Source organism: Peromyscus eremicus, chromosome 20 (assembly GCF_949786415.1).
Source record: "Peromyscus eremicus chromosome 20, PerEre_H2_v1, whole genome shotgun sequence".
Classification (NCBI taxonomy): domain Eukaryota; kingdom Metazoa; phylum Chordata; class Mammalia; order Rodentia; family Cricetidae; genus Peromyscus; species Peromyscus eremicus.
Window position 1 is genome coordinate 19,268,671 of NC_081436.1, and position 69,979 is coordinate 19,338,649.

General features: G+C 50.9%; 3 protein-coding genes across 3 annotated transcripts in view; all 3 read left to right on the plus strand.

Annotated features, from left to right (window-relative positions):
• Pnpla5 (patatin like phospholipase domain containing 5) overlaps positions 1-2,926 on the plus strand; it is a 9,338-nt gene extending 6,412 nt beyond the window's left edge. Inside the window, exons 7-9 of the mRNA XM_059247312.1 lie at positions 248-374; positions 2,093-2,209; positions 2,822-2,926. Of these exons, the coding sequence (XP_059103295.1) occupies positions 248-374; positions 2,093-2,209; positions 2,822-2,924 (347 nt within the window). The 3' untranslated portion in view covers positions 2,925-2,926. The remainder of the gene's footprint in view (positions 1-247; positions 375-2,092; positions 2,210-2,821) is intronic.
• Positions 2,927-11,062: 8,136 nt separating this feature from the next.
• Sult4a1 (sulfotransferase family 4A member 1) lies at positions 11,063-34,825 on the plus strand. Its single transcript, XM_059247658.1, has 8 exons — positions 11,063-11,263; positions 19,489-19,619; positions 21,035-21,115; positions 21,519-21,645; positions 25,027-25,121; positions 31,863-32,001; positions 33,349-33,477; positions 34,657-34,825. Exons 1-7 carry the CDS (start codon positions 11,095-11,097, stop codon positions 33,447-33,449), a joined length of 843 nt encoding a protein of 280 aa, XP_059103641.1. The 5' UTR covers positions 11,063-11,094; the 3' UTR covers positions 33,450-33,477; positions 34,657-34,825.
• Positions 34,826-56,689: 21,864 nt separating this feature from the next.
• Efcab6 (EF-hand calcium binding domain 6) overlaps positions 56,690-69,979 on the plus strand; it is a 188,341-nt gene continuing 175,051 nt past the window's right edge. Inside the window, exons 1-3 of the mRNA XM_059248006.1 lie at positions 56,690-57,003; positions 57,167-57,273; positions 69,388-69,536. Of these exons, the coding sequence (XP_059103989.1) occupies positions 57,203-57,273; positions 69,388-69,536 (220 nt within the window). The 5' untranslated portion in view covers positions 56,690-57,003; positions 57,167-57,202. The remainder of the gene's footprint in view (positions 57,004-57,166; positions 57,274-69,387; positions 69,537-69,979) is intronic.

A 69,979-nucleotide genomic window follows, 5' to 3' on the forward strand; every position in this document is an offset into this window, starting at 1 on the left:
CTCTGAACCTTCTTCCTCTCCTCCTCTGTAGGGGGTGGTGTGTCTCAGTGGGTTGAGAGGGTGTGTATATGGCGACCCCTGCTGGCGGCGATGGCTCCATCAGTGTGGAGATGCTGAGGGGGGATACTGTCTACATCTCTTGGGACCCTAGCGCTTGGTGGTCCCAGGGTGACCCCAGGCTGGCTAGGGGAGGCTGCTCAACAGCCTGAGGGTCCCAAGGGGCTGTGGGCCTCTCCTTGTCTTGCAGCACTGAGAAAGGCTTGCCAGCGAGACTTCTGGGCTCAATTCCAGTGCTCCGTGCCAGGGAGGGCACTGACCTACCTGCTACTGCCCTGCACGCTGCCTTTTGAGTATGTCTACTTCCGGAGCAGGAGGTGAGGTGACCTGGGCCGAGGGCTGGTGAGGGCGGCTGGAAATAGAGCTGGCAGGCACCTGCCTTCCCCACACTACCTGCTGTGGGCTGGCCCATTGCAGAGTAGGTTTTGCCAAAGAGGACTGACTGGTAGGGAGGTGGTGTGGCTGGCTATCCAGAATCTTGGCTAGTGCCTAAACTGTTTAATGACGATTTGCCTTTGCCCCATGGTCAGAGCCTCGGTGACTACGTGCCACCCCTGGCAACTCTCCCAGCTGATCTATCTCAGATTGGCTGTGTGGTCTAGGCCAGCTTTCTTGACCTCTCTGGGGTCACAGCACATTTTCCAAAAACAAGGACCTGAAGGAGGTCAATCTGGCTGCAGCTGAGCCCCCGTGCCGAGCATTCAGCCTTGCTTCATCGGTTCACTCATCAGCTGCTGAGGACTGACCAGGGACCAGGTGTTAGCTTAGAGGCCAGAGAGGCAGGCTGCCCCCAACCTTGCTCCTGGCCTGGTGGAGCACACAGCTCACAACCATCCCACGTGCCCCTGTGCATTTCAACTTCTAGGAGAGAGCCACATCAGCTCTGAGCTAGCCATACTCAGAACTGTTTGTCCAGAGAAGGCAGGTGATGGCATCTGAGCTGCAGTACTAAGGATGGGCTACATACAGTCCATCAGGCAAAGAGAAAGGCAAGGCCTTCCAGGTGGACAGGACATCATGTGCAAAGGTCCTGGGGTAGAAGGGAGCCAGGCACATTCAAGGAACCCAAGGGGAGGTGTGGCTGGAGTGAAAGCTGGTGTCCGTATGAGATGGGGCTGGAGAGTGGTCGGGGACAGACACACGGGGTCTGCGGTCAGGTGAATGAGCTTCATCTAGACAAAGAGGTACTATAGGGAGATGGGAGGTTTTTTTCTTTGAGATAGGATCTTGCTATGTAATCCAGAGTGGTTTTGAACCCAAGGTTTCCTCAGCCTAGGACTCCAGCGCTGTGCTCCAACACCAGACCCTAGGGCGGTGTTTCTAAAATGGCTTTTCTTTAGAAAGTCTATGATGGGGAGCCCCAGGAGTCTCGAGTTAGTGACAGGTCAGTACCGGTGGGAGAGACCTTCCTCCTGACACATTCACCCCACGCAGAGCTGTTTACTGAAACCATGAGCTGAAATGAAAATGTAGAAATCTAGCCACTTCTATAGTGTGAGCCTGCCGGAGTCAGCCCAGAATACACCATGTTCACCCTTGGTATTTCCTAAAAATCCACCCACAGGGCATTTAGAACAGGAGAAGGCACTGGCCTCTGGAGGGAACATGGATGAATGATACGGGCCAGGAAGAAGGATGGGTGGAGATAGGGAGGGTAAGGGACTATAGGCAGATGGTCCCCATTTGACAGGAGAGGAAAGCTGAGGCCCAGAGAGGATTTTTTTCTGACTCTCCAGGCTGCATAGTGGAGCAGCTGCCAAGCTAGCATCCCATGACACCCTCCCCTTTCTACCCCATTCTTCTCACTGGAACTCTGTGGAGGCTGACGCCAACGTCCATCCCTCCCCAAAGTTCAAAGTCCACTTCTGGACATCCTGCCATCGATGTGACCCATGGGGCCATCCTGAGATCTCCTCACCCAGTCTAGGCACTGTCCCTTTCCCCTCTCTCCAGCTGTTTTCTGGAATGCAGGGACCACCCCTGCTCTGGGACTGTCCCCCGGCACCCTGGCAAGCTGACACTGTCCCTTTCACAGACTGCTGCTCTGGCTGCCTGAAATGCCAGCTGACCTGTGCTGGATGCAGGGCCTCCTGAAGAGTGCAGCCCGTGAGGTCTACTCCATGGCAAAGTCACAGCTGCTCAGGCTGGTCAGGTGAGGCTGGGGGAGAAGGGCTGGAGTGTTTGTCAGGACGTAAGCATGCTGCCCGCATTCACTACCCAGCACTCAGTACCCAGCACCCAATTCACAGAACTCAGAACCTAGCACCTACCACACAGCATCCATCTAGTGTCCAGCACCTAATAGCTAGTGACCAGCATGCATCCCATGTCCTTCTGCCCATCCACCTGGGGAGACATGTCTGCGTGTTCATTGCTGTGTGTGCTACCCCGTGTCTGGGGTCTTTTAGCCAGTCACACTGCTCAGTCTAGGCATTCTGCTGGGGATCTTTATCACAGCTCTGTGGTTGGCATAGATTCCCACCCGAAGCCTCAAGTCTGGCTCCATGTGGCTAGGGCCTGCTGGTCCATCTTCTAACTGCTTCCCTGCTGCAGGAGACCTAGTGATTCCATCCCTCCCTGTCCCTGTCCTCTTAGGAAAAGCCACCATGGAGTTCTGATATTGGTCCTGCTGAGGGCTTGAGACCTTCCTCAGAGGGCTGGGGACAAAGTAGCCTGCCTCCTGTAAGGGCTGCCCCCTGTGGTGCACCTTACCTTCACCAGACTCCAAGCCTTAACTCACACATGCTTCCTGCTCCCTCTGCAGCCCATCTGTCACCAGCGCAGACTCTGGTCCCCGCCAGCTGGGGACAGCTGCTTCTGAGAACCGGGCCTTGAACCTCCGGCTTGCTAGCCGTGCACTGGGCTAGGCCAACCACACGTGTGAACCCCCGGAACCCTGTCCTTGCCTCGTCCTGTGTGCTCATGCCTGCCCATGGCTGTGGCTCATCCCCCAGGAGCTCTGAGCCCAACTCCCAGCTCAGCGAGGTTGCTGAGTTATTGGCAAAAACACCTGGCCTCTTGCCCATGCCAGGCCCTGTGCTTCTTGGGTGGGCAGGTTGTAACACGACTCTTAAAAGGTCTTATAACAAAAAACCCAGAGCCAGATATTGTGGTGAAAGCTGAAAGATCAGAGAAGCAGAACAGGCCAGCCACAAGTTCTTACCTCTACCGAATCCTCAGTCAAGAAAGTGAGTTCCTGTTTCCTCACGCCTTGTATACCTTTCTATGCCCAGACATCACTTCCTGGGATTAAAGGAGTGTGTGCGTCCCAAGCGAGGGCACGAGATCTCAAGTGCTGGGATTAAAGGTGTGTGCCACCATGTCTGGCTCTGTTCCCAGTGTGGCCTAGAACTCACAGAGCTCCAGATGATCTCTGCCTCCCGAGAGATAGGATTAAAGGTGTGTGCCACCACTGCCTGACCTCTATGTCTAATTTAGTGGCTGATTTTGTTCTCTGATCCCCAGGCAAGCTTTATTGGGGTATACAATATATCACCACATTTCCCCTTTTTTGTCTAAAATAAAAAAGAAGGTTATAACTAATATAAGAAAAACTATATACAATAAGTACAATAACTATATACAATATATAGAGGAAACAAATATATCAACAATATCTAGTCCATTAACATTGACAGAGTCAGACAAAAAACTCCATTATTTATCCTATCTTGGTGAGTCCAAAATATTGTACCTAATTCACTTTTTATCTTAACTTGTATTACCAACCAAAAATATCTTTTGATGTCTTTCAATCTTATACATTTTACACTTCTTCAGTTAGTAACAAGGAAAACTATAACTATCTAGTCTTCAACTCCCTCAGAGACCCGAGAAGGAAATAATATTAACTGAGTAAGCAGGAAGTGCAAACAAGTAACTTCCAAAAAATGTGAGAAATGACAGAAACAGCTGGCTGCCTGGACAGGTATCCAAGATTTCTCTGCAACGTTGGGGCATCCATCTTTGGCCTACAGGTCTAGCATATCTGACAGACTCATCTAGGAAGCAGGATTTTCTTGCTTGTTTTCTTTCTTTCTTTCTTTTTTTTTTTTGACAGGGTTTCTCTGTGTAGCTTTGGAGCCTTTCCTGGAAATCACTCTGTAACCCAGGCTGGCCTTGAACTCACAGAGATCTGCCTGCCTCTGCCTCCTGAGTGCTGGGATTAAAGGCATGAGCCACCACTGCCCACCTGAAGCAGGATTTTCTGAAGGGCCTTCCTACCTTGTCTTGGCAAGGTTCGGCAGTCTTTTCTTTTGTATCCTGCTTGTCTGTTTTGGACAGCATACTATCAGCAGTTGAGGCAAGGGCACTTTCTTGCCCATTGGCTAACTTTTACCACAAAGAAAGTAAACTCCATAAGGAGTTTCTTCAATGCCCATCATCTTCTTTGAAGTAGACTGGTGCTGCCAGAAGCAGACATGTCTCATTGTCATTAAAAAATAACCTATGTTATTAAAACGTCTTAAATGCCATATTCTGTAGATCTCTGAAGTGTTTGAAGATGATCTGTTTATCTAAAATATATTTCTGTTTGACCTTGAAAACATACCTAATATGACTACAAGTTTGATTGTAATGACTATTAACTTGCATTTCTTATAACCTAATTAGTTGGTAATAATAACTTTCAAGGACTAGCAATTTGCATTACATTGTTAAATGAGCTGCATAGGTACAATACCTTGAACAAGATTAGAAATATATGTACAGTATTTTCTAACAAAATCAATCTCATATTTGTATCAATATACATAATTTGTGTACAATATAAAAAATCCAATCCAATGTAAAATATTTAAAACTAGTAGTTGCCTTTTTAAAAGTAGATTCAATAATCTACTTTTTAAAAAAGGTTTATTTATTTATGTATACAGTGTTCTATCTGCATGCATGCCTGCACACCAGAAGAGCGCACCAGATCTCATTATAGATGGTTGTGAGCCACCATGTGGTTGCTGGGAATTGAACTCAGGACCTCTGGAAGAACAGGCAGTGCTCTTAACCTCTGAGCCATCTCTCCAGCCCTCAATAATCTACTTTTTAAAAATCTTATCATATCTATGATATGATAAGATTTTTTTCTTTTCAGAGTAGATTCAATAATCTACCTTTTATCTTATCATATCTATATCCTCTTTTTTTTCAAACAAGAACCCCGAATCTAATTTCCTTTGTTTAGCTTTTTTTTGTGGGGGGTATATCTAGAATTTGGAACTTGTATACAATGCACTTCCTGTTTACTTAGGTAACATTATATCCTTCTGGGGTCTTTGATGTAGTTGAAAACTAGATAGTTATAATTGTAATTTTCCTTGGTTATGATAAAAGATAAATTAGATATGAAACTTTAGACTTACAAATATAGGATAGATAATAGAATATTTTCTTTGATTTTACCAAATAAAAATAGACCAGATATTGTAACTGTAACTCTTGCTTGACTACTGTTCTATTATATGTAATTTTACTATGTTAAAGTTAAAACCTTCCTTTTTAATTAGACAGAAAAGGGGAAGTGCTCTGGGATGTCTTCCTGTATGCTGTGAATATGTGTTGCTATGATTGGTTAATAAAGAAGTTGCTCTGGCCTATGGCGAGTCAGGTTATAGCCAGGCAGGAAATGCAAGAGAGGTAGAGGAAGAAGAGAGGCAGAGGCAGAGGAGATGCCAGCCTGCTGCCCAAGGAGCTACGTGCCAGCCAACCACCATGGCCACGTGGCAATACATAGGTTAATAGAAATGGGTTCATTTAAGATAATAGAGCTAGCTAGCAAGAAACTTAAGCCATTGGCCATACAGTTTGTAATTAACATAAGCCTCTGAGTGACTGTTTTATAAGTGGCTGCGGGACTGCGGGGCTGGGTGGGACCAGAGAAACTTCCAGCTACAGCAGGTGGCTTCCTGGAGGGGGATGTAATCCCAGGGCCTCTCTGGATATCTCCAGGTTGCTCTGTGCCCAGGCCACTGCCCTCTTCCTGTCCATTTTGTTAGGGGAGAAAAGACAGAACAAGCTAAGACACATCTCAGTACTGGATCTCCATGTGGGGGGATGCAGAAGGCACAGATGTCCAGCAGAGGTGTGTTCCACACTGTGCAGAGAACACTAGGAGGATTGGAACTGGTGCCCTAAGGTCTAGATCATGGTAGTGACTGTTCTGACAGGGCTCTCCCTCCTGCTGTGGATGATTGATTGATTGATAAATAAAACACTGATTGGCCAGTAGCCAGGCAGGAAGTATAGGTGGGACTAACAGAGAGGAGAAGGCTGGGAACAGGAAGTCTGGAGCAGAGGAGACGCTGCCAGCTGCTGCCAGGAGATGTTAAGATATCAGTAAGCCACGAGCCACGTCACAACTTACAGATTAATAGAAATGGATTAATTTAAGCTGTAAGAAAAGTTAGCAAGAAGCCTGCCATGGCCATACAGTTTGTAAGCAATATAAGTCTCTGTGTGTTTACTCGGTTGGGTCTGAACAGCTGTGGGACTGGCGGGTGACAGAGATTTGTCCTGACTGTGGGCAAGGCAGGAAAACTCTAGCTACATCCACCTCCTTCCTCTGGTCTGCTCTTACTTGAAGAGTTGACCCCTGTGACAAGTGCAGAGGGAAGGTGGCCAGCTGGGGATCCATTTTGGGGGGGAATCCTGATCATAGATGCTTCTGTTGTGGATGGAGCCTGCTGTCACTATAGCCTGGTTCCTTGGGAAGGTTTCTAGGTACCACACATACCAGATCTCCTCTGGCCTCTCCTCGGGGTCTCTGTTTTTCCTGTCCCTGAAGAATCTACACTATGCCCCTGGCCAGACTGTAGGGGTCACTCAGCCTGAGTAGAGATGGGTCTGTAGAGAAATGGAGGTGCCATCAAGAGAAGAGATTAGGTAGTAAACAGTGGACGGAAGAGACGATGTGTTACTCATTCATTAATTCATTGATTTTTACATACATCGATCATTCATCTATCATGCATCTATTCACCATTATTCATTCATTCATTCATTCATTTATTCATTCATTCATTCATTTGGCTCTCAGATGGAACACAGATGGGAAATGATGCCATGAGCCCTCCGAAGGGTGCTCAGAAGAGAACATAGTGAGGGAGGATGTGAAGCCAAGTGAAGAGCCACAGGGACCAAACTGTCAGGAGGCTGCTCCAAGAAGGCTGCTGTTGAGCTGAGATCTGACAAGAGGCCAGGACTTGTACAAGGCCTTGAAGGGAGCAGCAGGTGCAGAGGCCTGGCAAAGAGAATGGAGCCCTTGTCACAGAATGGCCACAGCTGTGGGAGGAAGGATGGAGGGCATGTTGGGAGCTACAGACAGGTGGTGGCAAGGCTGTATCACCAAGGTGTTTATTTCTTTATTTTTATTATGTGTGTCTGTGTGAATCTATGTGCACCACTTGTATGCAGGTGCCCACAGAGGCCAGAAGATGGCAGCCAATCCCTAGAACTAGAATTATAAGTGGTTGTGAGACCCCTGATATGGATGATGGGAATTGAACTTGAGTCCTCTGCAGGAGCAGCAAGCCTTCTCTCTACGCTGATCACCAAGGAGTTTGGATTAGGACAGGGGATGAAGTAGTGAATGAAGACGTGGTGCAGCACTGACGGGGCAGAGGCAGGGTATTCTAAAGTTCCGGGGTATCCTGGGCTACACAATGAAAACATCTAAAAGAAAAAAGAGTCCTAGCTTTCCTGAAACTTCAAGAGGTGTGAGCCAGGGACAGGGCAGGGCTGAGGGGACCAGGAGAGCAGACGGCTTGAGCAAGAGGTTCTCCACCCGCTGGCAGTCCCTGGGTTGAGCCAGCCTCACTTACTTGCTGATTCTCATGTCTCCCAGACACAGACTTCATCCTTTACATCAGGGAGGGGCTGTCCCTTTTGGGGTTAGATGGTTCCAGGAGGACATTCTCTGTCTCTATGAGCTGGGGTCACTGCCATGCCCCTACTCTCTGATGCCAGTGTGAGGTCTCTTCACCTTGACCAACTGGGGTTCTGGGGCAGGGACCTTGAATCTCAGGACACCCCTGAGAACATGCTCACCCCTGTCCTTTGTATCTCGTCGTGGACACAGTCTCCATGCCAAAGGCTGCTCAGCCTTCCCATGCCACCCCCTTCCATGTCAGCTCGTCACTCCACAGGGGACCTGCTGGGATGACAGAAATGCTGGGTGTACTACCGCACCTAGTTTAGGTGGCATTGGGGATGGAACTCAGGGCCTTATTGATACCAGGCAAGCATTCTAACAACTGGGCTGCATCCGTGTGTGTGTGTGTGTGTGTGTGTGTGTGTGTGTGTGTGTGTGTTCCATGCATGTGTGTGTGCAGGTGCAGAGGTCACAGGAAGACTTCAGGTGTCTTCTATCACCCTCTTTCTTGTTGCCTGAGACAGAATCTCTCACTGAAGTGGAAACTCATCCTTTTGGCTGAACTGATCAGTTAGCATGCTCTTGGGACCTGTCTATCTTAACTCTCAATGCTGGGATTACAGGCATGTGCAGCCACAGCAAGCATTTTTTTTTTATGTGGGTGTTGGGGATTCAAACTCATGTCTTAATCCTCGCACAGAAGGCATTTTACCCACTGAGCCATCCTCCCAGCCCCTCTTACTTCTTTTAAATGATGTCCTCTGCTGTGGGATCACACACAGGAAACTAGTTCTTACGGTAAAACAGGTGTGCAGTTAAAAAACTCACTGTGTAGTTAAAGATGACCCCAGACTCCTGACTCTCCTTTTCTCCAGCTCCCAAATGCTGGGATGACAGGCCGGTGACACCAGGCCTAACTGATCATTCTGATGATCACTTTGAGGTGGTGCCTCTGTGTCGGGAAGGGTATTTTCAAAGAGTTCTGATCTCTCCAAGAGCTGTAGGGAAGCGTGCACGCATGAGGTAACGCACAAATACCCAGTGTGTGCGTGCGTGCGTGCGTGCACACGTAAGCTGCTAAAATATGAGTTGATAATAGACATTGTGTGATGAGATGTGACAAATGCCTGAAAGTCATCTCATTCTCAGATTTTGTGTACGTTTGGCATTTCCAAACCTGAAGTTATTTATTTAAATTACATGTATTTAAGCCGCACTAATTTAAATCACATTTCTTCATTCAAATAACATTTGTGCATTTAAATACTTATTTATTCCCCATTTATCTACCTATGTATTTATTGTGTGTGCATGTGTGTGTGTGTGTGTGTGTGTGTGTGTGTGTGTGTGTGAATGTGCCACAGCAAAAGTTTGGAGGTCAGAAGACAACTTGAGGGATCTGCTCTCTCCTTCCGACATGGGTCCTGGGGACGGAACTCAGGTCACAGGCTTGGTGCCTTTACATCTTGCCATCCCTTACCTTAGGATTTTTAATAATACAGGGAAATAGGAGAATATGCCTCAAAACAGAACGTTGGTGAAGCTGGGTTGCAGAGTGCCAGGCGGCGAGGGCCAAGCTTTGAGCGTTCAGCACCTCAGACAGCGACCCGGCCTCCGCCCCTCAGTCCGCCGCAATCACAGAGCACAGAGGTCCTATCTAGACTCTCTTTACACACCTCTGATTGTCGGCGGGCTTACTACTCAGGGGCCCAGCCTTTGCTTGCAGCCCTTTCCTGTCACCCCAATTGCTCTCCATAATGCCCTTTTGTGTGGAAAGCCGGCAGGTCCCGTCCCCCGTCTCTGCACCCAGGCAGGTTCTGTGCATCTCCTGTGCTAGGCAGCAAAAAGAGCCAACCTGCCCTGCCCCAAGCCTTGCTTTGAGAACGGCTCTCAGGTATATCCCAGGCTAGCTTCAAATGCACTATGTGGCCGAGGCTGGCCTTGAACTTTTGATCCTCTTGTTTCCACCTTCCAGTTGCAGGGATGACAGGTGTGTGCAAGCCCAGTGTTTGTCTGTTTCCCTTTTCTCCAGTGCTGGGGAACTGACCCCAGGGGTTCACACCAGCTAGGCAGGCGCTCTACTCCTAAGCGGCTTTCCCAGCCCCTTGGGTTCTCGTTATCTGCTTCCCCCAGCTGCGGCTCCTGGAAGTAGGATTCCTAGTCTAAGGAGGCTACAGACCTAGGCAGGTGGAGGGCGCCACCTGGAGGGTCGTCTCTAAGGGCGCCATCTCTGCTGGAGGTCCCCTCTGCGTGGGGATGGGTCCTCTTTGCCTGGGGGTCCACTCTGGGGTTCCTTTCTGCTGGGGGGCGGTCTTCTCTGCCTGGGGGTTTCATCTCTAGAGGAGGGGGTCCCCTCTGCCTGGGATGTCCTCTCTTGGGGGGGCCCCTCTCTGCCTGGAGATTTCTCTGCCTGGGGTCTGGTCCTCTCTGCCTGGGGGTTTCATCTCTAGCGGAGGGGGTCCCCTCTGCTTGGGATGTCCTCTCTTGTGTGTGTGGGTGTCCCTCCTGGCCTGGAGATTTCTCTACTGGCGGCCTGGTCCTCTCTGCATTGGGGTTTCCTCTCTAGAGGACGGGGTCCCCTCTGCCTGGGATGTCCTCTCTTTGGGGGGGTCCCTCTCTGCCTGGAGATTTCTCTGCTGGGGGGGTCTGGTCCTCTCTACCTGGAGAGACCCACTTTGGGGTTCCTATCTGCCGGGGGGAGTTCTCTGCGTGAGGTGGGGTGTCCCCTCTGCGCGGAGGTCTTCTGTCCGGGGGTTTCCTTTCTGAGGGCCTCACTGCCGGGGGTTCTCCCTGGGGGAGTCCTCTCTGGCACCTGATTCGAGGCTCTCCAAGCGCTGCCTTTGTCAGCCGCGCTCTGCCGCGGACTTTGCCATCTCTGGCATCAGAAGCTTCTGGAGGTGAGGCTTCCCGGCGCCCCGCGGCTCACCCTGGGTCCGCGCAGATGCCCCATTTCAGCTCCAGGGCGTGGGGGCCCTGCCCCTTGCCCCGATGACTGACAGGCGGCGGCTGCACGGACCCGGACGCACCTCTGCGGCAAGCGCGGGGGGCCTCGGCGCCCGACGTCACGGGGCGCGGCGTGCGTGGGTGCGGTCATGACGTCATGCCCGCGGAGCCCCGCGCCGGCGCCGTGACGTCACGCCCTGGAGCTGCGGGCCGGGCCGGGCGGCGGCATGGCGGAGAGCGAAGCGGAGACCCCGGGCACCCCGGGCGAGTTCGAGAGCAAGTACTTCGAGTTCCATGGCGTGCGGCTGCCGCCCTTCTGCCGCGGGAAGATGGAGGACATCGCCGACTTCCCGGTGCGGCCCAGCGACGTGTGGATCGTCACCTACCCTAAGTCTGGTAAGTCGGCAACCCTGCGCCGTGCCGGGCGCTGGCGCGGCTGTGTGACCTTGGGCAGGTCGCTCACCCTCTCTGTGCCCCGGTCCTGTCCCGTTCCCCGTGTGGTGCCGGCAGCAGGGGCGGCGGGCGCTCCTCCAGCATGGACTCTGTGGGGGATGGGACTGGCCTCTGTACCCCTGTATCCTTGTTTACGAGCTGCCTCTGTCACCAGGCGGGACCAGGGCACGCGGGTCCCCAGCAACCATGCACGGTAGAGCTTTTAGGCAGAGGCTCAGAGAGGGGAGGAGGCTTGTCCAAGGTCACACAGCTGGGTTGGGATCTGAGCCACCCAGGCATCCAGGCCTGGTGCGGAGACAGCCGTGTGATGCCTTTTCTGGGGTCTGTAGGAGGAGCTCAGCTGGCTCTCCGGTTCGTTTGCTGTGCCTGGAGAGCGTCCTTGTGACTGCTGTCCTGCAGGTACAGGGTAGTTGAGAAGGTGGCTGGCCATCACCCTGCTGTATCTGAGCAGGCGGTTACAGGAGAAAATGTAAGCAGTGTGTCACCCAGGGTGGAGTCCCAGCCCCTAGGGCAGCTGCCCAGCATCCTCCCAGAGAGTGGTGGATGCTCTTAGGGCAGGGGTCGGGGTGCAAGGGCCCTGGGGCCAAGTCCAGGTGCAGGCACTGACCCACCACCGGGCATACAGCCTGCTGGGCTGTCTTGGGAGAGGCATGACAGGAAACAGGCAGGGCTGGCTGAGGCTGGAAACACCACCTCACAGCCCTCATCCCAGCCCTAAGTCCCTGCTGGGTCTTGGCTAGGATCTGCTTTCAGAGAACTCTGTGAAAGTCATCATACTGGGTGCTCCACAGCTGGTTTGGGGGCTGTATCTGGTGTTGTCTCTTGGGCCAGTGCCTGGGATGAATCCAAGGCCCTGTGGCCTTATGCTCAGTCAGTGCATGCCTGCCATTCAGCTGTGCTCCCAGCCTCTGGGCGTACTTACGCGGGACTCATGGGTGTACTGTCCCGCCACAAAGTATATGAATGTGCGCATGGGTAAAGAAAGATGCCAGTTCCCCTCTGGACTTTGGGAATTGTGGGAGGCTTGATCCTCAGAGCCCCTAGGACCTGGGGGTGTGGCTGGGATTGTGGGTTGTGGCGTAGCTGCTGGTGGAGAGGGGACAGAGGCATGAGTTACTGGAAAGGGCTCAGGGAGTGGCCAGGCTGGAGGCCCAGCTGTGAACTTGGGGAGCTGGTGGGTGTTAGAGAAACCCAGTTCTGGGGCCTGGTGGGATCTGGGGAGCTTCCTGGACACTGCAGAGAGAAGTCAGATGGATAACGTGTGTGTGTGTGTGTGTGTGTGTGTGTGTGTGTGTGTGTGTGTGTGTTTCTGTCTGTCTGTTTGTCTGTCTGTGTGAATATTTTGAGACAAAGTCTGTCTGTGTACTCCAGGCTGGCTTTGAATTTTCATTCTTCTGCTTAAGCTGTCCTGCTGGGATTGTTGGGGTGCACTATCACTGAAGTCACCCCACAGGTGCCAATTTGGTTTTGTGGTTGTTGTTGTTTAAGACAGGGTATCAGGTAGCCCAGGCTGCCCTTGAACTTGTTATGTAGCTGAGGCTAGCCTTGAACTCCGGATCCTCCTGTGTCAGCCTCTCAAGTGCTAGGGTTCCTGGAGTCCTCCACCACCACCGCTGGCTGGATGCTGGTTTTCCCGGGTGACAGACTCACCTCTTGTGTGGAACATGCGCCGAGTTCGAGAGAAGCACAGGCCAGAGTTGGGGGAAAAGCATCAACTCCTTCCCCAGCCACGAGACCCCAGTGGGGCCTCAGGGACTCGGTTTGTGTGCTCCCCACCACATCCTGCGGACCTGCCTCCCTGAAACTGACAGTCCCCTATGGTGGCTCCTGGTGTGTCTATCCCTTTGGCCATGTCCACTCCCTGTCCCTCCCTCCTCAAGACCACCATGTCAGAGCACAGGTGAGCTAGCTAGGGATAGCCAGGATCCAACACCAGGGCTCTGGGCAGCTGACCAACTCTAGGCTCCCATACTTCTTTCTCCCAGTATGCTTGAGTGGGGCAGGGTGGGGCCCCCACAGCACAGCCGGGGACGGTGGCTCTGGGGGTCACCTGTGTGGCTGGTTCCAGGCTGAGGTTGAGTGTCCCAGGCTCAAGCCTTTCTGAGTCCTCACCCACTTTTTCTCTTTACTCTTCTCTTTAGAAGTCAGGTGACCAGCCCTGGGTCCCTGTGGGGTCAGTGCCTTGGTACCAACACTGCTGCTGTGGGTGCTAATGCCGTGCCCAGAGTGTTTTGTGAGCGATGACATTGGGGTCACCCACCACACCACCCAGAGAAGAGCCACTGTCAAGGGTGAGCCTGGCTGTCCCTAGCCCTCCTGACACTTCCTGGACTCAGTGACTTCCCGGACTGGGAGTTTGGTCCTGACAGTGGGGCTAGGGTCGTGGAGAGTGGCCCTCCATTAATCAGTTAGGGGAGTGACGTCAGTTGGGACAGAGTAGGAACCAGAACTAGAGAAGGGCTGCCTCCGTGGCCGCCTGCCCAGCCTACGGGGCCCTTGGAGAGACAGGGTGGATGTATCGCAGGCCCCTTGCCTCTGGGAGAGAGGTGGGAGTCACTGCCAGCTCTTCCCTGTGCCTGGGGACTATTGCTAGTGTTCTTTAACCTGTGCCTGCCTAAGGGAAAAATGGGCTCGGGGCTGAGGCCGGGTGCCTTCATGCATCAAGGAGCTATCCACCTCAGCGTCAGGAGCCCCCAGTCTGCCAGGGAAGGCAGGTGGCGAGGACCTAGGTTTGATCTTAGTTTGGGGACGGCTCCCAGTCTGTCTAAGCTGGACTTGCAGCCAGCTCATGTGTCTGCGGAGTGCCCAGGGGGATATAGACGAGCCATTCTACTCCCATCTCCTCCTGGCTTTGGGATGAACAGCCGGCCTGGGGAGGCCATCACAGTGGTAGAAATGTAGAGAGCAGCCAGAAGTCTGTGTTGACCACAGTGGGTCATGTGGTTCGGCTAGAGCGACAGCAGGATTGTTATGGCCGAGCTGCACCCAGGCGTCCTCTGTGCCTTTGTGAGGTCCCAGGTGGCCCCAGTTGTCCTTAGCTCTTCCTTCAGGAGCACTTGCCCGATGTTTTCTGGTGCGTGCTCTTTCGGGGGTGCATGCTGCACCCCACGGGGTCCTGCACTCTACTAACTGCTGCAGGGTGGCATCTGCCACCTCCTGGGCAGCAGAGGTGTCCTCCACCCACCCACTCAGAGAGTTGCAGGCCCAGGAGATCGGCATCGTGAGGAAACTAAGACCCAGAGGAGTGGTTTGTGTCTTTCCTCTGCTCCTAGAGTCTCTGGAGGACCAGGCCAGGCATCCTCGTGTGCTTTCTCTTGTTGTGATAAAACTCTGAGCAAAGTAACTTGGGGGAGGAAAGGGTTTATTTGGCTTACAGTTGCAGATCCCAATCTATCATTGAGGGAAGTCAGGACAGGAATCCGAGACAGGAGGAACACTGCTTGCTGGCTCACTCTCGCTCATGCTATTTATCTAGTTTTTTTACACAGCCCAGGACCAATTGTCTAGGGATGATGCTGCCCACAGTAGTCAGGGTGGGGCCCCATATCAAGATCATCCTTCACAGACACGCCCACAGGCCGGTGTGAGCTGGACAGTCTTTTGATTGAGACCTCGTCAGATGCCTATAGGCTGTGTTGAGTTAACAACTAGGGACGGGGCTCCAGGTTTTGGGGGTTTCTGTAGTGTGGCAAGGTGGAGGGGGGCCCAGTACAGCACAGCCACGTGGTGTTGTCTCAACAGAAAAAGCAAGTCATACTTGATGACTGGAGATGCTACTTCCTCTTGGTGTTCAGTGGGGTTCTGGCCAATGGGTTTGGGACCATGTCCTCTCTCCCAGGCCAAGGGGGAGCTGAGCTTCCACATCACAGGTGCGGTGTGTCCCAGGGCTTCCTGTTCCCATCTCACCTTGATCCAATTACCAGCTGAGACAAGGAGGTCCTCAGCAGCTAGCAGGGTGGGTGCCCCATGAGGCAGATGGAACACAATGCAGACAGAGCTCTCCTTGTTCTAGAAACTTCTCTAAACTGATCAGGAGTGATGGACAGTCCAGAGTCCATGTGGACAGTAGACAGTCTGGAAGATCAGGCTTGATTGGTTGAAGATGAGGAGGTCACTTCCCACTGCAGAGCCCTGGGAATCGGTGACGTGGTCACCCCATGGGGTTTCTTTGGGGTCGCTGACTCCAAAAGGCTGTGGATGTGGGGATGCAGGCCTAGGCCTTGTTAGCAGTGAGGGTCAGGTGGAAGGTGTACTTTGAGAGGTGAGGTTCTCAGCCTCATCTGTCCTAGACAGGATGCCTGTCCCCTCCCCGAAGCCCCACACCAGAAGTTGGAGGAACATGGACACCAAGGAACTGACCTGTGTGATAGTAGAGACCCATGGGGACTAGAAATGACTGATCCTCGCTAGGGAAATAGATAGGCTGGGCGATGTGTGTTCTGTCAGATTGCCTGTCTGTGTCTGCCCACCCGTCCTTTGTGTGTGCGTGCGTGCGTGCGTGCGTGCGTGCGTGCGTGCATGTGTGCGTATGTGTGTCTGTGTCTGTTTTCTCTCCCCCCACATCTTACGGTTGCACACACACCTGGGCCCCACCCCTTAGCTGCTTTTGAGTCCCACTCCCACCTAGGAGGATCCTGGCTCACGTAGTGAGGCATCCTGCAGGATGACAGAGACACACAAACACTTAAGTGCAGGAAGAAGACGCTGAAAAGTGTCCTAAGTGTCCCCTCCCATGCCTTGATGGCCTCTGTCCTCAGTGTGTCCTCCATGCCTTCTCAGAAAAAGCAGCATGGAGGAGGGATTGGCAGAAGTACCTTGGGCTCCAGGAAGTCTTGGGAGGGAAAGTCTAAGAGTTGGGGTGGGGAAGTGTTGGGCTGCGAGGTCCAGCTGAGGAAATGGCCATGAAGCAGAAGAAAAGTTTTATAAAACGAAGCCAAAGAGTAGGAAGATAGGTGCAGGACCTTCCATGCATTTCGACCTAGGACTCGGATCAGAGTGTCCCGTCAGCCACCACAGGGCATTGAGGCTTTGCCACCCAGGCGTTGGCCGTGTCAGCGAAGTGAGCTGTGGATGATGGCATCGGTCCACCAACACACAGAGCCTATGGAGAGTCTGGCTGTGTTCCCAGCTGACAGCTGTTCTCCCTGCAGACTGTGTCTGTTGGGGTGCAGCAGGCTGGGAGCTCAGGGGCTCCCCCCTCCAGGCAGCATGGGAGGCCCCGTCTTCTTTTGTGTGTTTCAAAGTGTCCCAGTGTGTCGGTGGCCACCGCAGCATCAAGTCCTGATGTCTTCTCTGCTCTCAAGTACTTGCAGAGGTTTGGCCCCAGCCCCTGGTCCTGCTCTTTCCCAGCTCTGATGTGGCCTTAACTGCCACTCTGCACTTGGTGACCCAATGGGAGACCGGCACCTCTATACCCTGCTCCTGAGGCCCAGGGTTGGTAGCTAGGAGACCCATACAGACTGTCATCCAGGAGCTAGCCCATCCTATTAGCCTGTTGCTGGGTGCCATGTGACGTGGAGCTACACATGGTGTCCTCATGCATGGCTGTCCTGGCTCGGGGGTGCCCACGATCTGCATACTCATGATTACTCAGCCACTTAACAGCCTTGACCCGAGCAGGTCATTTACTGGCCCTTCCTGTGTCTTCTGTAGAAGGGTGGTTTTATTTTCTTTATTATTATTTTTAATGTTAATAGCTTTACGTATTTGTAGAGAATTTCCTAAGTGTGTAAAATGTATTTTGGTCATATCCATCCGGTTTCCCCCTCCCTATCCCCCTGGTCTTCTCAATACCTCCCCTTCCCGACTTCATGACTTTTTAAAAAAAAAAAAAACCCACTGAGTCTAATTAGTGCTGCCCATGTGTGTTTGAGTGGCTGGCAGGTAAATAGCTGCTTTTGGCTCTCATGAGTGGTGTTCCTGGCGTAAATACACAGTGGAGGTAAGGGTGGACTTGTGGATGGAGGTGGTTTTGAAATACAGCTCAGGTCTGTTTGGGAGGAAGTCGGGATGGGGCACATTAAAAATAGACCATAAAGAATGACCCAAGAGAGACTTATTTCAGGGCCTTTCTAGAAAGCTAGCTGAGCCTGAGTGGACAGTGCTCACCAGGAGGGACAGACAGGCTGGCCTCACCAGGGTCTGTGGCCTTGGCACTTTCTGGCCTTTCATTTGTAAGTGTGTGTGTGTGTGTGTGTGTGTGTGTGTGTGTGTGTGTGTGTGTGTGTGTGTTTGACCTTCCTACTCCAGCTATGGCCTAGGGCCCTCCCTGTGTGACTGCAAAGCTTCTGTGTTACTTCATGCTGGCCACTTCCTCCCTGGTGGATTTGCTCCCTGGTGCCACCGCCGCCACCGCCCCCTGTCCATCCTGCCTCATCAGCATGTGAACTGTAGCAGGACCTTGGAGAATGGATGGATCACTGAAACAAATTGGCTTTCTGGCTCCAGCTAAGATCTGGATGTGGTGTGTGGCTCCTGGGCTGTTGGCACAGCAGGAATAGCATGGAGGACAGGGCAGCTGGTGACAGGCCTTTGTTGATGGGTGACATTTGAATAGACACGTAGAGGAAGGAGGCAGGGAGAAAGGGCTCTTACAGAGGAGCCACCACCGCGGCTGGCCGGGTGGGATGTGTGCATTATCCACAAGGCCTGGCTTCCTGTGGGTGGGGCTGCATGAGGCTACCCAGGGGAAGTCCAGAAAGCCCACTGTGAAGGGACAGTGTGTTCAGCTGTGTGTCCCTCTCTTCTTTGAGTTCATGGGAGGTTGGCCTAGCTTTCTGGACAGTACCTGCTCCCAGTGCCCTGGGAAGGTACAGAGGCTGGACAGCTGCAAACATGTCTGCCTGCCTCCCTTGGCTCCTGGCGGACTGTTGGTTGGCTGGCCTGCCTGGCCCTGGGGCCCCAGCTTGGACTGTGTCCCCAGCAGAGCCCAGGCAGCATGCCTCATGTATCTTATGCACAGGGATTGGGGTGCAGTGGGTGCCGCCAGGCTCAGCATGGTGGGAACGCAGCGAGGGTACAGATGGCAGCATGTGCTGTGAGTGATCCTGGGGCTTCTGAGAAGGCGGGCTTTGTGGGAGGAGGTCCTGGATCTGGATGAGAGGCTGAGTTCGTGAGGAGGGAAGGCGAAGGCTGGACTCTGGTGCCCAGGCCTTGTTGTGAACCATGGGACATTGTGGAAGTGACTGAGGTTGGAGACAATGGGCCTGGGTCCGGGTCGGAGGGAAGGGATGGTCCCCAGATTCAGCAGGGGACCCATTCGTGTCATGCTGCTCTGGGAAGATGGGGGTTTACTCTCAGATCCTTAGCCCTGTGGGCCACTGTCCCCTGAGGGGTTCCTGTCTGCATTGCATGACTCATGTGTGGGCTCAGGTCTGGCCTTGGCCGTCTCCTGCTGTCTTAGGGAGCAGGCTGCTGCAGGCAGAGGTGGTTTCTGTCTCTGTGTGAACCCAGCTTCCACACCCCCCACCCATGAGGTGCAGTGAGATATCTGAGATGCTGGTCTCCTTTGTGTCTCTGAGAGAGTGACCACCTCACGTGGTCCCTGGTCTCTCTTCTCGCCACAGCTCATTTTGCAAAGGAACAACCAGAGTCACACCATGGTGCCGTTGGTCCCGGGTCCTCCCCACGCTGGATATTGCATGTTCATCCTTCTTTGCCACTGTGTCCCACAGTGTCAATATCAGTGTGTTTTCAGGACTTGTGTGTTTCATGAATGCCAAAGCCAGGAATGATCTGGTATATGCCTATTGGCTTGTTTCCCTCGATGTGTTCCGGGAGCATGGGGGGCATGTGTGCTTAGTTTAGTGGACACTGGGCAGATGAAGGAATCAGTTGGCAGCTCAGGTCATACCTGTCCCCTCTGAGCTTAGTCACTCATGAATCCAATGGAGAATTCAGCCCCTGGAAGCCTCAGTTGAGAGTGGTCCCCACCATGGTCTGTGAGTGGCAGCTACATCCTGCTTGCTTTCCCAGATGTCCTGCCACAATGAATACTGAGGAAAGCTGCAGGCTGGGCCTCACGCTCAGTCCGGGGCTCTCTTGGTCTCTCTCCAGGGTTCCTCTTGCTCGCTGAGCCCTGTGTCCGCCTCTCAGGCAGCAGGAGTTTCGTTGGCTGTGAGGGTGGCCCACTGGCTCCTCTGAGCACCCTTCCCTTCCTCTCCACCCAGGTACCAGCTTGCTGCAGGAGGTGGTCTACCTGGTGAGCCAGGGCGCCGACCCTGATGAGATTGGCCTGATGAACATTGATGAGCAGTTGCCAGTGCTGGAGTACCCACAGCCGGGTCTGGACATCATCAAGGTACCTGTGTGACCCCTTCCTCCACAGTTACACCTGCCCAGTGACAGTGGCTCCTCAGGGGAGCTCATGGGTGCTCATGGGAACAACTGAGAGCCTCCAGGAAGTTCTAGCTAGCCAGGAAGAGAAATTGACAGGTCTGAGTCCTTAATTCAGCCTGAGTCCTTAAGGACCCTGGGACCTGTCAAGTACAAGTGACTGATGTCAGTTTCAGGGAGCCTGCGAGGCAGGGAGGAAATGTTTGGTCATGGACTGAGGGACTACCAGTGGGAAAGAAGGCCTCAGCCCCCTCCCTCATCTGTCAAGGGAGCTGAAATGGACATGTTTGAATAAAATCCTTGGTATCAAAAATGAAATTAGCTAGGTGTGGTGGCTTCTACCTATTGCCCCAGAACTGGGGTGGCTGAGACAGGAGGATTACAGGAGTTTGAGGCCAGTCTGGCCTGTATGATGAGATCCTGTCTGTATCTGGACCTTTCTTTCCATTCCATCCTCTGCTGCCTCTGTAGTTCAGGCCTTGCAGGACCCGCCTCTCCTATTTGCTTTTCTGCTTGATGAGCACTCGGGGACTATATCTCTGAGAGGCCCGACCACATGTCACGGCAGCAGGTCCCTCCTGCTCTTGGTGAGCTTGTTTCTGACTGGACCCGGCACCCGGAGGTCGCCCTCCTGTCTGCAGTTTGTGCCGGGTCACATTGGCTCCTCCACAGGAGACACTGGGAGTGCCCAGTGTCTCTGCTCCAAGCTCCTCACATGCTGGTGCTGCTCCTGGTACAGTAGTGAGCTGACGGTTCCCACCTCAGGGCAGGAAGTCGTGATGGTTACAGAGCTGGGGACAGTGGATCAGGAGGCAACAGCCGTCCGAGGAATTTCCAGAAGGAAGAGAGGAGCCGAGGGCTGAATGGACATCAAGATTCGTGGTCCAAGGGGAAGTGGACAGGATGAGAGCCTCTCAGCAGAGGGCGGGGGGGGGGGGGGGGGGGGAAGCTGCTGTCCATGGTCCCCCTGGGCTGCTGTAAGATCAGAATGGAGGGTAGCTGGAAGCTTTAAAATTAGACACCCCTATGTTCTCACAGGCACTATTTTATGCCCGTGTTTTGGGTTTCTGCTTCCCCACAGACCCTTCCTCATTCTCAGCCACTCAAACCAAATCCCTATGTCTGTAAGGGATCGACCCCTCATTACAACGCCTGGGATCCAGCCATCTGTGAGTCATGTCCAGACGGCTCAAGTGGGTAGTTGGTTAGAGCAGGTACTAAGTCCTGCTTGGTCAGGATCCTTCCAGAGTGGTTAGAAAGGCCCTGGGAGGGGAGGAGTGTGTATGTGCGGGCCTGTGTGTGTGTGTGTGTGTGTGTGTGTGTGTGTGTGTGCATGTCCACACACACATGCGAATATCACAGTCGTATCTCTCTCTGCAGGAACTGACGTCTCCCAGGCTCATCAAGAGCCACCTCCCCTACCGCTTCCTGCCCTCTGACCTCCACAATGGGGACTCCAAGGTAACCTATTTCCATCTCCCATCCCCCGCTTCCTCATTAAGAATCCTAGGCTTCGACACCACTGCAGGTACCTCTCCCCCTGGCCCAGGGACCATCTTGGATCATGACTGTAGTCCTTCCTCCGTGCTTACCAGGGAGTGAGGGGTGTTCTCTCACATTGGAGGATGGTGCTTCCTGTTCTTGTCTCTGTCCTCAGTCCTGAAGTTCCCAGGCCACCAGCCCTCACCAGGGCGTCTGTTTCCTACTGATTACAGTTGTGCCCTGATAAAGCAGTACAGTAAGACAGTCACATGCTTGTCCTGCATACTCAGCCCATGGGCCAGAGCAGCACATCCGTGCTGGGAACGAGCAAGGGGACCCCTGGCCAGGAGGAGAGGGAGTGACCCCACCATTCTACCCGCAGGTCATCTACATGGCTCGCAACCCCAAGGACCTGGTTGTGTCTTACTATCAGTTCCACCGCTCGCTGCGGACCATGAGCTACCGAGGCACCTTCCAGGAGTTCTGTCGGCGGTTCATGAACGACAAATGTAAGTGCCCGTGGGTGTGAGCTCTAACCTCCTCGCACATACCCAGCCGGTGCCGGGGGTTCCTGGAAGGCGCGGCGTGTGATGGCACCTCACCCGCACCCGTGCAGAGGAGGCTTACGTTGTTACCACGTGGCGGAGGTGGCGAGGCTGGGGAGCCGTGGATCTTAGCGGTGGTGCGGTGGTGCGCAGCAGTGCAGATTCTGAGACTTCCGAGTCCTGCCGCCCCCCCTTCCCCCACCACCACCACCGTGAGGGTTCTCCAGATACTCCTCACCTGTCCTTCCTGCCTGGGTTCTTAATGAGGTGAGAATGAAAGCTGTGAACTCAGAGGCCCAGATCTCGATGCTGTGAGTGGTAGATACCAATATGAAGGCTGCTACTGGGTGTGAGTCATCACGTGGGCTGGACTTCAGAGGCCCAGCAGTGATGAGGAACAGCCCACTTAGGGAGCAGGGTGTGCTGGGCTGAATGCTGTGTATACATCCTATTGGCTCCTTTCCAACCCGGGAGGAGCAGGACCTGGCCACCCCACCCCACTGGTCTTCTAGGAAGTCAGGGACCACAGTAGGAAGCAGCTCCATCTCTGTCTTTCTTCACCCCGCAGGCCACCTGTCTCCTTGGAGCCATTGTCCCAGTTCCTCTTGGGCTGTGTTCCCACTTCCCTTGTCACCCCCACATCTCTGTGGGTCTTGTGGCTGGCAAGGGACTGTGTGGTGTGCACCCAGTCATAGGAAATGGCTTAGATCATCATGCTTTCATTAGTCCGCACTGAGACTGTCCTAGCCCTGGGTCTCAAAACGCACTGACCGCTCTGTGTGGCTCCTCCGGGGGTCCTGCAGGGAGGCTGTGAGGCATGATGGGAATAGAGGATGTAACGGTGAAACCTCAAGCACAGCAGGCCTCGGGCAGCCTCCTGGAGCTTCCTGCTCCGGCAATGGTGCACACAAGGCCCCGGAGAATGGGCTGGGCTGCAGCAGGCACACTGGGCTGCCTGCAATTGGAAACCCACAGGGGCCAGAGGTCCTCAGCGATCCATTTTCTTCTGTTAAACATGGTTTCAGCTGTGCCCTGTGCCCAGGGCTGGGTCACATGCATGGTGGGGAATGGCAGCACCTGTTCCCCAGGGTCCCTGGGCCTGCCGCAGGTCCCACCCAGCTTCTTTCCCTGTGCACTATTGGGGTGCCCCTTGCAGTCTTCCAGGTGTGCCCCCTTCTGCTCACGGCACCGTACCTTCTCGTCATGGCGCCCATTCTTGCCTCACAGGTATGTGGGAACAGCACCGTAGTGACAACAGGGGTCTGTCACATTCAGCCTGGTGTACTCTCAGCCAGACCTGTGAAAATCTGCCCTGACGTGGGTTTCCCTGTTCACAGTGCAAAGCCTCAGAGGTCAAGGCCATGCGCTCTGGCCTGCATCCTTCTCAAAGCGTGTGACTTGGGTGCTCAAGTACTTTCCTCTACTCTTAGCCACGCAGTGACCACAACACGGTCCCTTTCCTCCCTGCCCAAGGCTCAAAAGAAAGTGGCAGTAAGAGAAGGATCATTTAAAAAAGAACACTATTTCATAGCCTGGATGGTGGCACAGGGCTGTAATCCCAGCTGCTTGGGGACTCAGGCAGGAAGCATGCAGGCTCAAGGCCTGCCTGGGCTACAGAGTGAATTCAAGGGTAGCCTGGTCAACTTAATGAGACCTTGTCTCAAAATGAAAGGTAGGAAGAAGGCTGGAGATGCAGGCATACTTGCCTAGCATGTCAGGCCCTGGGTTTGGTGTCCCCAGTACTGGACAGAGCAGAGGACGGAGCAGGGTCGCAGGCACTGTGAGAACGATCTGCATGAGAATGGGGGTGGCCTCAGACTCCAGGGCTGAGGTTAAGATGCCCAGGTCAAGTGACATGCTGTGTGGAACCTCTGGACAGGGTCCCGGATGGAGAGAGTATTGTGACGCTCTATGGACAGTCTCCCTATGACACAAGTACATGGGGGAATCTGTGGACAGGGTCACCTGGCAGATGCTGTGTTGACAGTGGTCTGCCCTGTGCAGTGTGAGGACTCCAAAGGCCATATTACTGGGTGGGGGCTGTGCTGTGCTATACTATCCTGCCCTGGGTAAGTGGCTTTATGGTCTTAGCAGAGTGAGGTACAAAGAGAAGCAGGGGGTCATGGCAGGGCCTTTTTTCTGGAGGCTCGGCTCCCACCAGCACACACACATCTCTTTCCTCTGTGGCCCCAGGTACAGAGGCAACGGGGGTGCTCTTGTTATCCCTGTTAGCAGTCAGCATGCCTCCCTTTGTTCATGGTCCTGGCTGGCCTTTCTTGTGCAGCGTCTTTGTGACCCAATGGGGTCCAGGCCATCTAGGAGTCCTCTGCCTTCTCCGGGAGTGGGGGAGAATTCTCCCCTTTCTTTACTAGGTTACTTGCCTTCCCCCAGGACTTCATCTGCCTGAACTCAGCTTCAGCTGAACACACGGATCCAGATCAGGGTCCAGGCCCCGTTGTGACCTGAGACTCAGTTCTGTGTAAAGTGAACACGTTTTCTAAGGGGCGTTTACAGAGGTCATCCAGGTGTGTCTGAGTAGGGTGGGCCTGTGCAGGTCCACTGTGCCCCAGCACGACTCCTTACCCGGGGAGCTTGCAGGTAGCCTGGAAGGTGGAGCCCCATGCCTGCCCCTGCATCTCATCCAGTTGGTCCCTTCCTGTTGCTCAGCAGGGTTAGGGTACCACTCCTGTATAGCGTCTCACTGAGTCCTGCTCTGGGACCCCTGTGGAAGCGTGGGACAAAGGCCCTCCCAGGGCTGCACAGCTCAGCCAGAGAGTGGGAGCACATTGGAACTCGTCACTAGGAGTGCCGTGCTATCGTTTACAGACTGGGCTGAGTCCTCTCACACTTGCCAAGGGCCCAGCCCAGCCCTGGGGTTCTGACCAGGCAGGGCCATGCTGAGGCACATGTTGCCTGTGTGACGGTGCAGGGCTCCCATCTGTCTTTTTAGATGGCAAGTTTCACTGAGAGTGCCTGGAGTCGACCAGAAGTCATTGGGCAGGGCCTTGTTCTGGAACTGTCTTAGAGCTTCCCACACCCCAACCTGCCCTACTTGTCTCTTCGCCCTGGCTTCCCTGACTATTGACACCAGCGTGCACACCATGTCCTCATAGCCTCAGAACCCTTTTCGGGTCCTCAGGGCATCCATACGTGTGCTGGGTAGGGGCGAAGGAGTGTTGGCGGGAGCAGGAGGGGTAAAGGCCTTTAATAGTTTCTTCCTTCTAGGAGACCCTGCAGTTTCCTTCACAGCAACTGGGCAGGAGCAGGGCATCCTGGGGGGGGGGCAAGATTGCCTGCACAGTTCCCTCCCCATCTGTATGTGTACCCCTTTCCCTGTTTCCACAGTGGGCTACGGCTCCTGGTTTGAGCACGTTCAGGAGTTCTGGGAACATCGCATGGATGCAAATGTGCTTTTCCTCAAGTATGAAGACATGCACCGGGTGAGTAGCTGGGGAGAAGCTGTCCCTGGTTTTGGAGCTGTCCGTGGTGCTGGGTCTCTGTGCCGCTAGAACCAAGTGGAGGCATGGCCCGGTTATGCAGAGCCAGAAGGCTACAGAGGGTGGCATGGGAGGGGTCTGCACAATTCCTTCCATGTCTTACCCTTATCATGCCCAGGGATGCATGTGGGCCACACAGGAGGCTTGGGCTCAAGTCCTTAGTCCAGCACATGGCCTCTATCTGGACAGGTTGATTCCCAGGACAAGTTCCAGACTGGCTCACTGTGGTGTGATGTTGTGGAAAGCCAAGAAACAGGACCTTAGCAACAGGAGCAGGACCTCTGCCACTCTGTTGTGCTGTCTCAGTACCATCACCTTGGTGACCGTGTGAGGCAGTGTGCTGGCAAAGCTGAGTCCCTCTGCCGTCTGCGTCAGCTTTTAGGATGCTTGTGACCTTGCATATTAGCCCATGGTGCTCCTTTCTTGTCCTTAGTGGGTGCTCCAGGAAGGAGGTTAGCATTGGCTGGTGTGGATTCAAAGCCTTGTTCTGTACAGACTCTGATAAGTGTGGTTGTAGAGGTGGGGAACGCTCAATATGTGAATTTATCAAGTGTCATGATAGATGTATCATCTCCTGGGATCTCCACTGCCATGGGTGGGTGTAGTGATGTTTCTGTCTCTGTCTCTCTGTCTCTGTCTCTCTCTGTCTCTTTCTCTCTCTCTGCCTTTAGAGACAGTTTCTCTGGGTAGCCCTGGCTGTTCTGGAACTCATTCTATAGACCAGGCTGTCCTTGAACTCAGAGATCTGCCTGGCTCTGCTTCCCGAGTGCTGGGATTAAAGGCGTGTGGTTTCCTTCTTAAAACTGGCCAAGAGCAAACCTGGCCTTGACCGCTCTCCCTCCCAGTGTCTCACTCTTATCTCCCCTCCCTGCAAACCCTTCCCCTCTTGCCCTACCGCTCCCATGCTGTGCTGTCATAGTCCCCAGTGATCCCCTACTTTGCTACAGTAAGTAATGGTTGTTGGGTTCCCGTCACCTAGCCCTTCTAATGACATGACCCCTCCCTTCCTTATCTGCCACATTGCCATCCTCATCTCCCCTCACCCCCTTTTCTCAGATTTATTTTGTGTGTGTGTGTGTGTGTGTGTGTGTGTGTGTGTGTGTGTGTGTGTCTTAGCCTGAATGTATGTATGTACACCATGTGCACGCCGGTGCCCAAAGTGGTCAGAAGAAGGTATTGGGTCTCCTGGAGCTGGAGTTAGGAGTGGCTGTGAGGCACCATGTGTGTGCTGGAAACCAAACTTGGGTCCTTTGCAAGAGAACCAAGTGCTTTTCACGGCCGAGCCGTCTGTCCAGCTGTGTGCCCTTCTCCTAGCCGTCTGTCCAGCTATGTACCCTTCTCCTAGCCATCTGTCCAGCTGTGTGCCCTTCTCCTAGCTGCAGATGACCACACACCACAGGCCTCGGTCCTGGCCCTGTCGGCCATCTTTTCTTCTCTTCGCTGCCCTGCAGTCTCAGTGATGCCAGGTTAGGAGCACTGCGGCCACCATGCACAGAGCTGTCTGTGGATGCCCCAAGACACGTGTCCGTGTGGTCGTCCAAGGGAGACTGAAGACTCGGGGCACCCAAGCCAGCCTCTGACCCTGACCCTGAAGGTCTCAGCAGTCCCTGTCTTAGTTCATGACAGGCCGCTCTGCCTTGCTCAGGTGGAATTCATTCTCTCTCTCTCTCTTTCTCTCTCTCTCTCTCTCTCTCTCTCTCTCTCTCTCTTCCCCGAGACAGGGTTCCTCTGTGTAGTTTTGGTGCCTATCCTAGATCTCGCTCTGTAGACCGGGCTGGCCTTGAACTCACAGAGATCCGCCTGGCTCTGCCTTCCAAGTGTTGGGATTAAAGGCATGCACCACTACCCAGCCAAGTGAAATTATCTTATTTGTCCCAATGTCTCTTTCACACTGTGTGTCTGTGTCCCAAGTCCCATCGGCTCTGTCCTTAAGTCCTCACACTTCCCCAACCATTTGTGCTCAGGTCTGTCTGTCTTTCTGTCCCTGCCTGCATCTTTCCAGCCTGTTAATGAGGCGTAATCCCAGACTTGACTCCTGGCTCCCTCCCCAGCCTCCTCGCCATCAAGTCCTCGTCACAGCAGCTGTGCCTGCTGGTGCTAAAATGAATTATCACTTATCTTTCACAGCCCATGTGGCTGTGGGTGATCGCCAAGACCTATGCAGTGGTTCCCTGGTCCCTGGATACATTGTTCCCCGACCACTGCCACCACCTTGTCATTGCTTGAACTGGCCCCTCCAGCGTCTATTTCAGGCCGGTGCATTTGCTCTGTCCGTCTAGAGTGTTCTTCAGAGATCTGTATAGGTTGCCTTCTCATAGCTTTCTCATCTGCTCTTAGGCCGCCTTGTCAGTGGCTGCCCTACCCCTCCTTTGTATGTGTTCAGATCAACAGCATGTGTCAGGCTCCCAGCCACTGCTTTACGAGTTATAGAGGGACCTGCAGGGTGGAGACACCTACCCACCTTTCCACAAGAAGACTGAGAGGACCACAAGGCACCCAGAGTCCAAAGCCTATGCAGGCCCCTTGCTGGAGCAGGGGAAGCCACTTCTTCACAGTGCGGTCCCTAAGGGTGCACAGGTCTGGGCCACAGGGAGCCAGGCCCAGATGTCCTCTGAACCAGGTGGACCAGGGCCAAACCATGCTGCCCGCTGTGTCAGGGGAATGTGGTGGTTAGTGGGAGGGGCTGGAACAAAGGTCAGACAGACTGGAGGTGGTGTCAGACAGGGAGACAGCCCTGTGTGGGCTTGAACATGGCTTTGAAAATCTGATCGGGAATGTGCTGAGGACTCTGGGTGGAGGGGAGGAGCTTATGAAGGGGCCCCTGGTGATGACGGCTCCTGAGCATGGGGAGTTGTGGTGGTGTGGTGTCCACCATCTCCCAGTACCCCATCCTAGATGTCCCTTCTGAGTGACCCGAGGCTGGGCTTGTGCATTTAGGGCTCATGAGTACCAGAAAACCTGCTGCAGCAGAGGTAGAGAGAAGCTTGTCCTCACAGAGGGTGCCCACCACTTGGTGGGACCCAGCTGTCGTGCTGGGGAAACTCAGGGGGCACAGTGGGCACCAGGCAGACAGCCTCACTAACTGCTGGTGGCTGAGACTCTCACGGTAGTGACCCCACAGCCATGGGAAGATTCCAGGTAGCCTGGAGGCCCAGGTGTGCAGAGAATCGCAGGAGGATGAGGGGATTTTAGCTCGCATTTTCAGAGGATTCTGTCCATGGTCTGTTCGTTGATTCTGACCCTGTGGTGGGGTGGAGACATGCTACAGGAGCTGATTATCTCATGGAGATCCGGAAGCCAAGAGGGGCCAGAGGTTGGGGATTTCTCTCCAAGGTTGGCAACCCTGGTGACTACTTCCCCCAGCTAGGCCAGGCCTCCTAAGGTTTCTATTGCTTTCTAAAACAGTTTCACGAGCTTGGGACTAAGCTCCAGCACCTGGGCCTGTGGGGCATCTTTTAACCAAACACATGGCTATTATCTGCTTTTTAAAAGTCATTTTTATTGTTTATTATGGATATGTGTGTGTTTGTGCACATGAGTGCAGGTGTTCATGGAGGCCAGAAGAGGGCGCATCCGATCCCCCAAAGCTGGGGATATAGGCAGTTGTGAGCTACCTGATGTGGAGACTGGGACTTGAACTGCAGTCCTCTGGAAAAGCAATATGTGTGCTTACTGGCTGAGCATCTCTCCAGCCCCTGCTCCTGCCTTTTAGATTCCGTCAGCATCACCCCAAGGACAAAGCTTGTAACAGGAGCTCCCTGAGGGAATATACTCAACCATATCCAGCCACTGAAGTCAATTGCTTTAGTGTCTAATTGGCATTGTTGATTTTTCCAGAAACCTCACCTGTAGTTAGGGATGACTTTGATGGAGATTAGGGACCAGAAATTACTTTTGTTTGTTTGTTGTTTGTTTTTGATACAAGTTTTCTCTATATAACAGCCCTGGCTGTCCTGGAACTCGCTCTGTAGACCAGGCTGGCCTTGAACTCACAGAGATCCACCTGCTTCTGCCTCTCAAGTGCTGGGATTGAAGGCGAGCACCACCACCACCACCCAGCTTTCATTTAAGATTTTTATTTTATGCCTATGGGTGTTTTGACTGCATCTATGTCTGTGTCCCACGAGCATGTAGTACCCACAGGCACCAAAAGAGTGTATCAGATTCCCTGGGACTGGAGTTAGGCAGTTGTGAGCCATCATGTGGGTGCTGGGGATTGAACCTGGGTCCTCTGGAAGAGCAACAAGCTGAACTTTAACTACTGAACCATCCCTCCAGCCCGTAAGATTACGTTTTTAGGAACTCATGTTCTCGTCTTACTGTAGGAAACTAGCCGTGAGTGAGGATCTGCATTTCCAGATTGTGGACTAGGCAGGCGCTCTCTTGTCTTGGTCTTAGAGGCAGAGCTGGGTGTTCTCCATGGCCCCACTTTCCATGTGTGTGTGTGTGTGTGTGTGTGTGTGTACACTTGTGAGTATGTGTTTTATGTGTGTGAGTGGAGGTGTGTGCATTGCACTGTTGCACTGTGATTTTGGAGGACAGATGACAACCTTGGGTTCTTGTTGCTTTCCACCTTTTGTTTGAGACAGGGTTTCTTGTTCTCTGCGGCGCATGCCAGGCTGGCTTGCCCATGAACTTGCAGGGATTCTCCTGTGTGGGGTGCCCATCTCTGTGTAGGAACACTGGCATTGCAGATGTGTGCTATTCCTGCATCCAGCTTTAATCAGATCTGGGATCTGACCTCAGGTCCTTACACTTGTACAGCGAATGCTTTTCTCTCTGGGCTACCTCCCCCACCTCGCCCTTACCGCTTCAGCTGCCTCACTGCTGCCAGTCCTGTCTTGTGGCTTGTGCCCAGGTGCCCCAAGTAAGACCCCTACTCTTCCTCCTCACAGTCACCCTGAGGGGTAATCTCTCACTAATGAGGGTCCCGATAATGACAGATGGCTGGCCAGCACTCTAGTCCCTGGTTATGGGTGGAAAATGCAGCTCAGATGAGTGAGGTATGCAGCTAAGTTGGGCCTGGTAACCATCCAACAGTCTCCATTAACATGTGGCCAGATGCAGAAGCCGTCCACCTTCCAAGGAGGGTGCTGTATAGATGCCGAGCTGCCTGGAGCAAAGCAGTCGTACAGAGCACCTCTGCCATCTATCTTATTTCCTGCAGCCCTTTCCTTGGGTGGTTTCTTCTGAGGGCCAGTTCTACCCATTAAATGCCAGGGTTAGTAGAAGTGGGTTCTTCTTTCCTTTTTTTTTTTTTTAGTTTTTCAAGACAGGGTTTCTCTGTGTAGCTTTGTGCCTTTCCTGGAACTCACTTGGTAGTCCAGGCTGGCCTTGAACTCACAAAGATCCGCCTGGCTCTGCCTCCCGAGTGCTGGGATTAAAGGCGTACACCACCACTGCCCGGCTGGTTCTTCTTTCCTTTGCGCTTGCTCTGACGCCTGTTGTTCACATATCCCACTGTGCTAGTCCTGTGCACGGGACCTTGGGGTTCTGTGTCCTTGAGAGACGAAGAAGAGAGGAGTGGGAACACCAGGATCAAGGCTGTGAGGTGGGTGGGTGCTGTGGGAATCCACAGAGGAGTGGGCACATCCACCACAGCCTGTTAGAAACATTAGTTAAGCAGTGTGTTCCACAACCTTGCACAGCTTTAGGGATTGACCTAACTGGGGTGATGGGGAATGAAGAAATGACAGACACACATACAGAAAATCTGGGCTTGGGTGGGACATGCACTCCGATGGAGATGCACTGGCATTAGCTGGGAAACTCATTGGATTTATTGCTGAACAAGGAGGCAGGCTTAGCTCATCTTGGTAGGGGGCTCTGTAGGGATGCCGTCTCAGGACATAAACATCGAGAAGGAGCGGCAAGGAAGATGTACATATGTTGGCATCCACATATGGACCAGGGGAACGCTTTGCTGTTCCCATGGGTCTGAGGCATTGGGGTCCTTGACATGTCTGTGCTCATGTTAACAATCAGAGCTTCTTCCCATACCAGTGTCTAACTGGGGCCTCCTGAGGCTTCAGGTGCTAATTTCCTTCTGGAGAGGAAACAGCCTCCAGCATTTTCCTGATGTTTGGCCAAGGCAGTTGCCAGCAGGCTTTCAGGGATTTGGGAGTGATGGTTGAGGGATCCCACTGGGAACAGGAGGCGCCTCAGCGTTTCTTAGGGAGAACATGGCGGCTGTAGGGAACGGTGGTGTGCCTGCTCCAGATGTATTCTGCCTTCTGTTGTTGGCATTGTGGGGCCTATAAATGGCCCTTTGTCCAGTGAGAAATGTAATAGGGCTTACTTTCCCCAGTCCACCTTCCCATAGATGAGGTGGGTAGGGCAAGGCCACCGGGTCACTTGTGGGTGCAGAGGACTCCAGAAGCTAGGTGGCAGCTAAATCTTGCCAGTGATGGATATTCTTTGCTGTTGCTGTTTGTAAATGAGCCACGGTTCTCAAGTCCTTTATATCCTCACACCTCCCTCCTTTTCCCAGAGCCATGGGTTCAAATCCAAGACTTGCACGTTTTGAGATGCTGAGTACCCCTGTCAGCATCACCTCCTGGCTGATTGCCGGACTGGTCATCTTGAGTGCTGAGGGAGGAAGCCATGAGTACAGTTTCCAGCTCAACCCTGTGCCCTGGGTGCTGCCTCTGATGGCCTGCTCCGCTCTCTGCCCTTGTCTTCCAGGACCTGGTGACCATGGTGGAGCAGCTGGCCAGATTCCTGGGTGTGTCCTGTGACAAGGCCCAGCTGGAGTCCTTGATCGAGCATTGCCACCAGCTGGTGGACCAGTGTTGCAACGCGGAGGCCCTGCCTGTGGGCCGGGGTACGTGTCCCCTCCCCCCTCCCCGCTCAGGTAGTCCCTGTCCACCTAGGACTCTCTGGACTAATTTCCTGCTGGGCGGCAGCACTTGCTGGCCAGTGCCTGTTGAGGTCACGGTGCTTCAGGAGCAGGGCATGCCCTGTCTGCTTGCACACGTGGTGTTACAGTTCAAAGGGGCAACAGCTACTGGGGCTGGCTTAGGCTCCGAGCAAGGTGTGCTCATGCAGAGTATTCTCACTGGCTCAAGTCAGTTGCCCACAAAGCAGACCCAAGGCAGGGTGGTGGTGCCACGTGTTTTGCAATACAGGGCAGACCACTGACTTAGCAGCCTTCTTTTTGGTGGCTCTGAGTGGTGAGCTGTGGTGGACAGGAAGATGGCTCCCATGCGAGGAGATGTCCTTTTCCCTCTCTGACCCAGAGGATACTGGCCAAGGGAGGGACTTCCGGGTTTCAAGTGGCACAGATAACAAATGAGCCAGCCTAAGGGCCGCCAAGCGGGAGTAGTCAGAGTCAGGGCACTGTGGAGGTGGCCCAGATGGAGGTGGGACACATAGGTAGCAGGAGGCAATTGGTGGGCAGGAACACTCTGGGGACAGTATTCCAGAGAGGAGTCCTCCCAGGGCCACTGAGTCAGTTCCTCAGCTCTTCAGGGCATGTGTGCACTGCTGCTCGTGGGGCAGCTCAGGTACTGAAGTTGCAGGATGTCTCAGAGCGGTGGCCATGTTCCATAAATCCTCTCCGGGTAAGTATGGTCTAGGCTTGAGGCCAGCTGCCAGCAGTGTGAACTGGAAACTTTTAGAGGGTGAGGAGCTGTGAGGGAAGATCTTAGAACTTTGGGTGGTGGCCAAGGTGGGGAGAGAAGCTGGGCTCTGATTGCAGCCTGGCTGCCTCCAGGAATGTGTCTTCTGTCAGCCGTGGAGCAGCGATAACTCCTAAGGCTTTTCTCTACATCCCAGCTGCTAGGGGCCAAAGGCAGTTGCTAAGGGTCAAGTGCACAGGACCTTGCTGGAGAAGGCCTAACTAAAACTCTGCCCCTCCGGAGAGCAGCTCACCCACCGCATCATCCCTTGTCCCGTGTTTCCTGGCTGCATCTTCACAGGCACTTATTATTTCGAGTTTATTTGCCATTCTTCAGTTTTGCTTTCATCATATTTTGTTAACCCTGTCCGTGACCCGCCTCCTCAGCCCCCCTTTGCATGTGGTGTATGTGTGGTCCGTGTGGAGGGCGCCGGGTCACGTGCCCTCCGCCGCCGCCGCCGAGCGCCCACACACTCCTTCAGAGGCGTTTGCGCTGTCACTGTTGGCCTTGGTTTTGCTTTATTTCAGTTCTGTGGTTTTGTTTTCTTTTAGCACATTGCCTCTTTACTCAGAAGATCGCCTTGAGGTGGCGAGGATGCAGGGGCTCGGGGAGCCGACTGCATTGCATAAATTTGGTTCATGTCACAGCATAAATTGTCTTGATTCCAAATCCTAAACCAGGTGGGTGACTCCTCTCTGACAAGCTCTCAGCTGGGGAAAAAAAAAAAAGATTGTGAAAAACTATATTTATAGTGTGGTTGGTCTAGAAGCTTCTAATTTGGTCCCTTTGGTATCATTAGAGGGTGGTAAGAACAATTTTTTATTTTACTTTTCCAACACAGACAGATGTTGCCTCATTACCAAAGAGAAAGTCCTGATGTGTCAGGCGTTTTAGCCCAGCTGTGGCAGGGCTATGGCTGCAGATCTGAAGTCCTGCTGGGGCAGATGCTGAGGTTAAGACCCAAGCAAGGCTATTGTTGGAGATGACCAGCGTTCTGACTTCAGAACTGCCCCTCCCCGCAAATCCCACTTGTTTAAAAGCACAAAGCCAACACACAAACCTCACTGCTCCTGTGGATGGGAGGTTTGGAATACAAACTCCTAATCCCATCCTCCCTCCCCCCCCCCCCCCGCCCCCTGCTGTCGGGCTGGTTCTGACCGGACAGGAACAGCAGCTGGGGCTGTGGGGAGACTCACATGGACTTGAGGTATGGAATTCCTGTGTGTCACGGGCTTTGTGTCCAGCCTGGAAAGTGGAGCTTATGCCATGGATGTTTCATTCATTTTAAGCCTTCCCCAACTTTTTTTTTTTTTTGAGCTTAGGCTTCTAGAAAACTCCACCCTTGATGGCTCCAGGAGAGCTTCCTAGTGGCCCTTGATTTATTTATTTATTTATTTATTTATTTATTTTTACTTTTTCAAATTCTTCAGAGGCAACCGTTGTGCCAACAGCAGTTGGTGCTGTGGACCTGTGAGTCAAGGACTCCTTAGAGCACTGCCCTCAGCCCACAGTACTTCCTCTCTGGCAGGTTTATGGTGGGAGCATCTGCTGTGGTAGGTTCCGGGAGCTAACCTGGAGCAAGAGGTGGAGTCCCTCTTGGTCACAGGTGTGGGTCTGTGTGACGGCTGGTGCGTAGTTGACAGAAGGTGGCCATGGGAAAGCTTCCCTCCAGACTTAGGGAAATCCCACAGCAAACAGGAAGGACTCATGCGGTCTAGCTCGCCTGGCCCCTCCCCCCCAGCAGGCCAAGTTTAGAGGGGTCTAGGCACAGATCCGGACATTTCCGGATCCATTCCCAAGGCTTCCTTTTGTCCAGAAACTGGTGGCTACAGCCAGCTCTGCTGTGGTCTGTGTTGCAGGAAGAGTCGGGCTATGGAAAGACATCTTCACCGTCTCCATGAATGAGAAGTTTGACCTAGTGTATAAACAGAAGATGGGGAAGTGTGACCTCACGTTTGACTTTTATTTATAATATCAGAAACCGCGAACTTGCATGCTCACGGTCCCCAGACGCTCTACTAGCTAAAAAAAAAAAAGTCCTGTTTGCGTTCATTTATTCCTTGCTGGACACACTCTGGAAGCTGCGTGGAAACATCAGGGGACGAGCCCAGTGGAGAGAGCGAGGAGTGTGACGATGCTGTCCACAGCAGCCGCCTGGCCTGTAGCACTTGGGTCTCCACGTGGTGGCCACGCCACACGCACAGGCAGCGAGACTGTCTGCCCTGTACCCCATGTTATTCACTGTATTTTATAGCGCTTTTCACCGGAAATCTAAATAAATCTCTGTCAACCAAATGCAAGTCCATTTCCGTGGGAGAGCAGGAGTAAGCTATGCCAGGATGGTAGGAAGCTCTCAGGGTTCACTGTAATTTTTGTAGTCTTTTTTTCTAGGCACAGCCATCCCACCTTGTTCTGAGATCAGAGGATGGGTTGGGAGCACATGGATTGGGGGGCGGGGAGCTGGATAGGTAGGTCTAGCCTGTGGTCTAGCCAGTCTTCCAGAACCATTATGACACCAAGCCAGGGCCTGTCCCAGGCCATTTTTAGAAACACCTCCAGCACGCAGCTCTCTGAGCCTAGAACAGATGAGCCCAAGGAAAGTTCCTGGAGGGAAGCTGGCCCGAGGGTGCAGATGGCATCTGAAGGCATTGATGGTGTATCAAGAGTCTCCGCAGACACCAGAATTGGTGTCTGCCACAGCCTTCTCTTTGTTCCCCAAGGCAGTGACTGACACACTCCTGTGGGCAAGAGATGTGACATCGCACGGTTTTAAAATCCCGAGTTGCTGTCACGTATGCCCCTGCTGTGCCAACCCTCTCACCTAAGGGACCTAGCCTGCAGGTTGAGTGCTCATAGGATTGGCAAGCCCACCTGAGTGGGCACCTCTATCCTCAGAGTGTCTGAGGGAACGATGTCTCACACACACACACACACACACACACACACACACACACACACACGCACATCCCTACCCCTACCCCTGCTGTCTTCTGGCTCAAATTTGGCCCAAGTGATGGCCAGATGAGAAGCGGACCGGCAGATTGCCGCTGGAGACTCACTTGCTCTGGTCTTTACCAGGCTAGGAAGAGCCCAGCATAGTGGTGGGAGGCTCTGGCTATGGAAGGGGCCCGCCGGTGGTCTCTGAAGCAGGTCTGGTTGCAGCTGGTGTTACCTCTGTCCAGGGAGAAGCTTGTGTGGGCCGGGTGCATGACTCTGTGAGGTGGGCATGGCAGCGTCTTTCCTGTGTGTCTGGGAAGGAAGGCTGCTTTCTGTGAAATTTTGTTTCTATTTTTCTATTTTTAGTACTGTACGGATGTTCTGGAGCCACACATGGTACTCTGTGCTTGCTTGCATCTTTAATAAAAGACACCTCCCTGCCTGTGTGGTGTGTATGCTGGGTGGGGAAGGGCCCCTGTGCGTTCTCCTTGGAGGAGTGTGAGCCCATCCTTGCCCTATCCCCCGGGATCGGCTACAGAGGGAAATAGCCTGGGGTGGCTTCTGATGAGGCAGAATTTGTTTTATCCCTGTGCAAACTTTAGTGAAGGTTGAAGCCCACCTCCTACTTCAGTGACCTTTGCCCTGGAAGTGAAAGGAAGAGTAAAGGGAGAAAGAAGAAATTGGGGGAGGGATTTTGGTGTTCCCTGGATCTCTTCTACTTCCGCAGTCTACCTGTCTCTGGCTCCAGCTCAGGGCATGGTGGGATGGAGACTGACCTGGTCCAGCCCTTCCTGGCCGTCTTCCCCGGTCCTGTGTGGGGCAAGTCTGGGCACATTTCCTCTGTAGAGAGGGAGAGCCTAGGGTGAATGCAGACTCTGGTTAGTAATCTTGTGTCCCAGTGCTATGCCTCAGTGGATCTGCCCTTAGACATACATCAGGGAGCCCAGAGGACACAGGGTGATGGACTCCTTTGCCTGCTCTACCTATAACTCCTCAGCTTAGGCCGGGACCTCAACGTTGATGTGTACCAAGTGCTGTGCTAGGCAGCAAGAAGACCCCGCCTTCTGGAGCTTTAGTTATAATCAGAGAGAGTCGGGGTGGGGGGGGGGGCCTCAGAGCTAGTTCAGGATCAGGATTGCTGTCATGGACCATTGAGATCGAGGTTGCTCAGTGGGTAAAGCCTATGCTGTTCAGACAGGAAGATCTGAGTTCAAATCCCCAGCAGTACGTGAATGCAGCCACCTGTAATCCTCAGCACTTGGGAGGCAGAGACAGGATTCACAGAAAAAGCTAGACTAGCCTGTATTGGTGAGCTTTAGGCTCAGTGAGAGATTGCCTTAATATAGATGGTGGTGAGCAAGCAAAGAGAACACTTACTGTAAACCTCTGGCCTCCATGTGTCCACATGCACACAAGTGTAAACATGTATGCACAGCACACACACATCCCCCATTTCCCAAAAGGTAAGTGTTGCTGCCAGTGGGCTCATATGGAGGACTTGGGCTTGGAAGGTTGTGGGAGAGCAGGCTGGCAGGCTCTAGGATATCCTGTACAGGGGCTGTCGGGAGATTAGCCCGGCATCCACTCACAGAGTGCTCTCTAGATTATGGGAACTTGGGTTTAATCAGGAGTATGCTACCATGTTTGTGTTTTCTCCGGCTCTCTGGCTCTTGAGAGTTTCCTGTGAAGGTGAAGGCACCTCATCCCAGCTGTACTACTCAGGCTACCTGTGTCTTAGAGGTTCCAAGTATTCCTGGGAGTCCCAGGTATTCCCGCACGGCTCCTGCCTCTCGCTGGAGTGAGGGACAGGTATCTTGAGTGGATTTAGAGAAGAGCCAGGCTGGAGTAGAACATTGAGGTCTTGAGCCGGGCTGCGGTACGGAGTTGGACAAGCAGAGATGGGCAGTGTCACAGGCTGGCAGCTGTACAACTCCTTATGTTCCCCAGTGGCAGGGCCCAGAGTTCAGGTCAGAAGAAAACCCCAGAAAGTCTCTTGGGGAGCAGCAGAGGTTGTCCGTTCTCTCTCTTAAAACTGGAAGTTCAGGGCCGGGCAGTGGTGGCGCACGCCTTTAATCCCAGCACTCGGGAGGCAGAGCCAGGCGGATCTCTGTGAGTTCGAGGCCAGCCTGGACTACCAAGTGAGTTCCAGGAAAGGCGCAAAGCTACACAGAGAAACCCTGTCTCAAAAAACCAAACCAAACCAAACCAAAACAAAACAAAAACAAACAAACAAACAAAAACCTGGAAGTTCAGACTGCTGCAGCCCTCCTGCTGAAGAACCCCGAGTTCTCCTACCCCTCCTCAGTAATTTGGTTGGTGTGCTGGAACCTCTGTGAACTTAAAAGGCTTTAAAGTCAGTGAGCTGCACAGGCATCACACTCAAGTTGCTCACTTCGTGGAATAGTCCCTATCACCACTGGGAGGGAGGCCACTTTGGAAGTTGAGTAAAATACACAAAACCTTTCCAAGCCAGGCATAGTGTTACTCACCTGTGAGCCCATCAGTGGGGAGGCAGAAGGAGGAAGCTTGTGAGTTCAAAGCCAGTCTGAGACTCTTAAAAAAAAAATTAGCCAAACCAAACAAGTTAACACTGAATCAAAACTGGAGTAGTAGTCTCTGCATAAAATCTAAGCAAGCAGGAGGCTGAGGCAGGAGGATAAGAGTTCAAGGCCGCCTTGGATGACAGTGAAACACTCATCTCCAAAGTCCAAACCAAAAAATCAGAACTAAAAAGTAAAAGAAAACCCTCAGCTAGCATGTCCTGCCCATTCACGGGCTGCAGGTCAGCCAGCGCCACCTGGTGTCAATTCACAGCTGGGGTTTAGCTTGTGGTTTTGTTCATAGCCCAGGAGGTGGGGGTTGGGGTAGACAAGACACCATGACCCTATGTGAGCACAGACACCGCCAAGAGTGGGGGCCCCATCCTGGGGATCTCCTGTGGTGGTTTTTACCCACCCTCTTGTTTGCTGATAGCTGGGGAGGTGTGGGGCTCCCTTGCAGCTAGCCCTTTCCTGTGCAGCCAGCCCTGCCCTGCTTAGAGCTTGGCATCCCTTTCCCACAATGTCATCCATCCTTGTACACTGCATGTTGCACGGTTTAGAACAGGGTGGCATCTCAGTCTGGGTAAAGCCAGGGAATAGCCTCTGACCCTAGCAGTTGAGTGCCCCCATGACCTCAAAGCCTCATCTCAGAGTGGTCCTTGTTATCCCCTGGCAGACGATGTCCCAATTAGGCCTGGCTGACCCTTGGAATGCTCACCTCCTTCCTCCCTCTCTGAGCTGCCCAGCCCTGTACCTCCCTGCAGAGGGCATCCCTTCCTGCACTGGACTGGCTCCTCTATACTCCTGACCCTGCTTGCCTCCTATCATTGTCACCTTCTGGTGTCCCCTTGCCTCTGTGGACAGGACTGCCCTGGGAGCTGGGGTGTGCTGCCTAACCAGCAGCTGATGAATGAATATTGTCATGTCTCAGAGCCCCGAATCTTGTGTATACTGCTGCTGCTGAGCTGGTAGAGGCTGAACATCCCAACTCAGGCGCAGGCTGGGCGCCTGGCTCCTCCTGCTCCTGACTGTTGGCTCCTGTTTCACATTGACCAAAGCCCTGCCATCCCTCTAGGTGGAGCCCGTGAATCACTCCAGGAGACTGTGCCTGGCCCCTCTCCTCCAAAGTCCTCCTCACCCAGAACTCAGTGCCATGGAGCCACTGGGTCCTTCCTAGGACATTCCACTTGCCTCTCGTCCTTCCCCTCCATGTCATTTGCTGAGCACCTGCTATGGTAAAGCTGAGTGCTGCAGACAGTCTTGGCCATTCCACTCTCCTTTAGATCTTTGCTCATTTCTAATCCCCTTCTCCCTCGCTCTAGGGGCTCTTTGCTCGGCTTACCAGAAGCCAGCCAGACACTAGCCAGGCAGATGAAAGGATCCACAGGGGAGAGCAGAGCCAGTACCTTGGAGGTTCAGAGCTAGCAACCTCAGCAAAGATGGGGGATACTGCTGGTTATAAGCAACAGGCAGGAGCAGGGGCTGGACACAGGAAGGGTGGCCCAGGGGGGGTGGAATGAGGCCATGCTATTTCCTTACCTGGAGTCCCCCAGCCCTGCCACCATTCCTGAGACCACAAGGAGACCTTTCCTTCTCTGACCAGGGTTCCCAATGTGCACCGCCGCTGCCCCCCCCAGCCTCTTGTGACTTTGACACAGTTGCCTGGAGAGGGCAGCTGAGCATGAGGACTGTAACTCTGCAGCCCAGTGGGGATGGGGCCAGCAGGAGCCAGCCAGTCCCAGAAACACCTGCCACACAGTGTGACCATAGTCATGGTCTCCAAGGCATGCTGGGCTCCTGCCAGCTCCTCACACCAGAGGACAATCTGGCTCACGCTTGAATCCCAGTGTGGTGTTGGCTCCGAGTGTGAGCTGAGGGGCCCTAAAACCTGCCTCAGAAGGGAGCCTCCTCTCACCGCAGGAGGGAGCTTGTGTTCTATTAAAAATGGTTTTTGAGAAACCAGAAAATGCTGAAGTGTCTCCAGAAACTGAAAGGCCACCAGGAAATAATCTTATCTTTTAAGAAATGATTATTTGTGTATGTGTATGTGTTTGTGTGTGCATGTATGTACATGTTCACATGCATGTGAGGCAAGAGGTGCCTGTTGGGCATCTTTCTCAGGTGCTCTCTGCCTTGTGTTTTTTGGGGATAGGTCTCTCGTGGAGCCTGGAGCTCACCAATTCAGCTGGGCTGTGAGCCCCAGGAATCAACTGTCTCCGCCTCTGCACCTGTTTTGTTTTGTTTTTTTTTTATGTGGGTTCTGGGTCCTCAAGCTTGTGCAGCACACACTTTAGCGACTGAGCCGTGTCCCTAGCCCTCAGCATCATATTTTTTGGAAGCCACCGTCGTGATGTGTGGTGTTGGGTACTAGCTGAGAGGAAGTTGGAAATACCTCCTGGCAGGTCGTCTCTGTGGAGGCACAGACTCCCTTGTTTCCATGTGTGTGTGACCTTGGGAGTCTCTGGGGAATGGCCACAGTCATTTGGCTGTTGTTTCTCCCTCACAGTCCACTACAGTGTCCAAAGAGGGCAGAAACTCTTCTGGGGACCCACTGGCTGCGTCTCGCTTACTTCCTTCTGCCAGGGACTCAGTCCAACTGTATGGAGCATGAGGGCTTTGAGCTCACTTTTGGTGGACACTTGACTCCCTGTAACATAACTGGGATATGGTGAGCTCCTTCTTGCAAAGCTTTAGGAGGTCAGGGCCCAATCCCCTTTATTTCCCTTGGTGTTAAGAAGAATGCTTGGTGTTAGCAAGAATGGGGTTGTGAGGTGACTCCGGGGTTAAGGGCACTTGCTGCTCTGGCAGAGGACCCCAGTTCAGTTCCCAGGTGGCTCATAACTGCCTGTCACTCCAGCTCCAGGGGATCTGAGCCACACTCATCCTTTCTTTTTAACTGCTGCGTCCCCCACCCCCACCTTAAAAACAGTCTTAAGGATGAGCCTTGGCTTGCTGACACCCCTCATTCCCCCCTCCCCATTTTACCTGAGGTGTTAGGAATGTCCTGAAGTGAGGCCGACAGGCTGTGGTGACCATCTCTATCCTGGATTCCTACCACACCTGGGGCTGTTGCAGATGGAGAAAAGGCTGTTTTAGCCTGAGCTTGGGTGAGTGCAGGACCCTGATTGCACCCTGAGACAAGATATGTCCAGGTTTCTGTCTATTGAGGGGAACATGCCGGCACTTGGAGCCGTGGATTTGATAAAGGGAGAATTCCCTGTGTGCTGTTTTCTGTTTCTTAACTGTGCTCCCATTTCCTTCCCAAAGTGGGTGTTTTCAGCCCCCGAGTGGGCCACAAGCAGAGCGGATGCCTTGCTCATCAGGCTTCCAACACTGCTTACTGTAGCATTCCCTTCCGATCAGGTAATCAATAGGTGCTTGTTACCTAAGGAAAGGCAAATTGAACGCTAAACAACACTAATTACAAGCTGTTGCAAGATCCGGGCGCTTAGCAAAAAGAACTGCTGGTGATTGCTGGGGTCAGCTTGCTGCCCAGGTGGCTGAGTCTTGAAATCGCTCTTCTCTGACTGCAGCTCGGTTCCGGAGGGGGCATCCTCCTAAGACGACTTCAGCACGATGCTGAAATTCGAAATCCCAGCCCGTTCCATTGTGTGGTCTTGCTCAGGAGCAAGATGAGCGGGTTTTGATTCCTGTTTCTATGAAAGGAGATAGCCAGTAACTATTAAAGGGGATGGGGGGCTCGATGGTGGGCCTCAGCAGGTGGGGGAGGACAGGACGGATAAGGTGCCACACCAAGCTGCACAGTCTCTCTTCATATTGAATCCTAAAACGCTCTAGAAAATGCACACACGCATACACACACACCCTTTACAGGCTATTTATTGTCAGTTATTGGTGGTGACAGTGTTTAAAATGTGCGATTTAGTTTCTGGCTGAGAGAATGAAAATGAGCAGGCCTATCATCTGTCAAGGTAAATATCCAGGGGCGGGGATGGGGGGGGAGGACACGGAAGAGGGGGGACTATTTTTAGTCAAGAAAAATAACTGCAGCAGGAGCTACTTACACCTCATTTATTTTAATTTCCAATTATTTTAGATTTATTTATTTTATGTGTATGGGTGTTTTGCCTGCATGCACGTATAGATGTACACCGTGTACATGCTCCGTGCCCCCAGAAGCCAGAGAGGGCATCGTATTCTGTGGAAACTGTAGTTAGGGATCCTTATGAGCTTACCATGCGAGTGCTGGGAGCTGAACCCAGATCCTCTAGATGAGCAGCCAGGGTTCTTAACGGTTGAGCCAGCTCTCCAGCACCCCTTATTCAGTTATTTATTTTTTGTAGTTTCTTTGCTCCTAAGCACAGCTGAGTAGAGTCTTGTCTCCATTTGGGAGCACACCAACGGGACAGTGTTCAGACTTCCTGGTGATGGCGTCAGCCTGAGCGTCCAGGTGGTGGCGTCACTCCTTCAGCATTAGTAGCCTTGCTGGGGAGCAGCCCAGCTCCTGGGGCTCTGTCATCCCCTCTGCTTGTCTTCAGTGCAAAGGTGTCGCCTCTACCGCCCTCTTCCTGAACTGGCTGAACTGACAGAGTGATGGCTGGTCGCTCTCGTCCCATCTCTTAGGCACGCACGACAGAGAAGAAGAAGGTTGTGACGAGTGCCCCAACCTCCAGCCCTGCCTGAGGCTTGTGGCCACGCGACAGTCTTTTTTCTAGATTCCCAAGGGAATGAGCAATCTGTTGGCTCGCCTCACTGTAAGAATATTTTCCCTCCAACCTCCCCAGCTCCCCCCCCCCCCTTTTTTGTGGCAGTGCTAAGGGTGGGACCCAGGCTACACGCACACTAGGCAAGCACTGGGCTCCACCATACCTTTTCTGATTTCTCATGATTGTTTTTCAAGGGTGTCTGTCACCCGAGGGCTCGGGCAGCAGATACGTGTGGTGGATGGAGAAGTGTGGGCAGTAAGTTTCCTGGGAGGTCAGTCCCTCACGGTCCTGGTGTCAATGATGCTGGGGGGGGGCATATGGAAGGATACACACCCCACAGTCCAGGCCCCACCCTGTTGAAAGCAGCTCTTTGTAGGGCACCCCTCCCCCATGCCGGCTCTGAGAGAACCAGCAGGGCAGGGAAAGTTTTCCCAGAGAGGATGACAGTCATCAAACTGTTGCTCCAGGCCACTATCTCAATACAGAACTTGGTCTGTTTGGACAGAGATCAAACCCACACTAATAGGTGCTATGGTTTCATTGGGTTATAAACAAGTGAGCTGAATTTAGCTTCTTGTGAAAATTAGTTAACTCTTCACACAAAAGTGAGAAGTTGCCAGAGCAGGAAAACACTTCAGAGTAAAGATAGGAGTGAAAAATAACAAAAAAAATAAAAAATAAAAAATATAACAGCGGGGGTGGGGGGATGGGGGTTGGGAACTGAAGCTAGGACCAAGTGCTGTGTACGGCATGCCCCCCTCATATGTACAAACCCACAGATAGAGTTTAGTTAGAACATTGTCTTAGGGTTTCTGTTGCTGCAATGAAACACCATGACCAAAAGCAACTTGGGGAGGAAAGGGTTTACTTGGCTTATCACACTGCCGCATCACAGTCCATCATTGAAGGAAGTCAGGACAGGAACTCAAACAGCAGATCCGGGAGGCAGGAGCTGGTGCAGAGGACATGGAGGATGCTGCTTACTGGCTTGCTTTCCATGGCTTGTTCAGTCGGCTTTCTTACAGAACCCAAGACCATCAGCCTAGGGGTGGCACCACCCACGATGGGCTGGGTCCTCCCCCATCAATCACTAATTGAAAAAATGCCCTACAGTAGGCTTGTCTATACCCAGTTTTATGGAGGCATTTTCTCAATTTAGGCTCCCTCTTCTCTGATGACTCCAGCTTGTGCCAAGTCCACCTACAACTAGGCACAAAAATTAAGCCAAGCCTCGTGGCACCAGCCTATAATTTCAGATACTTGGGAGGCCAGAAAGGGGCATAGCAAGTTTAAGATCTTCCTAGGCTACAAGGCCAGCCTGGGAAATTTGGTGAGACACTCAGAGTATGTATTGATGGCCGTGGGTGGAACTCAGTGGTAGAGAGCTTACATGTGGGAAGCTTTGGGTTCAACCCTCAGGATCATGGGAAAGAAATCAACCACATCTTGGGTGTGTAAGTCATTGGTATATTTTTGTTGTTTGTTTATTTATTTGTAATAAAGCAGGACCATGCTCTTTTTTTTTTTTTACTATGGCTCTGTAGTATATCTCGACATTAGGTATGGTGAGAACTTTCGGAAATCTGTTTATTAACAGGCGTCTGGATTCTCTGGTCTTTGTTCTTGTCTCCATCAGTGCCTCACTTAGGTGAGAATAACTGAAAACTCCAGTAATGTCTTAGCTGGATGAGGAAAACTGTTTTGACCATGGGTCCTCTGAAAGGGCTCTAGAGCTTCCTAGAGAACTACTTTAGATGCAAGCAAAGGCCTCTGGGAAGGCTGGCCTGTGGGGCCCAGGGCATCAGCACAGGAATTAGACTCTCTGAAAAGAAGACCTCGTTTGAGAGAAGAGAGGGTGAACATATGCCATGTGTGCTGGGGACTTATGGGTTCTACTTCTCGATGAGGTGAGGCCTGGTCATTCAGTTAGAGAAATGAATGTGGGCAGCCTGGCCAGAGTGGGTAGGAGAGTTAGCTTACTTCTTAAATAGGTCAGGAGGGTAGGGACTACATCTGGTCCATTTGTACAGCACATGGCACAGTACCCATTAACTCACCCGCTAGCATAGATGTGTGTAGGGTATCTTACCCATGCAGCTCTGTCTTCCTTTCCAAATAAGAGGGGCAGGAAGGCTATAAGTGGGGACTGTGGACTCAGCTATATGGATTCTCATTCTGGGTCTGGCTTGATCAGTGTGTGTGTGTGTGTGTGTGTGTGTGTGTGTGTGTGTGTGTGTGTGTTTATAGGACCTGTCTTAGAATGCTATGAAGAAGACTGAACTACATGCAAAGTACTTACATGGATGTCTGAGGAAGGGAACTCCACAGAGCCAGGGACAAGGACCATTGTTTTCTTTTCTTTTTTGGGGGGGTTTTTCGAGACAGGGTTCCTCTGTGTAGCTTTGCACCTTTCCTGGAACTCGCTTTGTAGCCCAGGCTGGCCTCAAACTCACAGAGATCCACCTTCCTCTGCCTCCCAAGTGCTGGGATTAAAGGCATGCACTACCACCGCCCGGCTGTTTTCATGATCAGTAACATGATTCTTTGTGTTCTGACTAGGCCCAGGGACTCTTGGTACTAATTAATCTGTTATGGCCTTATGGATATGCAGTTCAAAGATAGTGGTGGGCAGAGCAAATAGGTCTTGTGTTTGTAGCGTTATACCCTACGTAGGCAAATAGGCCTTTGCCATACATGGTAATCCTGCTCATCAGAGAGCCAGGTAGCACTCATGAAGTATGATTTGGGAAAGCTAGACTCATCATCCATAAGTATGCTTCTGGCAGGGCTGAAGAGATGGTTTAGTGGTTAAGAGCACTTGCTACTCTTGCAGAGGATCCAAGCTCAGCTCCCAGCACCCACAGGGCAGCTTACAACCATCTGTAACTCCAGCCATAGATGATCTGACACCCCCTTCTGGCCTCTATGGGCATTGCATGCACAAAGTGCACATACAGACACGCAGACACATACTCAAAACACATGAAAGTACTCTTTTGAGGGCAAAATAAAACATTTTATTTTCTTGTTTTAATTGCTGTAACAGATAACAATTCTCAAAATGATAGTGAATTTGAGTATATGCATATTTGTACACAGATTACATAGACATACATATAGGCTTAAATATAATCATGATGAATATAGCAATTATACAAGGAAAAGGATAACACAGGAACATTTTGCTGCAATAATGTAAAAGCAAACAAGTCTTTAGAAAAAAGTCTGCTTCTCAGAGGCGGAGCAGGTCCATGGGACGCAGCCTCAAACGCGTGAAAATCCAAAGTCACAAATACAGAAACACCACACCTGTCTCCTGGCTCTCGTCCCACCCAGTGACAGCACTTCCGGCGGATGTTCCTCCAGGGCCTAAGCCTCATCTGGCTCCCCGCCCCTCCCTTGGCCAATCGCAACTCTGCTCCTTCCTGAGGGCGGGGACTCGCCGTCCACTTAGCAGGCCTGGTTACTGGGGCAACAGCGTCCTGGAGACGAGGCTCGCGCCCGCCCCGGGGCCCCTGCGGCCAGGTCCGCTCGAGGTGGAGGCCACCCAGCCCGGGGTAAGGCGGCGCGCGGCCCTGGAGGGCCAGGGGAGTGCGGGGATGCACCGAGCGAAGCGACAGGCGCGGGGGAGCGGGCGGGCACCCGCGGGAGGTAACTTTTCCCACTTCCCACAGCTTGCGGTGTTTGTCACCCTGCTCATTCGTGCCCCTCGGAGATGCAGAACACCACGTTCTGCACTCGGTCTTGAGGAGAACTTGAGTGAGAGACCTGTCAGCCACACAAGTAGCAAATTGCAAAGGCAGAACCGCCTCATTCTGCCTCCAAGCAAATCCTCTTCCTGGTACATAGCCTTGTTTTTCATTAGTTACCCCATGGCCCAAATTCCAGGTGAATGCATTTCGTGAAATAAACTGAAATTTTAGGCTGGACTGCTCACCTCTCCACCCCTTCTTTCCCTCCTGAAAAAAAACTTTTTTTTAAAGAAGGTCTCTCTAAGACCAGGTTGGCCTTGAACTCACAGAGATGTACCTGCCTCCTCCTGAAAATATTTACTTTCCACAAATCTGCCTCTTCAAAAGGACTCTTAAGTCACTCCTGGGAAAAGCACCCGTTTTTCTTCAATTGCATCTGTGTCCTTGAAGGAATAGACTTAGAGAAATGTGGTAAATAAATCCTGTGCGTTACACACCACATTTCATCTTGTTCTTTAATCCGTTGCCTTCAATTCAAAAAACATTTCTTTAGCTGAACTCCAGGGATTCTAAAATGACCCCACCATGGCTCCTTGGGTTGAGGTGAACATGTGTTTGTCTTTGGCCCAGCCTTATGAATTTGAGGAAGAAGGATTCGTGTGAGTTATCTGTGTATTGCCTTTCTTCCCTACATCCATGTCAGTGCTTGGTTCAAGACAGGCATTTTTTGGAAGACGTGCTTAGCTGAAGCTGGACTTGGCGGTGCACACTTGTAATCCCAGCATTTGAGAGGCCAAGGCAGGAAGCTCTCATGTTTTAGGCTAGCCTGGGCTACACTGAAACCCTGTCTCGAAAATAAGAGACGTACAAAGCTCACCTTACAGTTTAAATTTTGCGTGCCGGTTTTATTTGCACTTATTATAGTTTATATTCCGTCCCCCTTTCCAGCCACCCACTTCTTTTCCTCAGACAGAAATTGAACACCCATGCCGTGGTGACCCTTACAGCTGATCAGCACTCCAAATAGAACCATCTCTGCAGGACTGTTGAGCAGCCCGATGCTAAAGAGGCAGGTGCTTTAGTAAAGCTTCCTCACTGGTCGGTATCAAGAGCAAGTGTCTAAAGTTCATAGATCAGTGGTTCTCATCCCGTGGGTCATGACCCCGTGGGAGTCAAATGACCCTTTCACAGGGGTTGCATATCAGATACCTTGCACATCAAATATTTACATCACGATTCACAATAGTAGCAACATTACAGCTAAGAAGTAGCAATGAAATAATTTTATGGTGTGGTCACCACCACATGATGAACTTTTTTGTTTGTTTGTTTGTTTGTTTGGTTTTTTCTCGAGACAGGGTCCCTTTTTGTAGCCCTGACTATCCTGGAACCAAGTGCTGGGATTAAAGGTGTGCACCACCACCACCACCACCTGGAATGAGGAACTGTCTTAAAGGGTCCCAGTTTGGGAAGGCTGAGAACCGTTGACATAGATCAGATGCTTAGAGTCACACAATGGCTTCCTGATGTCTCCTTCCCCTGCTGGTGCCGACACCTAAGCCACAGGCAGTAGATGGTAAAACCAGAAGAGACGCCAGCAGCCACTCTTTTCTAACATTCTTCGTGTGATCTTTTTGTAAAGTACATTTGTATAAGCATAACTCCCGTGGGCTCAAAGAATGATACAGGCAGGGTTCTTGTAATATAGTCAAGTATAAATTCACTTTCCATGTAATATTCTTTAGGATGCTGTCCGCATTAGGAAGGGATGGATGTGTTTGGGCAAACCCCGTGGCTGGACCTGCGACTCACAGGATACCTCCGGTGCACACTGCTTCTCCACTTGCTCTGTCCCGGGGTTTGACTTCTCACTGCTGTTTTGCTTATTTGGTTTCGGACGCCATGGTTGTCTTTTCTTCTGCTCCGATTTGTGATTTGACCACTGTTCCCATCGGTGGGTACACTGAACACTTGCTATGTGAGGCACGCGGGAGGGCCTTCCATGGACTTTAAAGTTTTCTTAGATTCAGTTGGCGCTGGTGTTGGTGAGTGTGTGTGTGTGTGTGTGTGTGTGTGTGTGTGTGTGTGTGTGTGTAAGAGAGAGAGAGATGGGGGGAAGAGAGAGAATATGCGTGAGAGCACATGTAGTACTCGGAGGACAGTCTGTAGGAGTCAGTTCTCTCCTTCCACATGTGGGTCCCAGGGATCAAACTCAGGTTGTCAGGCTTGGTGGCAAGTGCCTTTATCCAGTGAGCTCTGTCATTGGCCCCCACAATACCATTTAAATTTGGTCCTCAGAACTCAGCTATGAAAAAGTACAGTTACTATGGAAATGTGTGGTTAGTGACATAGGGTGAGGCACTTCACAAAGCTGACGAACAGTAGAATGTGGTTTTCTGCTCCTATGCTGTCTGACAATCGAACCTGTGTTCTTAACAAGCAACTGTCCAGCTATATACCTGAAGTCCAGGCAGGGCTTTGGGAGGACGTGTAAGAACACCTACCATGTGGTTAACTAAAACATGTAAGCCAGCACGAGGAAAAATACTGACAGAACAGGGTCCCAAGTAGCTTAAACTGTCACCACGACACAGCCTGGAGTCATCTAAGAAGGGAGCCTCAGTTGAGGGATTGCCCACATCAGAGTGGCCTGCATCAGGAGACTGTCTTGATTGTTAATTGATGCGGGAGGGCCCAGCCCACTGTGGGCGGCGTCATTCCCTAGGCAGGCGGACCTGGACTGTATGAGAAAGCTGTCTGAGCATGAGCTAGGGAATGACCCAGAAAGTGAGCCGGCAAGCAGCATTCTTTGGTGGTCTCTGCTTTAAGGTCCTGGTTCAGTTCCTACCTTGACCTCCCTCAGTGGTGGACTGTGACCTGGAAGTATAAGCCAGATAGACCCATTCCTTCTCTAAGTTGCCTTTTAGTCTCGGAAAGGAAATTAGAGCAAACAAGACAGTCATGGGGAGGAGAGACAGTGTTCAGGTCTCGACCAGTAAAAGTGGGCTGTGACATTAGCGGTGAGCCTCTTGTCAGCCCAAGGCAAAACAGACTTAAAAAAGATACTCGTGGCTGGGCATATAACTCAGCAGTAGAGCACTTGCCTAGCACATCCCCCCGCCCCCCTGGACAGGGTTTCTCTATGTAGCTTTGGTGCCTTTCCTGGAACACACTTGGTAGCCCAGGCTGGCCTTGAACTCACAGAGATCCACCTGGCTCTGCCTCCCAAGTGCTGGGATTAAAGGCGTGTGCCACCACCGCCCGGCATCTAGTACATCTTAAGGCCCTAGCTAGGCTCAATTCCCAGCACCTTCAAAATGGAATTTATTTAATCCAGGAAAGTAAGGTCTTTAGTTCTCCTGGGAAGACATCTTTTCTCACCTTTAGATGGGAGGGAGAGTTTTCCTGGGTTTCATCAGGCAAGGCTGAGAAAGACTTCTAGATAAACACCAAATGACCAGCATGGAGGCTCAGCGTCCTCACTTTTGGGGGAGAAGGTGCTGCGGTTTGAACTGAGTATTTGGAATTAGAGAACCCTGAGTCATAACAGTCTGCAGTAACACATACTGAAAATGTCCCCTCTGGGACTTTGTGAGTGGGGTTATCCTGTCCCCTGGGTTGACTCCAGTCATCTCTGTGCTCATTTACTCAGCAGTGGTTTAGTAAACACCTGCCCCGTGCTCACCCTTGTCTGGGCTTCGAAGATAGTACAGTGATGGTCCCCTGGGCTTCACATTCCTCCAGCTCCCACGCTGCAGCCATTCCTGCAGTGGTTTTTCTTGAGTTCGGTTTGATTGCTTGATTATCCTTTAATACCCTGAGATGCTGCTGTTGACCTGTGTTCTTCTTATTGAGTGGTGACTATTCACACAGATTAATCTCTAGCTGTGAGAGCAATGGCCTTATCAATTTTTCTTTTTAGATTTCTATTTTTTTTTTGGAGGGCATGGGTGATATGGCATGCACGTGGAGTCAGAGGACAACCAGTAGGAGCTTGTGGGTTTTTTACCCTGTGGGTTCTGGGCACTGAACTCAGATCATGGGGCTTTGCAGGAGGTGCCTTTACCCGCTGAGCCACCTCGCAGGCTCCTTACCCATGCTCCGTTACTTGCTCCAGGAGAAGCTCTAGAGTCAGTTCATCCTCCACACTCCTTTGCATTTGGTTGAGAGTCTGCAGAGCTTGTAAGAGATCTCATGTGGTCCTCGTCCTTAGGATCCAGGTTGAAAATACACTTGAAAGAGGGCAGCTATTTCCAATTTCCAAATGAGGAGACTGGGACGGGAGAAGAATCAGCTCGCAAGCTTGCACAGTGGATAGCATTGGCAGTCAGACCCACACCCTTTGTTTTCCCCACTGGCCAAAAGTGAAGATTCGTGGTGGCTGAGGTGCGTATGGAAGCATGTGGAAGGTCATGGGGTGGCGTTGGCGTTGGCGTTTTAATACATGTGTCCCTAGGAAGAACAGAACCCCCACTTGGCGGTCCAATAGACGGCATTCTCTCAAGTATGTGGCTGTAGCTGCCCACATCTTTTGTGTGGCTCATGGTCCTTTTCCAGTTTAGTCAAGTGCTCTTTCCCTACCCTGAGTGATGCCAGCGCCAACCGTTTGCTCTTTATGCCATTGCTGTTGGCTGTGCACAGTTTCCACTCTTGTGTTGAGTTATGTGTTCTCTGGGTGCCAAGGCAGATGGATGGTACTTTTGTTAGGATTCTGTTATAAATAGCATCTGCTAAAAGCTGGACATCAGTCCTTTTCTGGCAAATGAACAAATGGATCTGGGAACTAGCTGCCACGTGGGGGTTTTGCCTGTGGGCAAGAAGCATGGCTGGAGCCGAGTGTGGTGGCTCACTGCTGTGACCCAGCAGGCAGGCAGGGAGGTAGAGGCAGGGGGCTTAGGAATTCAAGGTCGTCCTCTGGTACATAGTGAGTTCTAGGCTAGCCTGGGCTACACGAGACCCTGTCTCAAACAAAACGAAACACCAAGGCCATAGAAAAGGAATATCTGAAAGTCTGCAAGCTTGTGGTTTCTGCAGGATGCTGGCTTTCCAGGCATTGCTAATTTCAACCATCAAGTTCTGAATAGTTCCATTTGTTAAGGTCTCAGGATGGTCTTTTCTCGGAAAAACCTAAGGATGATATAGTTAGGAACGAGCTGTGTAGAACCTGTTGTAGTGTCCTTGTCCTGTGCAGCACGCTGTTAGCTTTCAAGAGCAGGGTAACATTAGCCCAGGCTCCTCCCTCACAGTGATAGGTGTTCATTGCAGCCAATCAAGAACAGAGGCTAATGATGCCGCGCTCATCCTGTGCCAGGCCTCAATAGGTCTAAAAAGCCAATGGGGTCTCTTCAGCGGGAGGGGCTTGCTGACTATCAAGTTCCGTTGGATCCACAGAAAGGTCTAAAAGCAGAGACTCCGTGAACATTGAGATACAGACAGGGATCAGACAGGGAAGTATTACATTCATGCCTCCCCCGTCTGAGGCCCTGACACAGGGATGGAACTGCAAGCGCCTCTGGGCCTTGGATCTTTTTCTTTATCAAGCAAAGTGGTCAGAAGATAGACTCAGAGGCCCAAGCTCTCTGTAGACATGACTGAAACAGCATCCTTGTGAAGGAAGCATTGCATTTGTAATCTTTTAAAAATATTTATTTTATATATGAATGTTTAGCCTGAATGCATGCATGTGTACTGTGCATGTGCAATGCATACAGAGGCCAGTTGAAGGTGCTAGACCCCATGGAATTGAAGTTAAGGACAGTTGTAAGCCACCGTGTGGATGCTTGGAACTGAACCCAGGTCCTCAGCAACAGCAGCCAGTGCTATTAACTACTGAGCCATCTCTCCAGCTCCCCCACCTCTTTTTTTTCTAAAGTCAGGGACTTACTATATAGCTTCATTTTGCCTGGGACTTGCTATGTACACCACACTGGCCCAAAAATCACAGACATCTACCAGCTTCTGCCTCCCAAGTGCTGAGATTAAAGGTGTGTCCTGCCAGGCCTGGCTCTATAGCTTTTATCTTGAAAGATGAAATGTGCCAGGTGGACAAGGAGTGCCGTGGCTATTCTTGGTTGTCAACTCGGCACACCTGGGAAGAAGAAGCTTCAATGAAAGAATTGCCTCCATCAGTTTGGCCCGTGGGAACATCTGTGAGGCGTTTTCTTGGTTGCTAATTTATGGCGAGGGCCTTGACCACTGTGGGCAGTGCCATCCCTTAGGTGGGCCTGGAATGTAGAAGAAAGGTAGTTGAGCTAGGCTGGAGGAAGCAAGCCAGTAAGTAGCTCTCCTCCATTGTTTCTGGTCCAGTCCCTGCCTCCGGGTTCCTACTTTGAACTCCTGCCATGGCTTCCCTTGATAATATAATCTATAAGCCAAAAAACCCTTTCCTTCCAAAGTTGCTCTTAAAAGTTGGGATTTCAGTCGGTGTGTCTTCAACAAGCATTACATTCTTTTATAGCTTTTAAAAGTATTTTTATGTTTGTGTAAGTTGAAAAAACTAGTATAGATAGGCTATGGGTACTCCCAGCTCCCCCACTCCCATCCCCAGTGACACCTTTAGCAGAATGACCATAGTGCAGTGCTCAAAATGGGACACAAGCTCAGATACAATGTCAAGTTAACTGAGCCTATAATTTAAACCTTTGTATTTCAGGAGTGTTTTTTTCCCCTCTTATTGTGAGGAGTCTCTGAGACCACTCAGAGGCAAGAAGGTAGTTCGGTTCAACGTGACTCAGTAGCTGGTGTTGGCTTAAACAGTTGGAGAGTCTGACCCCAAATAGTTTATTTTAGGCATATTTAAGCACAGCACAATTGGGTGAAAAATTTTCTGGTGATAAATAACTCAATCCCATGTACATAATGAAGCTTGAGATATGGCTATGTTGAAACTTTGTATAGTATATGTGACAGCTTCCATAAAGATGGGTTTATAGATCGAGAAAAACAAGCCCAGGTAAGGTTCTGGGGGAAGGTCTAGTGTGATCTTGACCACACAGACAGCACAAGGGTCACCAGGTTATTAACCACATCCTCTCCCAGCCTTCTGGGTGGAAACCAGGTTGTACATCTCTCCCCTTGAAGAGACACCCCTTGTGTTTAATATTCATGGTTCCCCTAGTGCTTAGTGTGAGCACAAGAACCTCTGTGTTTCCCACATCTCATGACAGTTTTATTGAAGTTTCATAGTATAATTTGGCAGTGTTCATTAACAAATTAATAGGCAATAATATTTTGAGGTGTGTGTACATGGGGGATGGTAAGGTCTTCTGTGTTGCACAGGCTGGCCTTTAACCCACGGTCCTTCCTCTGCTAGGATTACTAGTGTCCATCACCCTGTCTCCCTTGGCTGTATGCTTTTTAAGAATAAGGGAATAATAGGATTTTGTACTTTTTATTTTGTTTTTGTTTTATGCATGTGTGAGGTAGGCGGGTGTGTGTGTGTGTGTGTGTGTGTGTGTGTGTGTGTGTGTGTGTGTAGGCTGGAGGATAACCTTCTCTGTCATCCTTAGGAATGCTGTCTTTCTCCCTTTAGAAAGCAGTTTGATAGGAATACCCCAGACATTCTCCTGTCTTTACCTCCCTAGCACTGGGGTTGTGTGTGTGTACCACCATTCTGGATTTTGTTTTTTAATGTGGGCACTTGGGCATGGAACTCCGGTCCTAGGTGCTTGTAAAGCCTGTACCACCTGAGCCATCTCTCTGGCCCATCTGTGTTTTTGAGCCGAGAACACAGGCCGGCGGATGAGAGGAGAGAGAGAGAGACAAAGGTCTGCCTGATAATCCAGATGTGTGAGGTTAGATGCACAGTGTCATCAGGATGCAGAGAGAAGGGAATGGGCGCCTGAGGTGCTCTTCAAGCCAGTGCGTGGTCCCCACCGAGTGATTACAAAGAAGGTCGAGAGAAGCCACAGCTGGCCTTTCTTCGTGGAGTCCTCAAGCTTCAGAAGTAGCAGTCCTTTCCTTGTCCTGTGTTTTGAACTCTGCCCTGAATACCCACCCAGGATCTAAGATGTAGGGGTGACATTAGTGAACATGACTGTAATATAATAATAATAATAATAATAATAATAATAATAATAATGGCATTAGTGAACATGAGTGTAATATAATAATAATAATAATAATAATAATAACAACAATAATAATAAATATAAAAATTCATACAATATATTCTGATCATATTTTTCCCTCCCAGAACTCCCCCACTCCCTTCTCTCTTTTTTCTTGCTCTCTCTCTCAAAAAATAAAACAAAACCAAAAGCTGAGTGTGGTAACACACACCTTTAATACCAGCACTCGGGGAGGCAGAGGCAAGTGAATCTTTGAGGCCAGCTTCGTCTACAGAATGAGTTCAAGGACAGCCAGGGCTACACAGAGAAACTCCGTCTTGACTCTTCCCAAACCTCCCAAAAGCACAAAAATGAAAATCACAATTAACAAACAAAAGACCAATAAGACAAAAAAAAAAAGCCAAAACAAAACAAAAGGAAACAAAAAGTCCACCCTACCCCCAAACAAAACAAAACAAAAACAAAAACATGGAGTCTGTTTTGTTGGTCAACTGCTCCTGGGCATGCGACCTGCCCTGGAGTGTGACTGGTAAGCCCAGTGTCACTTCACTACAGAAAACCAGTTTTCCCTCTCCCAGCAGATATCAGTTGCAGATAGATTTATGGTTAGAGATTGGACCCCATGTCCACTTCCTTCTCTCAGTGCTGGGACTCGGTCTAGCCGGAACCTTCGTTGGTCCTGTGTGTTGCTCTAGTCCCTGAGTTCATATGTGCATCAGTCCTGCTGTGTCAGGAGTTATCTATCACCTCTGGTACATATAACCTTCCCACCTTCTCTTCCACATAGATTCCTGAGCCTTGAGGGGAGGGGTTTGCTGAAGACATCCCATTTAGGACTGAGTGCTCCAAAGTCTGTCACTCTCTGCACATTGTCCAGTTGTGGGTCTCTGCATTAATTCCTGTCAACCACAAGAAGCTTCCCTGAGGAGGGCTGACCACAGGGGGTCCCACAGAACCCTCCAAACACCACAGGCTACTGCCAAGGCTGTTAGCTGCTTTCCACAACCTGATGGTAAGGCCCTGTTGCTGAAGACCACATTTACTTATGTCATTGGACGTGAAGAAGTTGATCTAGTGCCGAATTAGAAGTTTCACCCTTTACTGACTAGCATTCATGATGCTGGAAGGTTTTTGCATGCTACTGGAAGAGAAAGGTGACCATCAGTATCACCCAGCTACAAACCCTGTAATCTGCGACGTTGACCAGCATGCAAGATCTACTGGGGCAAAGTGGCACAAATGTTATGGGAGTCACCAACCACTTTTTGGTTGGATTTAAGACCCACTCCATGAGATGGAAGCCATACCTGACACTACTAAAGTGGCCAAGAACTTAAGACTAGACAGGTCATGGGCCTCGGGGAAAACAGTACTTTTATTCTGCTGAAGGAACATAGCAATATAATGACTCCTAATGATGATACCGCTATCCTCACAGATCAGTGCCGTTTTATTTTTTTTTTAAAGATTTATCATTTATTTACGTGTGTGTGTGTGTGTGTGTGTGTGTGTGTGTGTGTGTGTACACAGAAAAAGGCATCAGATCCCATAGAGCTGGAGTTCTAGGCTATTGTCAGCTGCCTGATGTGTGTGCTGGGACCCAAACTCAGGTCCTCTGTAAGAGGAGTCAGTGCTGTTAGTCACTGAACCTTCTCTCCAGCTCCTTGGCTGCAGTCTTCAGAGCCTCCAAGACTCTCGCCCATAGACGACGCATCATTGCAAAATGGATGAAGAATTATGAGGGATAACTGAGGTGAACGTCACTGTGTAAGGGAGGCTGGCCTGTGTGGAGGAACCCACCAAGGCTTCCCAGGGAAGTGACGTTAGTTTTGAGGCGCAGGGCACAGGGCAGCCGCTCCCAGAGTGATGTTTGGGGGCCCATGGAGGTGGTAAGAGCCCCTCGGAACTTGGACAGTCCCACATTCTTAGTTCCCCCCTGCTCTTCATGGCAATCGGAATCTAGAACTGGGTGCAGCCATCTGTTTCTAAGAAAGATTCCAGGGGACACTCAGGCTTGAGAAGCAGTGAGCTCCAGGACAAGGAGAGTTCAGCGGACAGAGAGGGAGAGGTGTGGGTGGGTAGGCAGAGGTGACAGCATGTGAGGACAAAGGCGCCTTCGTGGAAAGGACCTTGTGTGTCCCGGGGACTACCAGAGGCCGGTGTGGTAGAGGTGTGGGAACAGGAGTGAGAGGCAGCTGCAGGAAGACACAGGCTGATATCCAGGCCCAAGGAGGTGGATTGTAAGAGTGACAGTGATCGGAAGGAACAGGACACCATCGGGCTTCCAAGTTATTGTTTCAGGTGCTGTGTGGAAGATAGAAAGGAGAACGGGGAGAGGCTGGGACCTGGGTGGATGAGGAGTGTGCCTACGGTACTCGCCGGCAGAAACTTTACTTGGGGCTCAGAGAACTAAGGAAACTGGTCAGCCCGTGGGCACTAACCCAGCGGCTCTCTTCTTTCTCAGGATTCACAAATTCACAAGTACTTGATCTAGGAGACAATGAAGCGCAACAATGTCAAACTAAACGTGGCCAAAGTCAACAGCACTAGGTCAAGCAGCACCAAGGCCAGGTAAGCCACTGCTGTGTCCAGCATCACGCTGCCTGCCGAGGCGTCTGCGGGGGGGCGGGGTGCCCTCAAAGTTGAAGCTCTTGTACCACCTCCCTCTGGTTTGTGTCAGCCATTCGTCTGGCGCGGAGGGATATTCCTGTTTGCTCAGAAAGCCCTGGCTTGTGCGTTCTGACTTGGAATGCCCGGGCACTGGTGTCAACCCAACAGTCATTATTAGACACCCACCGTGACCTGGGCTGCCCCCCAACCCAGGCACTTGTGGGGACAGTTGGACCGCTCAGGATTCCTGCCGCAATTCCCTCTTTCTGCCGTAGGTGGCAGCAGCAGCAAGTGTTTGGTTGCTCTAACCGAAGCAGGGACGCTCTGGAAACTTTGCCTGCTTCCTCTGAGGGCTTGGGGGACTTGGCTGGACTATAAATAGCACATGCCAAACACACCTTGTCTGCTGGTAAGGCAGGAGAAGGGTGTAATTGTTTCCAGTTCTTACACTTTGGAAATGCCGAGAGCAGGACAGCTCTGTGGCAGCAAACCGCAGCTCTGCTTCTTCCCCGTGTCCTGACTGTGTCTAGCAGCGGGGTAGGGGTGGCCATTGAGAAATCCACTGGGTAGAGCATTATGACCATGATGGAGAAGGCATAACAGACAGAGATCCTCCTGAGTGCTGAGATTAAAGGTGTGTGCCACCATGCCTGGCTCATGTATCACTCTTTTGAGGACTGATACGTGCTCGGTGTTTTGTCATGGTCCCCTGGTCTCATGGCCTCCTAGGGAAGACACATGGAAATTCATGAGACTCGCGGTACTATGAAAACTTTACTAACACTTTCTACTTTTCGGTAGATGTGAGAAGAGTGAGGAGTTATGGGTGGTGATAAAGGGCGGAGTGATCTTCAGGCATGGAAGGATGGGCAGATGGTGTGTGTTGCATGCATTTCATGTGTGTGTCTAGGCATTGAGTGTGTGTCTGTAGTGTGTATGTGCATGTGTGGTATGTGTATAGTAGATGTGCGTAGTATGGTAAGTGTGATGGGTGTGTGTAGCATGTGGTGTGTGTAAGTGCACTGCGTGTATATGATGCATGTCAGGTGTGTGTATGGTGAGCATGTGGTGTGTGTGGTGAGAGTGTGGTATATGTGTGGTGACTATATTGTAAGTATGTGTGGTATGTTCGTGGTGGGTACATATGGTACATGTGTATGGTGAGCATGTATGTATGGTAGGTGGGGTGACTGTGGAATGTGTGGTAAATGTGTGTGATGAGTATGCATTATGTGTGGAGTATGTGTGGAATGTGTGTGGTGAGAGTATATGGTATGTACGGTGTGGGTAGCATTGTAGTATGTAGTGTATATGTGGTAAGTGTATGGTGAGTGTGTAGTGTATATGGTGAGTGTGTAATATATGTACAATTGTGTGGTGAGTGTGTGTGGTAAGTGTGTGATGAGAATATATGGTGTATATTGTGTATATAGTATATATGTAGTGTGGACTGTGTATGGTATATGTGTGGTGAATGTGTGTATAGTGATTGTGTGGTATGTGTGGTAAATGCCTGTATGGTGAGTGTGTGGTATATGTGTGGTAAGTGCCTGTATGGTGAGTGTGTGGTATATGTGTGGTGAGTGCCTATGTGGTGAGTGTGTGTGTATGTGTGTGTGTGTGTGTGTGTGTGTGTAGTGAGTATATAGTATGTATGGTGAATGCATGTGTGGTGAGTGTGTGGTATATGTGTGATGTGTGTGGTAAGTGTGTGGTGAGAGTATGTGATGTATATTGTATGTGTAGAGTGTGTGTGTGGTATATAGTACATATAGTATATGTATGGCAAGTACCTGTGTGGTGAGTGTGTGGTATGTGTGTGGTGAGTGTGTGTATGGCGAGTACCTGTGTGGTGAGTGTGTGGTATATGTGTGGTGAGTACCTATGTGGTGAGTGTGTGGTATATGTATGGTGAGTACCTATGTGGTGAGTGTGTGGTATATGTGTGGCAGGTGTGTATATATGGTGTATGTGTGTGTGTGTTATGTGTGGCGAGTACCTAGGCGGTGAGTGTGTGGTATATGTGTGGTGAGTATGTGTGTGGCGGGTGAGTACCTGTGTGGTGTTTGTGGGGTGAGAGAGGTTGCTTGGTGTCACGAAGCTTGTAAGTCTAATTTACAATTTCCCACATCAAAGTATAGTGGCAAATCATGGTGGGTGCAGGGCCTGCTGAGGCAGTCCTGGTGCCCAGGGGACTCGGGGTGTCGGGGAGGCTTTAGTGGGAGTGATAGGGCACAGCTGGTGACAGCTGGTGGTGGGCAGTGCAAGGTGGGCAGAAGCCAGCTCACATGACCCACTTGTAAGAGAACAGTGGGAACAAAAGGACGCAGTCTTCACCGTCCCAGTTCAGCCATCTTGGCACCTGCTCTCCCTGCTGTCCATGTGAGGAGCAGGTATTTAGGGTGTTTGGACTCAGACTCACTGCGCCCTCTCTTTACCTTGTTCTAAATGCGTTGTTACTATATATTCTTATAATCACCATTTCCAGCTCATTAAAACACATTATCTTGAGGAGTTGTGCTTATTTGGCTTTTGGGTTTTATGAGGTCTGTCTTGTGCTGTGACGGGGTAGGTTTGAAAGCCCAGCAGCATTTCTTAGGCGGGGTTCAGGATAAAGGAGGGGGCCCTGCAGGGATGAGGGAGGCCCCAGTGAAGGAAGGCTGGGACTCACACAGGAGGCTGCCATCATGGAGACTGGTCAGTGTATAAGCACGGTTGTTTCTGCTAAATTGAATTCAGATGGCTGGCTAAATTGTTTTTTTAAGATACCCTATCATTTGGAAGCAGCTTGCAGATCAGCTCGCATCCTTCTAATTCCTACGTTGAGAACTGTAGACCGGGGCTTGCTGCAGCCGTGAAGTCTTAAGATGGAGGCAGTGTGAGACACCAGGCTGGGCTGCCCATGTCTGTGCCAGGACCCTGGGTTCCTCAAGAGTGCTAGTGCCTGCATGTATATATTGAGCATACATCTGTGTGTGAGCATGTGGAGGTCAGAGGTTGAGGTTGGGTGTCCTCCTCTGTTGTTCTCCACTTTGCTTATGAGACAGGGTATCTCACTGGCTTGTGAGAGTCTCTCACTGGCTTGTGAATTGCTGGCTTGCTGTTATGGCTAGCCAGCAATTCCTAAGGATCCAAATGCCTCTGCCTGCCAGCACTGGGGTTACAGGCACAGACTGCCATATCCAGCTTTTCACTTTGTGTGCTGGGGATGTGAAGGAAGGTCCTCATGCTGTGGTGTGCACCAGGCCCTTTACCCACTAAGCCATTTCCTCCCAGGCCTCCTTTCCAGTAACTGCAGTCATAGACTTCAAACTTGGGGTGTTCTTGTGGGTTGATAGTGAAGGTTCTTTATTCCTCCATCAAACCTGTGTAAGCCCCATTGTCCACACAAATCCCTCACACATGCACACATAAAGCCACACAAATGGCCAGGCGGTGGTGGCGCACGCCTTTAATCCCAGCACTTGGGAGGCAGAGCCAGGCAGATCTCTGTGAGTTCGAGGCCAGCCTGGGCTACCAAATGAGTTCCAGGAAAGGCACAAAGCTACACAGAGAAACCCTGTCTTGAGAAAACACACACACACACACACACACACACACACACACACACACAAATGTGCAAGTGTGTAAAAGGATGAGGAATAAGTTTAGTTTGGGTCTCAGCCTTAGAGACCCAGTAAATTTGGCCCCTTTTTCCCCTCTAGTGTTTCATTTCCCCTTCTAGAAAGATACAAGTAACAGTATCTAATCCAGGAGATTGTTAGAGTGTTGATTACGAGACAGCCGCGGGAGAAATGGGCACTAGGTCCTGTGTATGAAGCTGGTAGACTCATGCCATGGAAGATTTGCTAGCTTTTTACATTGTTTTGACTTAAAAGGTGTGTATGTGGAGGCTTTGTGGGGGAGCTTTGAGAAAGCCCCATGGCCTATGTTTATCAGTCCACTTCAGGGGTTTCTGAAGTAGCTGGTAAACTTGTTCAGCCCAGCTCGATGTCACCTGAGAATGTGTTTCCGAGAGGAGACATGGGAAGCTGAGTTAATGGTTCAGGGACACCGCACCCTTCGGCGCTGGGATAATATACACACTTGGCTTTTGTTTGTTAGTTTTAAACTTCATTTCATGTGTATGGGTATTTTGCCTGTATGTCTGTGTACCACCACACATGTGTCTGATGCTGGCAGAGGATCACCTGGAACTGGAGTTACAGATGGTTGTCAGCCACCATGTGGGTGCTGGGAATCGAACTTGGGTCCTCTGGAAAAAATAGCCAGTGCTCTTAACCTCTGAGCCTTCTCTCCAGCCCATGTCTTTTTTTTTTTTTAAACATGGCTTCTAAGGATCAAACTCAGATCCTTACATTTGCAAGGGAGTAATTTACCAATCAAGCCATCTCCTAGCACTGAATTGTTTCTATACATATTTGGTTTTTAAAATTCTTTTTGTGTATAAACATTTTGCCTGCATATAGGTATATGCACCATGTGTGTGCAGTGCCCATGGAGGCCAGAAGAGGGTGATGGATTTCCTGAAACTAAAGCTACAGATGACTGTGAGCCACCATGTGTGTGCTGGGAACCGAACCCAAGTCCTGTGGAAGAGCAGTAAGGACTCTTAACCACTGAGTCATTGCTCTAGCCTCTATGATGTGTCTGTTTTATTCTTAATACATATAGTAATTTGTATAAGTTTATAGAATATTGTTTGACCTCTTTTATTTTTTGGTGGTGCTGAGGATTGACTCTGAGCTTTATATATAATAAGCAAGTGGATGTACCATTGAGCTATGGCCTCAGCCTCAGCATATCGTCTGAATACTTGGATTCTGGGTGTAAGGACCAGATCAGGGTAACTGGTATGCTCATCACTTCTAACACGCTTCGTTTCCTGTTGCCTGGAACGCCCAGCCTCTCCGGGGGTTCCACTGTCTTCTATTTGTTCAACTCGGTTTCCACGCAACACTGAGTCCCTACATTCTACACTGGTATTTTTAAAGAGGAAGGGGGCCCCTTGTTCCTGACCGTGTGTGTGTGTGTGTGTGTGTGTGTGTGTGTGTGTGTGTATGGGTCCATGTGTATGAACACATATGTAGAGGCCAAAGACAGTCTCTTCCTATCTTCCTTATTTTTTGAGACAGGGTCCCTTACTGAACCTGGAGCTTACCAACTCTGTAAGACTGGCTGGCCAGAGAGTCCCAGGGAAGCTCCCATCTCAGCCTTTCCTGCACTGAGGTAGCTAAAAGCCTGCCACTGTGGCCAGCTTATTCACATGGGTTCCGGGGGCTTGAACTTAGGTCCCACACTTACATAGCAACTACCTCACCGACCGTGCCACCCCCTAGCCCTGTTTCTGTCTTATCATATTATCGTGTTCTTCTGCCCACTGACTGAGATGGAAAGACACAGGAAGGCGAGAGGGTTGTGTTTCCTCATGTCTCAAGCACCCAGGTGTGGTTTGCTCTTGCTGTAGCTTTTGCTGAATGAATACTTGTTTGGCATATGTTTACATCTTGAACGTTTATGGTGACTATCCAATAGGGTCTGTTTCCAGGACCATTCCAATCAGCCCTTTGGAGCTTCTGTGTGGTAACTGCATCAAATCTCCCTGTGTCAGTGGGAAGGAGAGTTGGAAGTGTCTGAACAGATCATCCAGCCATTCATTCTCCTGAGGAAAGGGGTGGTTCCCTGCCAGGCTCGCAGCGGCTTCGGGAGGAATTACTTTTCATAAGATGGTGGTTTTTCTTTTTTCTTTTTCTTTTTTTCTCTTCCCATGTTGTCTTCGGCTAAGTGTTTCCCGAATTGAACGGCTTTGTATTGAAGTAATAAAGCACACCTCAGGCAGTGGTTTTGGGTTGATTATCTCGCTCCTCAGGTGGCACAGTAAGGCATGGGGCCAAAGCCTGGGCAAGCTGCGTTGTTATTAAGAAGGGGATTTATGGGGAAAATAAAAACCGCAGGCCTGTGCGACAGCGTGTGCTGCAAGGGCTGTGCTTCTGCGGATGTGCATGCCTGAGGAGAGATCCCGTGCTACCAGCCTCTCCACCCCTCAGGCTTCCAGGAACTTCCTCATCCTGTCAAGTCACAGGACAGCTTGGGTCATCAACTAACATGCAACCTTGTATAGCCAAGGATGACCTTGAACCTCTCAGCCACTTGCCCCCACCTCTCCAGTGATGGGATTGGAGGTGTGCACCACGGTCATAGTTACCTTTCAACCACTTGACATAAACCCAGATGCGGTTAGGAGGAGGGGATCTCAACTGAGAAATTGCGTCCATCAGATTGGCCCATGGCATGTGTGTGGGGGCAGACTGGTAATTGGTGTAGGAGGACCCAGTCCACTGTGAGCAATGCCACTCAAGGGCAGGCAGTCTAGTTGTGTAAGAGAGCAGGCTGAGCAAGCCAGTGGGCAGCTCTCCTCTATGGCCTCTGCTTCAGTTCCTGCCTCTGGTTTCCTGAGTTGGCTTTTCTGGCTGATGGACTACACGTTGTAAGCTCAAATAAACCCTGTTCTCCCCAAATTGGTTTTGGTCAGTGCTGTATGGCAGCAACAGAGAGAAAACCAGGACAGCCCCACAACTGGTTTTATATGGTGCTGGGGATTGAACACAGGGCTTGGTGCATTCTAGGCAAGTGCTCTGCCAATCAAAGCACACCCTTGGAGCCTTGCCGTCTTTACTGTCTGTCCCTCTTCATGGCGACAGTGTTAGGACTGAGAGGCCCAGAATTCTACCTGTTCTGTTCATGGATCCCCAGCCATGTTAGAAGGGCATTTAATAACTGTGTATTGATCCTATGAACGCACAGCCACATGCTTCAGAACCTGTAGGATTCTGGAAGCTGATCTATGATACCGTGACCCGCTGCTTTCAGTGCAGTCGAAATCAGCCAGTTCTGGAAGACGAGCCCTGCTGGGGCTCTAAGGTTCTGATGGGATAAGCCACATGCTGTGGTTTTGATGCAGATGGACTGACTATAAAGATCACGTGTAGAAACTTGGTCCCTACTGTGCTGGCATCACAAGTGATGGGACCCTTAAGAGTACGGGTTTAGAGCCAGGCAGTGGGGGCACACACCTTTAATCCCAGCATCTGGGAGGCAGAGGCAGGTGGATCTCTGTGAGTTAAGAGGCCAGCCTGGTCTACAGAGTGAGTTCCAGGACAGCCAGGGCTACATAGAGAAACTCTGTCTCAAAAAAACAAAAACAAAACAAAAGAGTAGGGGTTGAATTCTGAGTTATTATGTAGTGGGGGGCTCTGTCTTTGGGAGGGCTCAATAGTTTTGTGTGTGTGTGTGTGTGTGTGTGTGTGTGTGTGTGTGTGTGTGTGTACAGATACCTGCACAGATCAGAAGAGGGTGCCAGATCCCCTGGACTGCCATTCCAGGCAGTTATGGTCCAGCCTATGCGAGCCCTGAGAAGCAAACGGAAGGAGAAGCCAGTGTTCCTGACCACTGAGCCATCCTTTTAGTCCAATGGCCATTTGTTTCTGAAGACTTACATTTAATTTCAAGCAGTTTGGCCAGATCAGGACCCTCTGATAATTATGGTGCAAATCTCTGCCTCAAAACAAAACAAAACCCCTCAAAAACAGAGTTGCCAACCAAGCAGGTTCATTTCCAGGCACACACACAAGTGAACTAAAGTGCACACCCACACAAAAGTGTATGTGTGTGACTGTCACAGCAACACTAATATCGGTTTCCAAGAAGGGAGAGTGCTGCGCCTCTGAGCGAGTCCCAGCCTAGGTTAGCCTTTGTCTGTCAGCCGCCTTTACTTCCCAGGATGCATCCCATCTGGCTGTGCTGTTGTTTCAAGCCAGTTGCTAGGTTTGGTTAGTTGGTGTTCCTGTGTCACCTAGAGCACTGGTCTCTGGCTGTGATTTCTGGTGCCGTGGTCTGGTTTCTGTCAGGCCAGCGCTGGCTTTATAGATGTGCGGACAGGCGCTGGCCTCTTGTGCCCCCGTCACTCAGGGCAAACACTTGATCACCGAGTGCCGTGGGAACCCTCCCTCTTCCCCTTCAGAAGCGTTTGTGATAGACCGGGTCGCCTTTTAATTATTCCTTGGGCATCTGGTAAAAAGCACTAGTCAGTCATGTGACACTGGACTTTCTGGGGCATCATGCTTCTTGGATTTCCTGCTTCTTCCTTAGTTCCAATCCCCCGTCTTCCTCAGAATGCTTCCATTTTTCTCTTGGTTGCCTAATTCTACTAATTCTCTTTAGGATCCTTATTTCTGGAAGGAGGGTAGTAATGCTTCTCCTATTTCTAATTTTAAAGGGCGTTCTCTATTTTTTTCCTTCGTCCCCCTAGTATTTATCAGCTTTGCTAATATTTTTCAAATAGTGACCTTTCTGCTCTGTGACATTTTCTCTGCTGTTTTGGGCCCCAGACTTCAAATTTCTTTCCATCTGGTCACTTTGGTTTTCTTTCTCTTTCTTAAGGAAGAAGCTTACTTTATTCATTTGAGATTAGAACAAAAAATACAGATACCTGGGGCCAGCAAGTTGGTTCGCTGGTAAGGGCACTTGCTGCCGAGCCTGACGACCTGAACCTGGGCCCCAGAATCCACATGGTGGAAGGAGAGACATGATCCCTGTAAATTGTTCTCTGACCTCTGACCTCCACATGTGTACTGTGCCACACACACACTGAATAAGTAAAATAATTAAATGTAAGTACCTGTCTCACAATGTGGAAGTATTGCTTTATAACCCCCGTGTGCTTCAAGTCTCACTCAGTGATGGGGGCATTCTCATGGTTTCCTTTGACCATCTGACTGCTGAAGAGCATGTTAATTCATACACAGTTGTGAATGATCTGGGTGATTCCTGTTACTGCCTTATAATGTCACTCCTGTATGGTTTAAGAGCATATTTTGGAGATTTCAATCATTTCAAGTTTACTGAGGCAAGTTTCTTCTGATATCATCTATTGGGACTAGTTTATTGAGGCAATATCTTCTGATGTAGTCTATCAGGAGAATGCTGCCTTTGGTATTTGAGAAGAATTTGTATCCTGGTGAGTAGGTGTTCTGTAGGTTTCTGTCAGTTTGTTGGGGCTTTAGTGACTCTCAAGTCTTGGCCTTTCTTTTTTAAGGTTTTGTTTATTTTGTGTGTAGGAGTGTCTGCCTGCATGTGAGTCTGTTCACCATGTATGTGCAGTGCTTATGGAGCCAGAAGAGGGTCTTGAATTGCATGGAACTGGAGTAACAGAGGGTTATGAGCCTCACGTGTGTGCTAAGAAGTGAACCCAGGTCCTCTGGAAGAGCAGCCAGTGCTCTTAACTGCTGAGCCATCTCTCCAGCCCTTGATATCTTCTAAGTAGTTCTGCCATTGTTAATGGTGGGTATGGAAGACTCCAGCCAGGGGTGTTGAAATGTCTGTTTCCCCATCTGCTTGTCCAGTGATGTCAGGGGCCTCAGTGTATCCGGCTCTGCTCCAGGTGCACATGGCTTCTCTTACACTTGCATCTCCTGTCTGACACACTCTGACTTTACTGGTATGATTTCTGACCTATATAACTTTTCTTTGTTTCTGAAAATGTTCTTTGAGAGCTTTTGCAAGAAGGTCTGCTAGTGAATTTTCATGGGACCAAGGAAACCTTCATTTCTCCCTCACTTTTATGCTGGATATAGGATTTAGCTTGTTTTTTGTTCTTTTAATATTTTTTAATTGAAAAAAATTTTTCATATAATATATTTTTATAGAACTCTTCTTGGTTGCCTTGTTTCTGAAGGCAAGTATCTGTGGGTCATCCTTTCATTTAAATTTTGTTTTTAAAAAGATTTATATTATTTTAAAGCATGTGTTAGTCTGTGTGTGGTATGTGTACATCATGAATGCAGATACCCATGGAGGCCAGAAGAGGGCGTCAGATCCCTTGGAACTGGTATTACAGGAGGTTGTGATCTATCTGATGTGGGTGCTTGGAACGAAACTCTAGTCTTCCTTACATGTTCTCAACAGTTGAACCATCTCTCTCCCCAGCCCTGGACCATACTAAAACTTTTGTTGGAAACTTGGCATTTGAAATAATTCATGGATGGGATCATGACAGTCATGTTCCTATCCCTCCCTGTGTTCTGTTATTGTTTGTGGTTTGATGAGCTTTATTTATTCCCTATCTTTTATGGTTTGGCGAATTTTCTAAACTCACTTTGTAAGGTTGGGCCTCTCCTCTGCACAGCCCCCAAGTGGCTGGTTGATTAACTTTGTAGTCAGCTTATGATGGGACGTTTTCTAAGTGCTTGGGAACAGCAAGTCTTCCAAGTTTCCTGGGTGTGGCATGTGCTGGGACAGTCATCCCTCCTCTCCCAGGCAGGGATGTGTAGCTCTGCCCGGCCTTCTCCCCCTGGTTGTCCAGACCCTCAAGGGCAGCCTGAAGGGAGAGTTTGAGACCTTCCCAAGAATGCACCTGGCTTTCAATGTGCCCACAGCCCTGTGCGCTTGGGTGGCCTGCTAGATTTCCAGGAAAAGGGGGAACTTTCCAGAGCCTCAGCTTTCTCTTTAAGGTTTGGCTTGAAAGTTTTTGCCTCATTGCCTACCCATTCAGGAAGCTGTGATTTTTAATTCTTTTAAATTACATTTATTCATATGTGTGTATGTGTGGGCGTAGGGCATATGCCATGGTATACATGTGAATGCCAGAGGACAACTTGCAGGAGTAGGCTCTCTCAGTGTGTGTGTGTGTGTGTGTGTGTGCGCACACAAAGAGTGCAAGTGCATGTGTAAAGGTCAGAAGACAAATTTATTGAAATCAGTTTTCTCCTTCCACCACATGGAGCCTGGGGATCGAACTCAGGCTTCACCCTCTGAGCCCTCTTGCCAGCCCTGACATCTGGCCCTTTTCATGAATAAATGCTACCAGATTGCCATGAGGTTCACTTCCACAGTGCCAGCAGTCTTGAGAGGCTCACGTGGGTGCCGTTTGGAGATGTTCAGGGTCCTCGTGTGTGCCTGTTTTTGCTGCTGTCTTTGTTAACAGTGCTGCTCTTCTTGAGCACTCAGAGACACCGATCAGTCTCTTGGTTTTGTTTTCTGAGACAAGCTCACCTTCTGCTGCCTGCCTCCCCCTCCCAGTGCCGGGGTCACAGGTATGCACTACCGTATTCAGCAAGAGTCAGAACTCTTCACCTCTTACTCCTTGCCCCAGACATCAGTCAGCAGCGCTAATGCCTCCCTAATTTAAAGAATTATTCTTGGAGAATTTTATACATGTATGCAATGTATTTGGATCATATTCACCCCTCCAGCCCTTCCCAATCCCCTCACTTCTCCCTCCCGACTTTCTTCTTCTTCTTCTTCTTCTTCTTCTTCTTCTTCTTCTTCTTCTTCTTCTCCTCCTCCTCCTCCTCCTCCTCCTTCTCCTCCTTCTCCTCCTTCTCCTTCCTCCTCCTCCTTCTCCCCCTCCTCCTCCCCTTCCTCCTCCTCCTCCTCCTCCTCCTCCTCCTTCTTCTACCAACTGAGTCCAGTTAGTACCTCCAGTATATGTGCATAGGTATAGGGCCATCTATAGGAACATGGGCAACCTACCAGCACACTCCTGAAGACAACTGACTCTCCCTCCCTCAGCAGCAGCCACCAGTAGTCCCTTTGCTAGGGGTGGGGCCTCTTGAGTCCCTCCTCCATCTGTGCTGGATGCTGACTGGCTTGGACTGATGACCACTGAAAATATATACTGAAATATGTACATGTACTGAAAGCCCACAGATGCCAAGGCAGACTATTATACCCAGCAGAACTGTCTGTCATAATTGAAGGAGAAGGAAAAGCTTTTCACGATGAGAGCAGGTTGAAGGAATAGTACTGGGAAGAGAATACTTCAGACTTGAGAAGGAGAGGGTATAGCTAGAGGAAACAGGAGGAAACAAGGTTAGCCCCGTGATTAAGCAGAGGAGGACCAAGAAAACAACACTTAAATAACCATTATCTCTGCCCTTCTGAAGTTCTTTGGATCTGCTGAAAACACTCTAAACAGGACTTAGTGTTCCCCTCAAGGATGGTCAGAAAGGAGCGTCTAGGAAGTCGGCCGTGCGGACACAATGAAGATGCTGTAATCTGCTCTGCTTCCTCTCACAGGGATCTATTGCGCAAAATGGCGATCTTACCAGACTGGCATACTCTGTACCCCAGCACCCAGAAGATGACGTACTCCCGCCCCCACTCCTCACCCTGCAGAACGCATTCAAGGACTGCCTTCCAAGATGTATGCAGGCCCTCTTCGTCAGGTGAGTCCTCACAAGTGATCATAGCACTCTCCACAGGTACCACTTACTGTTTGACATGGGCTCCGTTAAAGGCATACCATGCATCATGCTCCAATACCCTCCCTATATCCTGTATGGGGAAATGCAGACATGGGCCCATCAAGGCCACTTCCATCACAGATACGTATAGTTTTAAAGTGAATTGTCAGGATTTGAACCCAGGCTGTGTGATCGTGGACCCTGTCAGCTTAACAGTTGTTCCTCAGTAAATGACAGTTGTACAGATTTGAGCTTGTCCCCCAGTAGTCTTAGGTTAGCAGAGGAATTGAACAAAAGGTACCAAATGTTCCCATGTAACTCCTCCCCCAGTCATCTTGGTTTTCCATTACACAACCTTCTAATTGCATAGTTTGGAGATTTACATCTAGATCAAGTTTATGTTTTTATGAAGGGTTTAAGGTCTA

What these genes read in the sequence shown, in the direction of transcription:
- Sult4a1 (XM_059247658.1), top strand. Translation starts at nt 11,095, where the DNA reads ATGGCGGAGAGCGAAGCGGAGACCCCGGGCACCCCGGGCGAGTTCGAG. An exon ending in CGTCACCTACCCTAAGTCTG is followed by an intron (nt 11,264 to 19,488) that starts GTAAGTCGGCAA and finishes CTCTCCACCCAG; the next exon opens with GTACCAGCTTGCTGCAGGAG. An exon ending in AGTATGAAGACATGCACCGG is followed by an intron (nt 25,122 to 31,862) that starts GTGAGTAGCTGG and finishes CTTGTCTTCCAG; the next exon opens with GACCTGGTGACCATGGTGGA.